The following is a 71,031-nucleotide window of genomic DNA, read 5'->3' on the forward strand; positions in this document are numbered from 1 at the left end:
CCGCCATAGGAGACGCCCCGCGCACGGCGACCAGGGCGCCGGTTACCATGACGACGGTAGCGGCGCGCGCGCGCAGAGGGCGCCCGCAATCACATGTTCCGCCCCGACTTCCGTTGGCCGCCCGCCGTCCACGAGAAAACGGGCAGCGGCCTTTTATGGCTCAAGCCCCGCTCCCCTCACCCAGCAACGCCTACTGCCGCAGTGGCACTTTCACGTCGCCTGCTTCCCCCCTCCCGCCCCGCTCCCTTTTCCTCCTTTTCAACCGCCGCTGGTCGGGTAGGGGATCCAAGATGGCGGACCGGCGGTCGCCGGGCCGATGCTGCGCGGTGACGTCAGCGCGCCAGCTCCTCCCGAACCCGGAAGTGCGTCTCCCGCTGTGGGCTGAGCGGCGGCGGGGCGGCTCTCCGGATAGCGGGTCTCCCCGTCCCTCAGCCGCGCCTGCGGTGAGCGGCCATGGCGGCGGCTGCCGAGCTGCAAGGGAAGTACCAGAAGCTGGCTCAGGAGTATTCCAAGGTATTGGGCCGCGCCGCCGCCCCCTCGACGCGGAGGCCTCCTCGCGGGGCTGCCTCGTAGCGACGCCCCCGCCCCAGGTCCCTGCATAGTGAGGGGACCCTCGCAAGGGTACGGGAGCCCCGCAGGGTCATTTTTCGCGGACCCCGCTCGCCTCCGCCGTGGCTCAGCCAGGACTGAGGCAGGGTCCGCCGCTTCCTCCTCCCTGCCCCAGTCCTGTTGCAGCCCGGCAGAGACGGGCGCGGAATGACAGGTCTCTCCTCCCGTGGGAAGTGTTGGGCTACCTCGGGCAAGCAGAGATGACTTGTGCCATTGTTTATTTGGGGGTGAAGGACCAAGGCTCAGTTGCAGCGCACATGCTGGGCGTGCAGAAGGCTTCAATCCTTCGCAGTTCCAGGTGGTGGTTTTAATTAACGGGAGCTGCTCGTATTTGAGAGCTCCTGCACATTGTAGCAGACGGTACTGGGCTAGATGGGCAAATGGTATGGCAGGTTATTATTATTATTATTGAATTTATATACCGTCCTATACCTGGAGTTCTTAGGGCAGTTCACAGAGCAAAATCAAAATATAAAACCACAAAATATATCATCAAAATAAAAACAACCCAATAATACCCCCCAAAAAACCCTACACACATTTTAAAAGGGCTTAAGAGGTTCCTGAGTGTGTACCTGCAAATCAACATGGTGGGGGGAGCCAGGGATCAGCAGTTAAAGGTTCCTCAATCAAATCCAGCCTGTTGATACCTGCCCATCCCAATGTCTAACCCAGGGCAGAAAGGAGAGTGTAGGGGGGATGGCAGGTGCACATACCTCCCCCCCTTTTTTCAGAGATGAGGATATGGCTGTCAATAGCCACTAGCCAGAAAAGTTTACATTTTGTCTTCACTGTTGGAGGCGAGTATGTTTCTTAAAAGCAGGTGCTGAAAATCGCAACTGAGCAGAGCACTGTTGCACTCAGGTCCTGCCTGTGAATTTTCCATAAGCGTCTGGTTGGCCACTGTGAGAATAGGATGCTGGATTAGATGGGCTCCTAAGATCTTTGCATTCCTTGCAGGGGGACAGCTAGATGCTGAATAAAGAGTATGCTTTCTGCACAGCCGCTTTCTTGCATTCACTGTGATGGTGGCTGTTGTTTTCTGTTTTGTGTACTTAGGGAATATTAATGCAGGAGCTGTCCATACCAGCCCTTAGTGCTGATACAGTGCTGGGGCTGTTGCCTTTTACAAAGCAGATGCTTGTCCTGCAAAAAAAACAACAAAGTGATTACTGTATCCTTAGGCACTTTCATATGCATGGGTGTGCTCAGCTAGCCCTTGTATATTAAAAATATTAATAAAAAGCATTTTAAAAGCTTAGTAGCATCTTAAAATCTAACCAGCTTTTATTATGTAAATTTTTGTTTGCTGAAGTGTTAAAAAGTCTCATTTGTGATACTAACACTTCTTACAGGGTTGATGCTGAAGCTCTTTGATGTAACAATCTCCCTCTTATAATATGACTGATGACTTCTAATTCTGACACCAGCATTCGTGTGTTGATTCCACAGCAGCAGGTCTACACTATCGGTACACTACATGCTTTCATAGTTCAGTTTCTCAGGAGATGCACACATACACATAAGAATATTTGTTTTGAGATACTTCCTGCTACCAGTCTCTCTTGGTAGTGATACAGATTCTCTGTCATGAGGAAGTATATATACTTCCTTAGTGCTAGTTTTGAAGTGCCATCTGTTTTTCCTGTCTTTTCAACATCTTCTGCTATTAATATTGAGACAGAGTGTCCCCTGCACACAGGGCTAACTTGAAGTTGCTTCTTTGCACTTAAGAATAATAGTCTCTTATTAGTATAGTGATTCCCTCCTTGGTAGTGAGAGTTACCAGCTATAGATTACGTGGATCTCTTGATCTCTCCTGTCCAGATACAACTTTTTCTTTTTTCTTTTTAACATTGCTGCTGATTTATTGCTATCCTTCATATTTTTTGTCTTTAGTGTTGGTGAGATGTTTAGTCAGACTTCCCTTTTTCTCCCTACTTCCCTAGCACATCCGATTCATTCCTTAAGGCAGAGCTCTCCAAACTTTTCATGTTGGTGACACTTTTTAGACATGCATCATTTCGCGATGCAGTAATTCAGTTTTGCTAGCAAACCAGAGGTTAAACTAACCCCTTCTTTCCAACCCCAGGAGGAGCACAAGGAATGTTCACATTACACACCTACATATCGACACAGTTCGGAAAGCTCTGCCTTAAGGCTTCCATCTACAACAGTTGAGAGGATTCTAACAGTGCCTAATGAAAAAAGACAGAGCTCAGGTTTGCCTGAATCAAGACCCCCTATCCTGAGTACTATACCTAACTACTAGGTACATGAGACTACTATGGCCATTCAGTGATAGATAACGTGGGTTAGAAGAGTTTGCTTTCACCCCCAAAGGCATGGTCTCCCAAGATGGATGCCAACAGAAGAGATGAACATGTCTGGAGCAAAACATACCTGGTAATCCTATAGATCAGGTTCGTTCAACTTCCAAGAGACTGCGATCTACTCCCAGTATAAAAAAAACTGGCTATGATCTACCCATTGTCATAGTCAGGAATAATTGTTGAGCTTTTAAGGGGAGGACTGACCTAACTTGTTGAGCTTTTTTTTGGGATCAGTAAGGACCGCACAGGCTCAATTGACCAGGGACACGCACGCGATCGACCAGTAGATCGCGATCGACCTGTTGGACATGCCTGCTATACATAAAGAAGCACCACTATGTGTTGTGGTGTGGAAATATGAAACAAAACAGTTAATGGCTTAAAAATGTGTATTTTGCATGCCACGTCAATTGGGAAAGTAACTTGTCGTTTAAATGCCTTGTTCACCAGTGTCATTAACATTTTATCAAAATAAGCACTAAAATTCATTTTCCTAGTTGTGTAAATATGCACACAAAGGAACACCGCCCAGTCAGCTATTAAATGCACTCCCATTCTGAAAAGCGTGAAGTGGAATTTGGACTCTTTCAGCCACCATCCCCCAAAGAGAAAGTGTTAGATTTTTTGGAAGAGCAAGGACAGTCTGTTTTAATGTTTGGTATGATTTTTAAAACTGTAATTTAAATGAAACATTGCAAGTGTCGCGTACTGCTGCTGTTGAATGTTTCCTACATCAGCTTCGTTAACGAGTAACTCCTGAATGTCTGCTGAGGAACGCTGTGTGTTGATGGGGATTCTAGGGACATTTTCTAGTTTTTGGGTCAGCGCCATGTGTGTCAATGCTCAGGCCTGCTGCATTTTGTGATAGTTGCATGTGAACTTAGAACACAGCCCACACAACGTTCCCCTGCACCTTCATACTGAAGAGAAAGACCAGTTGCAGCAGGCAATATATTTTTCAGGGAGCCATACTTATTACTATCCATCTAATTGGGGATTTGGAACCATTGATAGGCAACTGAAGCAACCGATTCCAAGTCAGATTACCAGTCAGTCCAGCTCAGTTTTGTCTACTGTCACTGCTAAAGGCTCTTCATGGTTTCAGGCAGAGAAACTTGCCCAGCCCCACCTGGGGATGTCAGGGGTTGAATTTAGGACCTTCTGCAGCAGAGGATGTGTTCTGCTACTGAGATGGAGACCTTCCCTGGTAAATAGTTTGCAGATCATTCTGTGGTGGTGTCACTTCTGAGTCCAATAGATCTGCAAAGCTCCTGATTCTTCTACTTCAAAAATCACTGGGCTACTGAGACACACTGTGAACCAATGCAATCAAATTCTCCATGGAGCCAATATCTCCAGACCTTTTGTAGCTAAAAGTACTTTAGCAACCACAATCAGATTTGCACTGGAAGTTCTCTGTTGTCAATGCCCTTCGCATCTTGAAAAAATTAGGTGGCTAAATTGACTTGCCCAAGTCTAAAATTTAATTTAGATTCTATATTATGAGCTTACAAATGACGTTTATGCTTTTTCTGTGGTCCTCTGAGTGTGCTGCTTATTTTCCTAGAGAAAGGCAAGATTTTGCAGGTGGCTAATGATCAGCTCGATGCAACCTCATTGCTTCATCACTGAGTTAATGATTTCTCATTGTCTCTCTTTTGCAGCTCCGAGCTCAGAACCATGTGCTGAAAAAGGGTGTGGTGGATGAGCAAGCAAATTCAGCATCACTGAAGGTATGCTTTTAAAATAATGAAGTGAAAATGAGCTTGATTCTGACATTTACTGCTTGCTTACATACACAGTTCTGTGCAGATCTGCCTTGTTTTACAGGGTTGGCACTAGCTCCATGTCACGCATACATTCAAGGGCCAGGCTGTTTTTTGTTGACATATAAGGTGTCAAACATCTCTTGGATATTTGAAGAACACACACCACAGCATGTATTGATAGAATCTTACAGAGATCTGTTGCTGCTGCTTCTGCAGAAGACGCCTCTGTGCTGGCAAGTGAGGGTGAGGCCAATGAAAGCCAGCCTTCTGTTTTCCACCACTGCTGCTGCTGGAGAGAGGACCACTAGCTGTCAGCTGCAGAGGGAGGGGCAGAATCCCACATCTGCTTTCCAGGACTGTTATCAACATAACTCTTAACTGACAGCACCCAAGGGAGTTGCCAAATTCTGTTCTTCAAGTTTACTTCAAGAATCATCATAAGATTTCTTTTGTCTGGGTGGTACTCACTGAAGTAGTTCCATTAGCACAAGGACTTTTGGCTGTGCAACAGAAATTCCTGTCTCTCCTCTTTCTCTATCTGTGCCCTAAATCTGTTCTGGGGGTCTCCCCAACCCCGCAGAACAGATTTGGGGAGATCGTGCCAGGAGTGGAAGTTGTGCAAACAGAAGCCCTTGCACTAATGGAATTGCATTTTGGAGATCGCTCTTTGTTATGATTTTCTACCAAATTACTGTAACTGGCTTGTGCAATGGTAATGTTTTTAGCTTCCTTGAAAGTGCCGTTGGAAAGGCCGATATCAATCCAATAAGGAATGAAATGGATTCAATCCTCGTAGTTAGGTATATGATATTTCTTCCTTTCTCTTGCTGCTATAAGGGTGGATAAATAATTCGCCACCTGGTTTTCGTAAAGTGGTTTACGTTCCTCCCTCTCTGAAGCTGTGCAAGAAAGCTGCACAGAGGGGCTGGGAAAAAAATGACATCTGCCTAACTCTCCTGCAGTACTGCCAGCCTGGTTGAATGTGCATATTGTGGTACAGCCAGAATCAACATGCTTATCCAAAAGATTGCTTTTATTCTGAATAGCAGATTAACAGGGTTGGGAAAATCTCAAGAGCAAGCATAGGAACTTAGAAACATAGGAATTTCCTTTATACTTCGTCAGGCCATTAGTTCATCTATCTCAATATTGTCTACACGGACTGGCAGTGGCTTTCCAGAGTTTCAGATGGGAGCTTTCCCCACCTTTACATGAGAACACCGAGAATTTGAACCTTGGACCTTCTGCAAAGCAGATGCCCTACCTCTGAGTTGCTTAAAATAGCAATAGCAAAATACCTAAGGTTGCTTAAAATAGATGCTACTAGTTAAGAATTCAAATTCCTTTATTTCCCTTTTAAACTAGTCTTATGCTGGGTTTTCATTTCAGAATTTCAGTCTTTTATTCCAGTATTGCTAAGGAAGATAGCATCTGCTATGCCTCTCCCAACCCATAACACAGTGTGTAATCTCTTCCCTGTATACGGTCTACAGATTTATATGGAAGGAGTAAATAAGAATTTGCTTTTACTGTTGTTAGTGCAGTAGGGTAGTTAAAGTGCAGAAAGGAATTGATTAGCATTTAAAGATCTCATAGATCCCCTTCTAGTTTTTCCTGGTGGGTGGAGAAAGTGCACTGTGAGTTGGATGCTCTGTAAAGACAGGGGATGGAAAGTGTCCTTTCTTTAAAAAATTAGGACAGCTTCCTGTTTTGTAAAAAAGAAAGAAAAATAAAATCTGGTTGGAATCTATTGTGATAAAACTGCTTCTCCCAAATGTAGGAACAACTGAAAATGAAGGACCAGTCGCTCAGAAAGCTGCAGCAGGAAATGGACAGTCTGACCTTTCGAAACCAACAGCTGGCAAAGAGGGTGGAGCTGCTTCAGGATGAACTTGTCCTAAGTGAATCTAAAGGCAAGAAGAACAAGGTGGGTACCTAGCTGAATCAACCTGTGCAAGTATTTTTGTCAAGCAGCATTTTCCCAGCCTTCTGTTGGTTGAGATATAACCTCCTGAAGTATTAGGCTTTGCTCTTGGATCCGAAAATTAAGTTTCTTCATAAGCTGTTGTTTGGGTCAAGGAGCACGGCTGGCTCTGTGACATGGCAGAATTACCCACCTCCAGCAGTTGGAGGGCTAGTTTGAAGGAGGGCAAGGCAGAGAAATGACTCATGCAGAGGGGCAGTGGGGAACCTCTTCTATGAATGTGTTCCGTTGGCTCATAGAAGTCTGTATTTATTGAGGCTAGAGTAAGCACCATTGCACAAACTGTAAATATGGGTAGGATTGCTTTGTGAATATATCCGTTGCTTTTGGTGCACCAGGCTGAAGTGGCTGGACCAAGGTCACCTGGGAAGTGTTTCTTGAAAGCAGGCTTTCCCAGGCAAAGAGCTGACAAGTAATCAGGTGGCAACAGCTGATGCTCCTCATTACCACCACCCTTTTCTCCCTTATCCTCTTGAGGCCAGAAGGAGACGGAGGATAAGCAAGTGAGCTGCCATGGTCAGATTCAAGGGACTCTGAACATTGGGCTCCCTGCTGAAATTTAGGCCTCAGCAGGTGCCTCTGGCGTCTGCCCTGTTTGGCATTCCTGGTTACTGCTTGGTCTTCTCTGCTCTTCCTGTTAGATACTGATAATGCAATCTTAATGCATATTTACTCTGAAGGTAGCCCCACTATGCTCTTTGGGTATTGCTCCAAGGTAATTGTGCATTGGGTTGCTGTCTAAGAGGTTTCTTTCCAGCTGTATTATCTGATCCCCCCCCCGTCACTATTTTAGTATTTGATGTGTCCTAAAATGGACTTTGTCCATGGAGTTTTCTTGGCAGGGATACTGGAGTGGCCTGCCAGTTCCTGCTCCAGGTGGATCATGTTTAGTCAAAACTCTCCACCGTGACCTGTCCATCTTGGGTGGCCCTGCACGGCACAGCTTATAGCTTCTTTGAGTTATTTAAGCCCCTTCGCCATACAAGGCAGTGATCCATGAAGGAGTGTCTTGTGGAAGACAGGCGTGCCTGGCATGTTCTAGTCCATGGGGTCACAAAGAGTCGGACACAACTAAACAACTAAACAACAACAACAAAAATGCACTGGTTATTTATTACAATTATACCATGCCCTTCCACTGAGGAACCCTGAGTACCGCATTATGCTTGATTCCCAGGTACTTATCTGGGCAGTGCCCAAGACTAGACCCCCTTAGCTTGAGCAACTAAACTGCATAATGTGCCTTCTTGCCATTTGATGCAATCTCTGAAAGCAGATGTTGCCAGATTAGTTGAAGCCAGTTCGTCGCTCGTTTCCTGCTTCTCATTAAATCGTTATGACTAGCACATTTTATAGAACCCGTGGTGCAGGATCTTCAATAAAAGCAAGAGGAGGAAGCAAGCCAAGAATTGCCCACATTCTCTCCGTTGTACAATTGAGGAAGTGAGAAATTGCACAAAATTATGGCCTTCTGGCCAGACAGCAAAATAGATAAAGGGAGAGTTAGGCAAGTGGGGTGCCCTCAAAGGTTGATGTGCTGCCATAGAGAACTTGAACTGGGAGCTCTGGGTTCAAGAGTCCATGTTGCTTGCTGCTTCCATGAAACTGTGGCCCTCCAGATGTTGTTGAACTACAACTCCCAACTTTGGCCATGCTTGGTGGGGCTGCTGGGAGCTGTAGTCCAGCAACATCTGGAGGGCCAACAGTTCTCCATACCTGGCCTAACCTATTCAGGGAAGAGCTAGTGTTGTGACTGAGGAGCTGAGCTACAGATCAGGAAGTCCCAAGTTGAAAATTCACTCTCTAGTCCATTCTGTAGTAACTCTAATGAAATCCCATGTATGAGAACTGTAAGCAGTTCTGCTATTTTGCGGTACTAACTATCCACAGGAGCTATGATTATGGAGTAGTATTTAAGTACATTCAGTAAGCAGGAATGCTTTTGCTTTCTCTTAGAAGACCGGTGAACCCGCATCCCAGTTAAGCCAAGAACAGAAAAACGTGTTTGATGAAGACCTTCAGAAGAAAATAGAAGAGAACGAGCGGCTGCATATTCAGGTGTGTAATTTGGTAGTACACAATATATTCGATGGCTATTTAAATTCCATGGCAACTTATACAGGAGGGGGTGCCATTGTGATGCCCATGTGCCCACAGAGGCCTTCTCTGGCACTCACATGAGTCCTTCCTCTGCCCCCTCCCTAAAATTAGGCATGAAAGAAACGTATTGTAGCAAATAAAAAAGGTTGCATTGTGGACTTGGTTATGGTGTTTGTGTAAGTGTGTGTGTTGCCCACAATAGTTTATTCAGTTTGGAAAAGGTGTTCACCAAAAAAGATTAGCAACCCTGGTGGGTAAGACTTTTAGGAGAAATCATCAAAGGCTGTCTTTTAGGTAAGATTGGCCAATTTGTTCAGTGACTCTGCTGTGTTTTGAAATACTTCGGTTTGTGCCCATGAACTCTGGTAGTCCACAAGCAGAAGTGCTCTCTAGAAATGTATAACTTCTAAGAAACATTAAACAACAGAATGACCCATCTGCCTTGTGCCAGTTCTGCATTTTGGAACTTTGTTTCTCACAGCGTCCTGACTTGACTGTTTCAAGATGCCCGGCTTTCTTTGAATCAAAAAAATTGCCAAATTTGTACTAAGTGAATGCAAGACACTTGGTACATCATAGAATCAGAACAAATCCAGTATTCTCCAATGTAGGGGTGAGAAATCTGAGGCCCAGGAGCTACGTGTGGATCTCTAAACCTCTCTGTCTGGCCCCCTGGACACCCCAGGCCACCCTCCTCCCTGACTCTGCTTTACACCCACCTCCAGCAGTTTTACATGCTCTTGAACTCTGACAGTGACTCTTGCTTGCCTGGGTGGAGAACAGAGAGAAGCATGTGCAGAAACTAGCCTACTGTTCCAAGGTGAAAATTTACATTCGTTGCTCTGCCCACTTTTGCCTGAGGTCCTGCTGAGAAGAGAATGTGACCCTCTGGCTGAAAAAGATTCCACACTTCTGATCTAGTTCAAGCCCATTGTGCTTCACCTGGGGGGAGACACCTTCCCCGGTCATCAACTCTCTCTCTCCTCTGGAGTCATAAAACATTTCTCTGTTGCTTTGGAGGGTAGGGAAGAGATGCAGGAAAGACTGTGGGGCTATTTTGCCGTTTTAATTCACTAACAAAAATTATACACTGCTTTATTGTAAAAACAAAAAGCAAAAACCTCTAAGCATTTTACAAGCATATGTTTTGTCCCCATTTCTCTTTCCCTCTCGCCTTTTCCCAAGTAGTTTCTCGACTCAGAGACCAGAGGGAGCAGAGACAAAAGGTGCATATATGGAATAGTCTCTTTGTCTTTTTGTGTCTTTTTTGAGCAAAAGCAGCTCAAGTGAGGAGAGGGAAGCAGTAGCTGAATCCTCTGTTCCTCCTTCCCAGGGAAAAGCTTGAGATGAGTGCCAGAGTCTGCTGTTTGCTGCTGGCTATTCCTTGTAGAGACAAAATGTTGGCTTGAGGGCAGGGAGGCTCACTGGTAAAACTAGTTGCCAACAAGTGGCATGTATAATGTGTAGCTTTCACTACATTACTGAAGCTGTTTGCCCTAAATGCATCTGTTGGTGTCTCTGCTGTTTGGCTAATGCATAGATTGATCTGTGGCTGGCTGGTCTCCTGTCTTCTAGAAAGATGCTTGGGCTGCATCATCTTTCAGTTTTTCTTCACTGACCAGCCTTTGCTGTACACATAGCTTAATGGAAGAGCACCTGCTTTGAATGCAAAAGGTCCCGGGTTAAATCCTCGGCGTCTCCAGGTAGGGCTGGGAAAAACTCATGCCTGAAACCCTGGAGAGCCCCTGCCAGTCACAAAACACAATTCTAAGCTAGGTGGATCAATAGTCTGACTCTGTAAGGCAGCTTCCGTTCCTATGTAATCTGCAATGGTCATGACCCCTTCACCTGGCATAGGTCCCTGTCTTCCTGACTAGACACATTTACTAGCCATACTACCTTTCCTTTCTCATAAATGCTCTAGTGATAACCAAAATACCTCCAAATGTAATGCTCAGAAAGCTATACATATTTAAGCTTACTCCATTCACACACCAGCTTCTTTCATTCTTTCTCATTTCCAGACTCTGGTCAAATTGTTTCTGCAGGTTTTTTTTCCTTAGTTGCTCCTTTTTCAGCTTAAAGCTAAATTCTCCCCTGCAGATTAGCACCTGTGGTCTCAGTGGAGCCAGATAACTCTTCTCTTGCTGCTGTGCATAAAGTTATTTTTGTGTAAATGTGTATTTGCACTTAAATGCATTAGGAACTCTTAAAGTAAAAAAAAAGGGGGGGGCATGGCTGTTGCTCCCTCCATCTCAGTACCTCATTGTTTAAGTTTACTGAATGTCCATTTTTGAGGGGTATATCCCCATTTTTTCTTTATAACAACCCTGTGCTGTAAGGCTCTGAGGTAGTGACTGGCCCAGAAAGCTTTATGGTTGAACCAAATTTGAATCTGGCTCTCCCCGTTATATGTCCAATACCATGTGGACACTCGCTTTACATTAAACATTTCTTAATTTTAATTTTTTGCTGAATGTGATTAGTTTCTCCTCTTTCGCACTGGTTCTAATAATTGCTGGTATTTCAAACTTCTTCATTAAAAATATAATTTTTAAAAATCTACTTTACCTGTCTGCAGGAGAGCTAATTCAGAAGCAGAGCTTCCCCATGTTTTCAGTGTATGTGCCTGTCCAGCTTCCAAAGGCAGACAAGGCTAGAGATTTTGGTAGTTGTGGAGGAAGTGCTCAAATGTTATACTTGTTGGGGGGTGGAACGGTAAAATAATAATAATGATAAAGGTTTACAAAAACAAAAAACCAAGAAGGTGAGAAACCAGATATTAAAGTTGTGTGAATTTTCAGCATCTGTGTTCGAAGGATTCAGTATTGGGTCATGTCAGCATTAGATAATCTGTGATTAGGAGCTCCTGTGATTTTTACAAAAGTGGGTATAAGCAGCAGGGGTGTAGTGGAATACGTATGTTTATATATCTTCAGAGGGATTATTAATGCCTTGATCCTTATCTGTTTTCTCTCTCCCCACCCCCACCCCCCGGCCAGGGTCACTTATATTAACTTAATAAAAAACAAAACCACAGGAGAATCTGAGCACGAATGCCCTGCATCACATCTACTTTGGCCCTCTCTTGTTTTTTCCCCAGTTCAAGAGCCAAAATACCAGTATAATAGAAGTGTACCACTTTGCCAAAGTAAGAGTTTTCAGCCTATGACGTTCCTGGAAACAATGGTGCCAGAAATTACTTATGAGCTGCATCCCTAGGGGCATGTGCTTGTTCCAGTGTAGCCTTGGATCTGAGCTGCCAGCCCTCCCCTGGGTGATGCTCTGTGACGTCAGACTCTCCCTTCTTGTTTCAGTTCTTTGAAGCCAATGAGAAACACAATCTTTTGGAAACTGAGCTGAGGAGCAAGCTGGAGGTCTTGGAGATGGAGGCAGCGCAGCACCAAGCCGTGGTGGATGGCCTCACTCGGAAGTACATGGACACAATAGAGAAATTGCAAAGCGATAAAGCCAAGTTAGAAGTAAGTATCAAAGCTGTGTGTCCCCCTGTCCTAGATCTCAGACCACCAAGGCTCATCCATCTCATATGTTGTTGGCCTCTTTGGGACTGGGAAAATTCTTCCTTTTTCAATCAATGTTTTATTTGCAGGTTGAGTGACTGTTTTAATTATAATTTTTTTTACCTGGTGCTGAGGTAACTACACATTTTTTGTTTGATTGTTCTTGTCATTCAACAGTGATTTCTGTTCTCTTTGGGACAGAACTGTGGTTCATAAACCGTGTTTCATTAAAGTTACAAGACATACTCAAAATCTCTGTGTGGAGTTGGTTGTGCAAATAGCTCTTGACAGCTCTGTTCTCCCTACTTACCTTTAGATCAAATCTCAGACGCTAGAGAGAGAGGCCAAGGACTGCAGGGTTCGAACAGAAGAATGGTAATGCTCTTGACTTTTTTAAAAAATAAAGACGTGATTAGGAGTTCCATTTTAGGCATATAATGTTGTAAAACTATTATTGCTCCGTTGTCATCTTAGCATAGGCATGGGCATAAAGAGCAACCTTATACGGGAAGCAGGTGGCGCTGTGGTCTAAACCACTGAGCCTCTTGGGATTGCCAATCGGAAGGTCAGCGGTTCGCATCTCCGCGACAGGGTGAGCTCCCATTGCTGGGTCCCTGCTCCTGCCAACCTAGCAGTTCGAAAGCACGTCAAAGTGCAAGTAGATAAATAGGTACCGTTGTGGCGGGAAGGTAAACAGCGTTTCTGTGCGCTGCTCTGGTTTCGCCAGAAGCGGCTTAGTTATGCTGGCCACATGACCCGGAAAAACTGCAGATAAACGTCGGCTTCCTTGGCCAGTAAAGCGTGATGAGTGCCGCAGTCCCAGAGTCCTCTGCGGCTGGACTTTACTGTCAGGGGTGTTTTACCTTTTTTTATATATATAGGTCCAAGGTGGGGAAATCTTTGCCTACCAGGGGGTCCAGTTTGGCCCATCAGGATTTTTCCCATACTCACCTGCCCATCATCAGCTGACATAACTGGTGAAACGTCATGGGAAATGTATGCATTTGGTTTTTTCAGCTTCAAGTAAGCACCCCAAAACCCAATAGTTAATGTTGTTGTCTTATTTTTTTTATCACCCAGCCAGCAGCAGTTAAAGCACCTTCATGCGGACTTGAGCAGCAGACTGGGGGAGTCCTTGAACATCATCAGTGAAAAAGTTCCTTTCAATGATACCAGTAGGTACTGCATGGATTACCGTTGTTGTGTGCTAAAAAGAAACTATAGAAAACTGAAAAGCTGAGATTTCACCATTCCAGTTCATCAAAAATAATTGAACTTAGTTTTGCCCAGTCAGCAACCAGACTGTGGCTGGAATTATGCTTGATAAGGCACACAGGGCTGCCGCTGAAAATAGCAGTGCTGTGTTAAATTTCCATCTCGGTTTCTGTAGTGTGTAGTACAACTCAACCAATGTATGGATGCAATTACACAAATTTTCTGCCTGTGCCAACAAATATGGAACAGGGGTAGTGAAACGTACGCAGTAATTGCACCAAGACAGGTACAGGTACCTGTTAAGTGATGGGCAGGGCAAGGTGACAGATAGCTGCCCTGTGCTCCTAGTAACAGATTGTCTCTCTCATGCATAGTCTGCTGGGCATGCCACTGAATGGGGCTTGTCTCTCTTCTTTATTATTCCTTCATTAACATTAAAAGTAAAGGCTTGTTCCTGTCCCCCTCCGATGCCAAGAGATGCAGAGCCAGGTAGCACATCAGAGAAAAGTCCTGATCCGCTTGTTTATCCTCTGCGGCTTGCTTGAATAGCTGAAACCATCCATTGCAGGGGCATTTGGAACCTAAGACTCATCCACTTTCTACATACCCTCTAAAGACACAGGCCGGCAACCCATGGTCTTCCCTGTACTTCCCAGCTTTGTGTTAGCCACTGCTTTGTTGTATTCCTGTTTATGACAGCATATAAATGAATGGGAGAGGCTGGAGACATCCCAGAGAGAGGTAGACTCTCTGCGCGGTTGGTGGGGGTGGGAAGGGATGAATGAGAGAGAGGGATGAATGTGTATGAATGAGAGGGGAGAAAAAGGGGTGTTCCTGCCAACATTGGCTTTTGCAGGCCCCAATCACTTTTCTCAAGGGAATGCAGTCTCCGTTCCCATAATAGTTGCCTGCCCTTGCCCTTGTGGTCAGAAATGCTCTTGTAAACTGGCTATTGTGCTCTAAGTTCAGATTGTTAATGGCACCTAGATAGGTATTTACTGTAGATGCTCCTAAGCTTTGGTGGTTGATTTTTTTTAAGGCTAGCTTGTTGGGAATTAAGCCAGGTGTGGGTTTAGGTTTAATTGTCTTTTATTTCCCCAATTATCTTTGACGTGGCTGGGCGTTTTATAAGTTGTCTTGAATTTATTGTTACCACCTGAGCATCCAGAAACTTAATTAGCTTACGGTGACAAGGTGTGTGGCAAATGTTGCAAGTCTGCCAAGCGGAACAACTGAAATAGATGCTTGTCTTATGGATTAATGCCTACCATTAATTTAGGTGTCTCATTTGCATTGCTTACTAAGAAATCCATGTGCCTAGTATAAATGGATTTGTGCACTGTATTTGCTAAAAAAACTGAGCTGTAAATTAGGAAGTTCTCAATTCAAATTTCAGTTCTTTGTAGCCTTAAGGTGGCCTTCCATTTATTTATATGGATATTCCTGACCTACCTGGTATTTGAGACAGAAAGGTGGGATATAGTTTTAACAATATCATGCTACTATATTGTTGAAAAAGAACTTTAGAAATCCTAAGGTGATCGGGGTTGAAGTGTGTTATTCCGTAATATCCTATTCATTTATTTGAATTTTTAGCCTTTACTAGCTCTAGAAGCCAGGCGTTCACCTTGTAAAAGATGATTCTCTGTTCTTGAATGGTTTAACAGTCTAAGGCAATGCAGGCAATGCAGGAGGATTGGAGAGAGAAAATAATTGCTGTAATACTTCTTTTCGTAGGGTCTAGCCAGTATAATGCTTTGAATGTGCCGTTACACAGTAGAAGGCGACAGGTGAGTAATAAATCTAAATTATTAACCTAAAAAGTTTGCACCATCTTTGGCTTAAGGCTTTGGGACGGTGCAGAGCAAATAATAGAACCATAGAACTGTAAAGCTGGGATGCTGGTTCTCTCTTAGCTATGGGTGGAAAAAAGTAAGAATCAAAGTGGGAGGAGGAACATTTTAATATCCAATGCATTTCGGACTTCTCAGGGACTGAAGTTTAGTCTTTTGTTATACTGTCTTCAATTTCCTCATACTGTGGAAGATCATACAAGAAATTCAACTTCTGTATTTGAAGTTTACACTGTATTTGAACCTGAGAGATCTGAAACATGTTGGATATTAAGCATTTTTTTTCAAAGTCCTTTGCTTCTTGCCCACCCTTTATCACCATTTGCCTGGGGTTTCCCATCTTGCCAGATCTTGGTTAATGCCTCCCAAGTATTCATGACTGCAGAAGGGGGGATTTACGTATAAGTTGTTGGTAGCAATTTGACATAAGAGTCAAAAGACACCTGTTTTCAGAGGTAGAACGGGCTCTCCCAGAATTCTGCTCCTTGGAGATGGCAAAAAGTCATTTGTCTCAGCCCCGCCCACCAAGACTGAAAAAGAGCTTGGCATTAGTGCTGTAGATGAGGGACAGAAGTACAGCACTGCTCCAACTCTCTAGGTTGAGATTTTAATACGGTAAAACTTGCTGCTGTCCAAGTCTTTGCACATGGTCTTCTAAACAATTAAGATGATAGAAGGATGCTTAGTATATTGGCTTTCATTCCCACCACAAAATGCATTCTGGTTTTGTTGCTGAAAAATGAATGAGAAGCACCAAGATCTTTTTGGCTGTGGCCCCGGCCTGGTGGAACACTCTCTCACAAGAGACTAGGGCCCTGCGGGATTTGACATCTTTCCTCAGGGCCTGCAAGACAGAGCTGTTCTGCCAGGCCTTTGGTCAGGGTTCAGTCTGATTCTTTTCTTTCTGTATAAGAACAAGCATTAAAGAGGTCTCCTAGCCCGCTCACAGGTCCTTTGTAAGACCAGTGGTAACAGTTGGCTCTGAAGAATATCAACCGCTCTCAATTTTACCCGTGGACCGCCATCTGTCCAGATTTAAATTTGCTCTGAACTAATTTTAAGATGTATTTTAACTAATTGATTGCCTGTTCTTATGTTCTTAGTATACTGTCTTAGTTTCATGATGTTAGCCCCCCTGAGCCTGGCTCCGGCTGGGGAGGGCAGGGTACAAATAAAAATTTATTATTATTATTATTATTAATAACAATAATAATATTATCATCAAGATTTTGCCCTGATACAATCAGATCACAGTGCTCTTAATCTGCTTCTTCAGCTGAAGAACCTTTGCAGCAGGGAGGAGGTCTGTCATATTTGAATCTTCTGTTTGTTCAGTTAGGAGCAGTTCTGGGAAAGGCCTTTTGTAAAAGAGATTGCTCTCCATCAAAATAAGAGTGAGCTGCATCACTGCTCTTTGTACCTTGCAGTTGAAGTTGCGTGACCTTGCTGGCCAAGCGCTGGCCTTTGTTCAAGACCTGGTGACGGCCCTTCTGAATTTCCATACCTACACAGAACAGCGAGTCCAGATTTTCCCTGTTGATTCCGCCACAGATACAATATCGCCATTAAATCAGAAGGTAAGCTGGCTTGGGTTGAGCTTTACGTAAACAGATTAAAGTGGACATACGATAAGCACACTAAGTGCCAGCTTGCTGCATTTTTCTACAGCGGATGCAATGTAGCTGTTAAAACAATCTCCTTTTTTATTTGTGCAAAATTGTACAGAATGGGGTGAAAGTTTCTCACCACACATTTCTGCCAAGGTAACATTACGGCTGTTTTGTATGCAAAGGATTCCAGGTTCAATCCCTGGCACCTCCAGCTGAAAGAGCAGTTATCTCTCTGTCCAAGATGCTGGAAAGCCAGTTGAAGAATAAAAATAAAAATAATAATTCCCAGGATCTTTTTTTTTTTTTAAAAAAAACTTTGTTATGTGATGTTGGGCAGTAATGTTCTGAGCTTTTGCTGCTGCATTGCTTTTATATGTATTCTGTTTTGAAAATATTTAACAGTAAGGTGCCTTAGGGAACTCTGTAGTGATGAAGCTGTGGGTTATAATTACCGTATTTTTCGCTCTATAGGACACACTTTTTCCTCTCCAAAAACTAAGGGAAAATGTGTGTGCGTCCTGTGGAGCGAATGCAGGCTCCTTGGCTTCAGTGATGGCAACGTGAAGCCTCCGAAGGGGCTCTGTTTCTCCTGCCGCTTTGCTGAAGGGGCGCTGAGCAGAGAGGGGGAGAATATTTTTTTTCTTGTTCTCCCCCTCTAAAACAAGGTGCGTGCTATGGTCGGGTACGTCCTATAGAGCGAAAAATACGGTAAATAGTCACAGGATATGGTTTTGTAAATAAAATAAAATACATCTTAACTTCCCTTGGCCAAAATGCCTGCACAGAGTTTTGCTTCAGGGTTTCTGAATGTTCCCTTTCTCTAACTTCCTCCCTCTCTCAGCCCCCATAGTCCAAAATAATCTGTCCACCGCACCCCTGGCATGCAGCAGTTCAAAAGCAGTGCTGGTAATCTGTTTTAATGCCAAATAGTTCCCTGACTTCGCAAGCAGTGCCTGCTGGAACCACTGACAGGTCTCTCTTGGTTTAGTTTTCGCAGTACCTTCATGAAAATGCATCCTATATTCGCCCCCTGGAAGAAGGAATGCTGCACTTGTTTGAGAGCATCACTGAGGACACTGTCACAGTTCTGGTAATATGGTTGTCTTTATTGTCACATTCCGTGTCTGAGACAGGTTGCTACTAAATACCTGAGAGACATTTTCTTCTTTTCTCTTCAAAGGAGACAACTGTGAAATTGAAATCCTTTTCTGATTACTTAGCATCTTATGTCTGCTTTCTCAGGAAGATTCTTCCTTATCAATTGAAAAGGTACTTTCCTCCTTTTTGATCTGCACAATGGGAACTATAATTCAGTGTGCTGTTCATAAATTATGTTAAGAGTCTGAGAGCAGCATGGTAACATACCTCTGGTTCTTGAGAATGTTCATAATGATGTTTGACAATGAATATTTCAAAGGTGTCGGCGGGAGGTGGGGAGTTACTTTATTTTATCATAGCAACTGTCATTATCTGTCTGAGAGGGCATTGCTTCCAGTGTTAGATTGCTTAATGTGACTCAGGATCTCTTGTGCAGTGTGTTATCGATTGGTCATACATTGATTACAATGGATCTACTAATGTGATTAACGTTGAATATCACCCAGAGTTTTAGCAGCTTTCGTATAAATGTCATTCTCGCCCATGCATCTTGTTAGAGAGCCATCTTCATATTTATTTGTGTATATATATTTGGGCATTTTTACCTCACTCTTTAACCCAAAAAAGTTGCAAGACTGACGTACAGAGATCAATAAGAAGACAGCCCCTATCCTCAGACTTACTATCAAAAATACATAGCACAAGAGGAAAATATTTTGGAAGGGAGAAGGAAAAAACCCTCAAGCACTAGTTCTTAGTTGCAGAGTTCTTAAAATAATCAACTGCAGCAGAAAGTTTTTCAAGGAGAGACAGAAACAGAAGTTGTTGGTCTCTCAGCTGAGCCAGCGGAATGGCCTGGTTTCTTCTCTTCCTCACTGACCTATAGCCTGCTGTAATGGATGCCGCCAGGTGAAAGTGATGAAGGCGCCTGACAAAGTTAAAAGCAGAACTGTTTGCGAGTTTAGTAATTTTAACTGATTCTTTGTCTGCCTTTTAAATTTTATTTATAAACATGCAACTCACCTTTCCAACACAAAGCGTCAAAGGCAATGTACAATGCTAAGAACTCACCTAAAACTAATAAAATAGTAAAGAGAAAGGAACGCAAACAGCAGCATTTCAACCAGTTGCTTAAATTTATGTATCATTGAAGCATTGATATGGGTTCCTTTTTAACATTTTGAACAAATCCTCAATAGCCACTTGTTCAGAAAAGTGCCCCAGAATGTTTATCTCATCTTTTCTGAATATCATGTATTTTTTAAAAAAACAACCACTACCACCATAATACTCACTTTTAAAAACATAAATTCATATGTTCCTAGTTTGGAAGAAGAGTGTGAATCTTCTCTTTGCACAGCTGCGTTAAGAGCCAGGAACATGGAGCTGCAGAGAGACATGAAGAAGCTGACTGCAGTCTTTGAGAAGTTGCACACCTACATTAATCTTCTTGCCTTACCTAGTAAGTAGCAGCAGCAGCAGACCAGGGCAGCTGAAATACCATATTGCAGGATCTAAAATTTCAAAATTCAGTGCGATAAGTATTGAATCTGGTGGGTGGGTGCTTCTGTTTTTGCCAGACCAACATCAATTTACATGCATGTCATTGCCTCCGTTTATTGTGTGAAAGGATCTGGGGTATCTAGGGATTTGTAGGCCATGGAGAGCAGTTGCCTTTTTGTCACTAGTATGACTCTGATATAAATATTTAAGAATTATGCTCCAGTGATCAATCCCCCGGTTGTGTACCTTTCCTGGGCTTTTCCAGATACAACAATGCTAGTATATATATATTTCTTTTGAACGAAACTTCCTTAAACTGTAGGTACAGTGTTTTTATATGTGTACTGAGATTGGAATCAACACTGAATAAGAGCGAGACTTGTATTTTACAGAAAGTGGACAAGAAACGAATCAAGGGATTTTGTTGGAATACTCCATAATTTGATTATGGGTAGTAGTATTTATAGGATTCCCTCGCCAGCCTCATCCAAATTCTCCACTTGATCAGGAATCTGAACTTCTCGTGAACTTCAAAAATTTAAGGGACTCGGATTTCTTCCGTTTTGGACTGAGGAAGCCGGATAATCGCTGGTTGCATATTGCTCTTTTATGGCAGCCTTTGCCAACCTAGTGCCCTGCAGTTGGTTGTTCTGGCTAGGGGTGATGAGCGTTGCAGCTCAGAACATCCAGAGGGCACCAAGTTTGTGAAGGCTGCAATCCTTCATAGAATTGTCTAGTTAGAAGGGAACCCAGGGGTCATCTAGTCCAACCGACTGCAATTCAAAAATGCCCCCATCCTTTTAACAAAACCAGGCCTCTTATAAACTGTTTTGCTGGCGGGAACTATTCTATTTGGCAAATGCCCCTTTTTCTCCCTGACACTTGTCATTCCATTTGGATTTTCTGCTCTTTGTACAACTCCCAGGTACAAATCCAGACCGTCTGCTTCGTACAAACTTCAGCTCTCTGCTCACATACATTGCTTCAACCCTTAATGGATTTCACGATGTCATGAAAGGTGAGACTGGCTGAAGGATATACAGCTTTTTTTTTTATTAAAAAAATGACAAGTTAGCGCTCTGGTCAGTTAACACTTTATGGGTGGTGGGTGGATGTTATAAAGATTTAATGGCCTTTGCATGGTCGGCCTACCTAGTATGTGCTTCAACAAAAGGGAGAAACAAATCATACTCAAATACAGTGTTGTTGTTTTTTACTGATACAAGTTTTCAACCATATGCAAAAATAACAATAAATACTGGTAATGTACAGTGGTGCCCCGCAAGACGAATGCCTTGCAAGACGGAAAACCTGCTAGACGAAAGAGTTTTCCGTTTTGGAGGTGCTTCGCAAGACGAATCTCCTATGGGCTTGCTTCGCAAGACGAAAATGTCTTGCGAGTTCCTGCGGGTTTTTTCCCCTCCCCCCCCTTTTCTAAGCCGCTTATCCGCTAAGCCGCTAAGCCGCTAAAAGCCACTAATAGCGCTAATCCGCTAATCCGTCAATGGCTTGCTTCGCAAGACGAAAAAACCGCTAGACGAAGAGACTCGCAGAATGGATTCTTTTTGTCTTGCGAGGCACCACTGTATCTTTGTAATAACCCTGTGAAATGGGTCAGGGGTGGCCTACATTGACTTTTACCATGGAGTGGGAATTTGAACCCGTATCCCTCCACTACTCAGTACTGGCTCTCCACTGAAATCAGGGAAAAGTGTTGCAAGAAAATATCCACAGGGTTGGACTGTAAGGTTTGAAGCACAAGGTTTATAGTGAAATTAAGTATTTCTAGCATAATGTAAAGAGTTCTGCCTAACTACATTGAAACAGAAGATGTGAAGTCCATTTTCGTTAAGGGCAATACTCAATAATGAAGCGGTTCTAGCTACTTCCTACTATATTCTTCTTTCCTGCTGTCTAGGTGTGCCAGGCAATCGGGATTTGCTCAAAATATAGCTAGCTCAGTGGTAGAGCGCATGCTTTTCATGCGGAAAGTTTAATCTCTGTAGGATTGTCTCCACAGATAGTCGTATCTATCTTTTGAAAGTGCTTTCCTAGGTAGAAAAAGTGACATTTAGCAAGAAATGGGATTTTCTGACTGGATCTGGATGAGAGGTTCGGAGGGCGATGTACACACCTGATGCAAGTTCATTCTTTCTGGTTTTAGATATTTATAAGCATTATAGTCAAAAAGCTGCTTTGGAGCAAGAGCTCCCCACAGCCACGCAGAAGCTCATAACCACCAACGACTGCATCTTATCATCTGTGGTAGCATTAACAAACGGAGCCGGCAAGGTAACTTCTTTTCTTACACAAAGTGCCCGTCACAGCAGCCTCAATCAGCATTGTGAAACTAACACAAGCTTGCAGCCTCTCTGTGATGTATCTGTATCTAAATTCATGCAAAAGTTCTCTTTTATGGTCACAAATTGGGAATCTTTATAAAGGAGAAAGTTGTTGTTCTTGTGATGCATTCCTTGAGGGTAAAGCTTAGGGGGTATAAAATTGTGCAGCTAGAAAGTATGTTCATAAGGACGCAATGACATAAGCGCCCCACAGGATCAGGCCAGTGACCCATCTAGTCCAGCATCCTGTTCTCACAGTGGCCAACCCGATGCCTGTGGGAAGCCCCAAAGCAGGGCATGAGTGCAGAAGCACTTAGTCGTGACTCCCAGCAACACACTGCCTCCAATATTTGAAGGAGGAGAACAACAACAGCAACAATTTATTTATACCCCGCCCATCTGGCTGGGTTTCCCCAGCCACTCTGGGCGGCTTCCAACAAAATATTAAAATACAATAGTGCGCCAAACATTAAAAGCTTCCCTAAACAGGGCTGCCTTCAGATGTCTTCTAAAAATCTGGTACAGTGGTACCTCGGGTTACAGACGCTTCAGGTTACACACTCCGCTAACCCAGAAATAGTACCTTGGATTAAGAACTGTGCTTCAGGATGAGAACAGAAATTGCGCGGCGGCAGTGGGAGGCCCCATTAGCTAATGTGGTACCTCAGGTTAAGAACAGTTTCAAGTTAAGAATGGACCTCCAGAACGAATTAAGTTCTTAACTCGAGGTACCACTGTAGTTGTTTTTCTCTTTGACATCTGGTGTGAGGGCGTTCCACAGGGCGGGTGCCACTACTGAGAAGGCCCTCTGCCTGGTTCCCTGTAACTTGGCTTCTCGCAAGTAACCATCACTGCTTTGAAATATTTTTCCCCCACCCAGAATCAAGCAATATATAGTTTTAAAGAAATAAATGAATAGAAGTCATTGATGGCTTTATCATTAATGGATTTGTCTTATCCTCTTTTTAAACCAGCGAAGCTAGTTGCTGTCGCATCACCCTGGAGCAAAATCCATGGTATAAAATGTGGGCTGTATGAATATGAAGAAATACTTCGTTTTCACTGTCCTGAATCTCACACAGCTCAGATGGGCCTGGTTTTCTAGTATTATATGAGGAGGAAACCTTCACTGCAGGCATGCCTTGCACACCTCTTTCATGTCCCCACAGCTCACCTTTAAAAAACCCAAAAACAAACCTAAAAAACCGCAAATGCTGCAACACGCTTTTAATCTAAAATGTAAGCAAATGGTTCCAAGTTCCTTGTGGTTTTGCTGAAGTAGGATGAAGGGGAACACATAAGCTCAGGACTCTCTCTGCATCTCATTCTTCTAGCTCTAAACTATCCAAACTTGCCCAGTATTTTAAATCTCTGCATTTGTATGTTTAGGTTGCTTCATTCTTCAGCAATAACTTAGACTGCTTCACTGCATCGCTGAGCTATGGGCCTAAGGGAGGAATGGAGTTTATCAACCCCCTCTCGGCGGAGTGCATGCTTCAGTACAAGAAGAAAGCAGCTGCTTACATGAGATTGCTGAAGAAGGTTTGTGCCTGTTCAAGAACAATAGCTGTAGTGCAGTGACTTGGATCCCTTGGACACGCTCTAAAAATCCTTTTGATGTGGGATTGGATTCTCTCCACCCATGAAGAAGTGGTTCTTTGTTGCTGATGAAATCATTTTTTGTTCCCGAGCTGTATACTTGCTTGGGGCAGAGCTGTAGGAAAGATTGTGGAGCGTGATCATAGAATCATAGAATCATAGAGTCGGAAGATGATTGTTGTGAAGTGATGATTGTTGGATATATACGAGACCAATATACACCAGCCTTTGCGCTCTCTGTTTATAGAAATATGGCTGGGTGGGGCAGGCTGTATGGATGGAATTATTATTATTAGTCATTATTAGTCTGCGTGGAAAAATCTGGGCAGGGTGGTCTCACAGCTTAGTAGTTGAATAGAGATGATGGACATTTGTTAGCAGAACAGGATCAATATGTTTGCATAGGCCAAGGTTTGTTTGGGGATGGAGCAAATTAGGAGTTTAGTGTAACTAGAGCTGTTGAAAAGTTTGATGAGGCCACTGCAGGCTTATTGTCTTCCTTGTCTCACTGGTACCATAGAGTGGGAGGGACATGAGTGCATCTTTTATTATGCCACAAATTTCGATCTTGGGCTACTTTGGGACTTTGGAGTTTCTGTAGTTTTCTAAGCCACAGACTTGCATTGTAGGACTAGAACCCTTCTCCTTGCACAGAACCCCGACACATCCCATCATGTCACACTTTAAACAAAATAAGGAGGAGCACTCAAACACTATATAAAGTTCACTCCACCTCTTGTCTGAAGTGGTGCGGTTCAGTGGCAAATAAATCACATGAATCTGCTGAGTTGTGTTTTTTCAGTCCCAGACTAGTCTAATGAAATGTGAAATATTAAAAACTCAAGCTGCTGTAAGTTAGTTGATTGCCTGTGGGCGTGGGTGGGTTGGGTTTTTGCTTATAGCTGGAAGAAAAGTGACAGTGGAGGCCGCTCCCAAATTTTAGTTAGTTGAGTGGGATTCTTGGTCATTAGCTAGGAGCTGCTTTAAGGACAGACCTGTTGCATGCTGACTCCCATAGCATCCCATTAGACCCCTTGTCACCCTGTTTCAGCCTCTCTCTTACTATTTTCACACCATCCTAATCCCACCCCCTTCTTTCTGCCTGCTGCCAGCATCTCCCACAACTCTTTTGTTACCTTCATGCTTATATGACAGAACTTCCGATGGTGTTTCCAGCTGAAAAACCTGCCGTCCGAATGACATGCAGCTGTTTTCATTCATTGTTTGAGATCCGGTCCACGCATGGAATGCACAGTGGCTTTCCTCTGTTGCTTTCTGCCCAAGGCACTTCAGAGCAATGCTGCAGCTGTGTGTTTTCTCTTTGTTCTTTGCCTCCCCCCCTCCAAAAGTGTAATATACCAGGCGCAGATCTCTGCCACCAAGGGCCTGGAAAGCATCAACAAATACTTTTGCTAGCGAGGGAGGGAGGGAGGGAGGGCAAGCGGGCGGGGGAACTTAACGCTTCCCATATGTAACCCAACTCACTGAAGTCATGTATATCTTTTGGCTCTAGCCATGTTGCGATTCAGTGCCTTATGAAGAGGCCTTGGCCAACCGCAGAGTTCTTCTGAGTTCCACGGAGAGCAGAGAAGGCCTTGCACAGCAGGTATTCAGTCGTCCGACACGTAGCTGTTCCTAAGCTTAGTGCGCTCACTGAAACTGTATTAAATTTGATAGTCTCACTCTCCTAACGTCATTTAATGCTCATGGCAATGCATCTCTAAATAGGGAATTGATGGGTGAGTGTTTGCAGACTGTGCCAATTTTGCATTTGTTCTTTTGTAAGCCTGATCCACACATTATTATTATTATTATTATTATTATTATTATTATTATTATTATTATTATACTTCACCAGCCACTCTGGGTGGCTTCCAATACATAGAAAAATATTATTTTGTATTTACATACATACTTTTAATGGATTTTTTCCCACAAAATGCGCACCTATAAAACAAAATATTAGTAAAAAAAATTACCATATATTTTGCTCTATAAGATGCACCTAGTTTTTAGAGGAAAAGCCGGCAAGAGCCGCAGACACGCTCACTCGGCGCGGCTCTTTAAAGATAGAGCGGCTCTTGCTGGCTTTTCCGGGAGGTGGGAGAATGGAGTGACGGGCTGCCCTCTGTCCCTTCTCCCACCTCCCTGAAAAGCCAGAGAAAGCTGCACAGCTATCACTGAAGCCAGCAGAGCAAGAGCGATAGCTGCTCTTGCTCTGCTGGCTTCCTAGTGAAGAGGGATGAGGGACGGAAGGGGCTTTGTAAGGGCTCCCTTCTGTTCCTCTTCCTGCTTCGCTGGAAAGCCAGCAGAACAAGAGGCGCTGCGCAGTTCTCGCTCTTGCCCTGCTGGCTTCAGCGATAGCTGCGCAGCCTGCATTCACTCCATAAGACGCACACACATTTCCCCTTACTTTTTAGGAGGAAAAAAGTGCGTCTTATGGAGCGAAAAATACGGTAGTTTCTAAATGCATTTTATTTTAAAATATTTTAAAAACAAATTTGAATAAGTTATTGAGTCAAAAAATGCATCGCAAAATTTGGAGGATAATGATGTTAGTTTGCAAAGTGTGTATTGGGTTCAGTTTGCATTAAAATTTGCAAAGACTGAATATCTCAAGCATCCCTTGTCTAACTAGTGAAAGGATTACGCTTGGCTCTAGACTTCTGCATGCAATCCAGGCTTGGGATGCAGAACAAGGGGACTAGTGCAGGCAGGCATCTTGGCAGTATGACTCTGAAAAGGTGAGTCTGCCATAAAGCTCAGTAGCACTGTCTGATATGGTTATTCTCTACATGTGATGGTTTGGATCAAATCTCTGATTACCTGCTGTCCTACTTTGCTTCCATCTTTCTTTGGCCTCAGGCTTATTGTAAAAAAGAAAAAGAAAAAAGGAAGGTCAAATGTGTATGAAATTGGACATTCCCCCCACCAGAACTCAGCAGACAGAAAAGGCGAATGGACACAAAGCTTTTTTAAATTGGCATGCATTCTCTGTTTATTTTGTGTCATCTTATTGCTGGTGGGGTGAATGAAGAGAACCTCTAACACAAATGCTGCTGTTGTCAGGTCTATTTGCTGCCAAACATGTTGTCCAGCTTGGAAATTTGGCTTCAGGAACCAGGTTTCCAGCTAGATTGCCAGTTGACCTAGTGGCTAAAAGCCCAAAGTTGATCTCTGAGTGGTCCTCTTGCAGTTCGTAATTCTCTCCAATTAATGTTGTGCTAGAATTTAATTCAAGCTGTTCTATAAAATGGCTAGTAAATAGATAGGAATGCATAATGTGAAGCCCCAAATATATTTCTTCCTCTGGCTTTTGGAGAATAATGTAAAACCACAGCACTTATCCAGGGCAAATATTCTGTTTAGCCAAACTTATCATAGTTGCATGGAAGCCAGTCTAATGGGCTATGCTCTTCTTGGGTGTTTAAAAATAAACCATTATCTCCTTAGTTTGTAAAACTTTATCTGGTCTGTCACCGCAGGCATCCGTTTCCTCTGTTCTGCAGATGAATTTGTTTGGTTCATATATTCAGCTGTGCATCTTGCACATTACGCTATCTTAAGTTTACATTCTTAAGTGAAGGAAACATTATTTGTTTAAAGATTCATAAAAATGTGAGCTGCCTGTCACATCCTGAGTTTCATATGGGTTCCTTGCTCTCTTCCATTTTTCTATTCCCTCCTGTGTTTTTTCTGTTTTTAAATAGCCAGAAATGCAGCGCTCAGATGGAAGCCTTCCTTGCAGTTTTTGGCATTATGGATGGCAGAAACTTTTCAGTGCAAGCTGTGAGCCTGCAGGGCGCACATTTAAGCATGTCAAAGCTACAGGTTGTTGCTTTTGTTGCCTCTTCTCTGCTCCAGATACAACCTGCTCGAGCAATGATTCAACTTGCTATGCACACTCTTTTAGATACCCTTTAACTTCCCATTTGTTCACTTCATGGTGCTAATTCTTGCTGTTCTCTAGGTCCAGCAGAGCTTAGAGAAGATTACGAAACTGGAGCAGGAGAAAGAGCATTGGATGCTGGAGGCCCAGCTGGCCAAAATTAGGTTGGAGAAAGAAAACAAAAGAGTAAGCGATAAGCTCAGAAACTCTGTGGGCAACCAGAGGATTGAGGCAACCCAGGAAAGCCTCTTCACACTGAATGCAGATGAACAGGAGAAGGAGGATGCTGCAGAGAAGGCTTTGAGGGAACCAGTTCAAACTGCAAGTCTCGTAAGTGTACCTTACTCCCAGTGATGTGGGTTGGAAATTGGGCAACTGGAAAGACTACAATACTAGCTAAATCTAAAATTAACATTGTAATTAACATTTTTCAGGTGAGTGACTCTAGAAACCACATATATTCATCACAGCTCTCATGGCCTTCATTCTCCTCAAAAAAGTCACCCCAAACCCTGAATAATGTAATGGGAGTGAATATAATTGAATTCTCATGTCCTAAAGTGTTTACAAGTAGCCCAATATGAATGAGGAACTCCAGTTTAATGTAGGTTAGCATCTCTATGCTGAATGTGGTGCATGGAAGGCAGGGGTGGGAGGGAAGCAAGTGGCCACAAGGTTCATCCATGATGCCTTGAACAAAACGCCCAAATGTGGCCAACATGTCTTGATTTTATCTCACATTTGTTTTCTCCTTTTCCACTGAAAAGCTCAGCACAACATGAATGGAGTAACACCATTTTATTCTAGATTGAGAAATATCCACTTGCCCAAGGTCACCAAGTGAGCTTCATGGCAGGGATTCAGATCCCAGATGTCCCTTTGTGATACCACACTGGCTCTGTTACTTTGGATGGTGTTCAAAATGGGTTTTTTTCTGTCCAGAGTTTGATGTTTCCAGCCAGGACTTCATTAGGGTAAATTCCATCCCGGTCCCCTATCTCGCAAACCTTCATTTCACCTGGGTACAGCTTTCATGCAGCAGCAGAGCTAAACTTTTTGGTGCTAAGGCGTGGGATTTGTGATCTTGCCCATATCAATCAATCAATCAATCAATCAATCAGTCAGTCAATGTTTACTATGGCAAACAGCCAGCTTACCCATGTCAAATACCTGATAATCTGATATATTAAACCTAAGTAATGTTACATAGGCCTTAGAGTTGGAAATTATGCATGTTGACATTTCCGAGTGTCTTTTAGGATTTAGTGTTTGTTTGGAACTGACACACTTGCAAGCTGTTCCCACTGAATAGGTTTTCATTTTTATTGGGTGGAAACACCATGGGCAAAGTTTAAGTTGCCCATGTTGAAGCCCCATTGATTCCAGTGAGGAAAGGGGGAGCATATACTTATCTTTCATAGTAAGATTAGTAGTAATTACCTTTTTCAAACTTTGGAGCAAAAGCCAGTTAAACTTACTTTGGAGCCATTGAAACCAACTTCATTTAAATGAACTTTAGAATTAGAAAATGAATGTACTACTTTGAGCTGATTCTGTCATCCTAATATTTTTCTAGGTCGGGATGTTGATAACCACTGAAAATGAAGAGGTATGTTTTTTAATATGACAGAGTCATGCTGGCATAATTTTTAAGCTAAACTGTATGGAGTTGTGCTAAAGTGACCCCTTTACAACCTTGTGCTCCTGGTCAAAACACTGTAATGTAAACATATCCCTCTGTGATGGAGCCCTCCAGATCTGGGACTTCCAACTCTTGTCAGGTTTAGCCATCATTGTCAATGAATAGCAAGTGATGGGAGTTGTAGTCCAACAAGATATGCAGAGCCAAAGATTCCCTGTCCCTGATGTAGCTGTTGTTCAGTTTACTTTGTCAGATGAACTCTACCCTTTCCCACCATTTCTTTGGTCTTCATCTTCCTTGCTTCTTGACATTTTGGTGCAGAATTCCACTTCTTGGCTGTTTATCTGGTGCAGTGGCAATTACATTACTGCAATCTACACTGGTCCTTTCCCTGCACCCCATCCTTCATGTTGAGCTCACTTAGGCACAAAGTGAAAACCTTGTTGTTTACCCAAGTCTTTGAAATGTAATCAGCATTCTTTCTGGCGCTGCTACTTCATATATGATGTTGTTAATGTCCTCTTGTTGTGCTGCCATTGGGAGAAAAGGCAGGATATATGTACGAGGAAATGAATAAATACATTTTATGACATTTCCTATTCTGCCAGGAGCTTATCTTGCTGTGATTATGGAAACGTGATACTCCAGGAAATGGTGGAGTGCAGTTTGACAGCAATGTTGCTGACTGTCCCAGTTATCAATAGGAGAACTTGCCCCATCTCTCCCACCACCATGGCCAACTGCTGATGGATTAGTGCAGTCTCCATCTAATCTGGTATCCATGTTATAACAGTGGCCAGACAGATATCACTGGCAAAGCATGCAGATAATGACCTTCTTGTGTTTGCTTCCTGCATCTAGTACTAAGATGTGTGCTGCCTCTGCACATGAGTCGTAATAGCTACTAACTATTCTTATGTTATCCTTTGTAGGCCCCAGAAGCCGACACCCGGGAAGACTTGATAAAGAACCATTACATGGCAAGAATAGTGGAGCTTACATCTCAGTTGCAGCTGGCTGACAGCAAGTCTGTACATTTCCACGCAGAGGTGAGTGTGTGAGTGCTTTCCTACTTCAAAAATGCAAACTTCATATTACAGTGAAGGTTTCCTTTTGCACTGGAGGATATGATAAGTGACTTCATTCCACCATCTGCGGCTGCTGGGCTTTTTGAAGCTTCAGCTTTTACAAGCAGGCAATCCCCTCTTAGTTTTGGAAATACAGTGGTACCTCGGGGTAAGTACTTAATTCGTTCCAGAGGTCTGTTCTTAACCTGAAACTGTTCTTAACCTGAAGCACCACTTTAGCTAATGGGGCCTCCTGCTGCTGCCGCACCGCTGGAGCATGATTTCTGTTCTCATACTGAAGCAAAGTTCTTAACCCGAGGTAATATTTCTGGGTTAGCGGAGTCTGTAACCTGAAGCGTATGTCACCTAAAGCGTATGTAACCCGAGGTACCACTGTACTACAGTGAATGAAGATACAGTGGACGCTCGGGTTGCGAACGTGATCCGTGCAGGATGCACGCTTGCAACCTGCAGCGTTCGCAACCTGCAGCGTTCGCAATCTGCAGCGGTGCGTCTGTGCATGCGTGGGTTGTGATTCGGCACTTCTGCACATGTGCAAAGCGCGATTTAGCGCTTCTGCGCATGCGTGACCGCCGAAACCCGGAAGTAACCCGTTCCGGTACTTCCGGGTTTCAGCTGTCCATAACCTGAAAAAACACAACCTGAAGCTTCTGTAACTCGAGGTATGACTGTATTGCGGCTCAGTCAATAATGTGATCTGTAATCTTACTGAGGAACGGCTGCAGCCTAGTCATAGAGCTCACTTGCTTTGCGTGCAGAAGGTCCCAAGTTCAGTCCAGCAGCTCCAGCTAGAGCTGGGAGAAGACCCTGCTTGAAATCCTGAAGAGCCACTGGGCTAGATGGACCAGGTGTTTGGAGAAAACAGTTCAGACATAAATTTGCCATGTGGCCTTGAGGAGCGCTGAGTCCCATATGTAAAATGGGGGAGACAGCCTACCTCACCGGGCTGATGTGATGAATGAGTGAAGGGCAGTAAAGCCCCCACTGTATGAGTGAAGGTGCTATTGATTTTTAAATAATAATTGTCCACATAAAAGACGGCCTAAATAAACTAACATGGCTTATTTGTGTGTGTTGGCAGTGCCGGGCACTTGCAAAGCGTCTCGCTCTGACTGAGAAATCTAAAGAATCCTCACTGGAAGAGGTGAGACAAGCTAGACAGAGCATCACCAGGTTGCAGGTAAGTGTGTTTAACCACATGGCTCTGTCTGTGCATTAGAGTTGTGCACGGCCACCTTGATCTGGGGCCTGAACCAACCTGGAACAACCTAGGACTCACCAGATCTGGGCCTTGAACTGAATCCCTGGAGATTTCACAGGGTTTTATTAGACTTTTAAGACCCTGACAAAATATACGGGAGGGTGGTGTGAGAAGGAGACACAGGCACTCTGCCTATGCATCTCCTTCTCCTCCCCCTTACTCTCTGCTTGAATGAAATCCTTTTGACAGTCCTGGATCACTGTGGGTGGATCTGATCCAGTTTGGGCCTGCCTCAACCCACTCCAGCAGAATTGTGGGTTAACCCAAAGCTGCCTGGTTCAGAATCCAAGATTCGGCCAAAGCGGTTAGCCCTAGTGTGTACAGCGATACCTTGGTTTTCAGACTTAATCCGTTCCGGAAGTCTGTTCCAAAGCGTTCCAGAACCGAGGCACCCTTTCCCATAGAAAGCACTGCAAAATGGATTAATCCGTTCTAGACTTTTAAAAACAACCCCTAAAACAGCAATTCAACACAAATTTTACTAACGAGACCATTGATCCATAAAATGAAAGCAATAAACAATGTACTACAGTCACACAAGCAATTAATCAGTAGCTGAACTGGGCTCCACACCGTCACAAAAACAAAACAAAACAAAGCCTCAAAAACAAAAACACAAAATAAATAGCAAAAACAGACAGACCACCGCAACACTCAAAACAGAAGAGTGGCACTCAAATCGGAAGTATAACACTCAAAACGGAGCACATTCGGCTTCCAAAAAGGGTTCGCAAACTGGAAGTTCCAAGTTGTTTGAGAACCAAGGCATTTGAGAACCAAGGCACCACTGTATATATTATGAGAACCTGTGAGCAAATTTACGTGGACCCCGCCCGCCACACCCACACCAAAATGTTGCAGAGTAGTTATTTTCTATGCCCACTAGAATGGTTCCAAGCATTAAAAGAACCAACTCAGTTAAAGGTCAAGGTGTCCTTTTGGATATGGCAAAAAGATATCTCTGATGACCTACATTCTGCAGTATACTTCATCAGAGTTCTCCTTGGAAGAAACTTCCTAACTAGGTCTGAGTAAACCGGAGAAAACCTCATGCTATTAACTTTTATTTTGCACTATTATTGTATTTATACTTGTTTATTTACAAATGTATTTGTGGAAGTTGTAGGATATAAATAAACCGACGATGTCTATGACCTTTCAGGATGAATTGACGACGACCAAGAGAAGTTATGAGGATCAGTTAAGCATGATGAGCGACCACTTCTGCAGTATGAACGAAACCTTATCCAAACAACGGGAGGAAATAGATACACTAAAGCTGGCTAGTAAGGTAAGTAATCTTGTTGCATGGGCTGCAGGCCAGGTTTCCTGCAAGTTGCTAGTATTTCCTATCCTTTCTTGGTCACTTAGGATAGGACACTTATACACACACACACACATTCCTGGAGTGTGTGCAGGGGCCATGCCAATCTTGTTTTTGCATTTTTTTGAATAATGTAAATGATGATATTTTTCCTCCTAATCTATTCTTTTCTTGCACTATGCTGCCTCTTTTTCCCCTCATATGCCATTTTTCTTTTCTTTTCCATTCCTCACTCCTTGTTTTCTTTTTTCCTGACAAGCAAACGGTCTTGGCTATAAAGTATAATAATATATTTTTAAAAATAATTACTGGGTGTGTCGTGTGTTGGCCTATGTCATCTGAAGGATTGCTTCAGTTTCCAAAAGCAACAAATGTGAGATTATATCAGATGGGTTTCTGAATCAATGGAGCCATATATAACAAATGTCTTCTTCTTCTTTTTTTTTTTTTTTAGTTTGAGTTCATAGCTTCTTTCAAGGATGCTTGTCAATTTCTGGTATAATATCACACTAAGAGCTACATGCTGTCTAATTAACTAAATCCCTCTTTAGAGAAGGGCTGAGGAGAGGAGAGCAAAGTGTGAGCTCTTCGTTGGTGGACTAAGAAAAATACTCCTTCTGATTATCTGTCCATCTCTGCTGTTGCTTAATATCTAGCTGTGTCCGAAGTGGTGTACAGAACATTGAAGGTCCCCTACTTAGAAGCCATACGGTTTTTATTAGAAGACAAGGCAGTGATTGTGGGGGACAGGTTAAGAAATGATATCTAGGATAAAGAATAAAAAGAGGATGGATGGTAAAGAAGTTGCTGGACCCTGAGAATTCACATAAGTACCAAGAGGGAAGTAGCTTGGCAAATAGGGGAGGCTGATCAAACCATATAGTATAGGAGATGGAGAAGTTGAGAACTGGAGCTGGCAGTGGAAGAGGGCTGAATGAGGAATGCGTAGATAATAATAATAATAATAATAATAATAATAATAATAATAATAATAATAATTTATTATTTATACCCCGCCCATCTGGCTGAGTTTCCCCAGCCACTCTGGGCGGCTCCCAATCAGTGTTAAAAACAGTACAGCATTACATATTAAAAACTTCCCTGAACAGGGCTGCCTTAAGATGTCTTCTGAATGTCAGGTAATTATTTATCTCTTTGACATCTGATGGGAGGGCGTTCCACAGGGCGGGCGCCACTACCGAGAAGGCCCTCTGTCTGGTTCCCTGTAGCCTCACTTCTCGCAATGAGGGAACCGCCAGAAGGCCCTCGGCGCTGGATCTCAGTGTCCGGGCTGAACGATGGGGGTGGAGACGCTCCTTCAGGTATACAGGACCGAGGCCGTTTAGGGCTTTAAAGGTCAACACCAACACTTTGAATTGTGCTCGGAAACGTACTGGGAGCCAATGCAGATCTCTCAGAACCGGTGTTATGTGGTCCCGGCGGCCACTCCCAGTCACCAGTCTAGCTGCCGCATTCTGGATTAATTGCAGTTTCCGGGTCACCTTCAAAGGTAGCCCCACGTAGAGCGCGTTGCAGTAGTCCAAGCGTGAGATAACTAGAGCATGCACCACTCTGGCGAGACAGTTTGCGGGCAGGTAGGGTCTTAGCCTGCGTACCAGGTGGAGCTGGTAGACAGCTGCCTTGGACACAGAGTTAACCTGCGCCTCCATGGACAGCTGTGAGTCCAAAATGACTCCCAGGCTGCGCACCTGGTCCTTCAGGGGCACAGTTACCCCATTCAAGACCAAGATAAAGGGCCTTGATTGAGTATTGCAGTTGTGAGTCACAGCATTTGGGCAGAGGCCACAGTTAGGCAGACTGTACAAGGGCAAATAGGCCAGTGGTCTGGCCTGGTATGGCAACTTTATATGTTCATGTGGATTTACAGTGGGACACAAATAGGGAAATGTTCACACAATCCAGTTAGTGGGAATGCGAATTGTCCTGCCCGCTTTTTGTCTTTCCCCCTCCTTCATTTAGATTCTGACAACCAGTTTTACTACCATGTAGTGACTTTTTGCAGCAAGATATACAAACAACTGGAACTAAGTGCAGAATGAGATGCCACAGTCCAATATGGATTTTGCTGGTTTTGAGTTTACCCTTCTGCAGGCAGAGTGCCATAGGGACATAGGAAGCTGCCTTATATTGAGTCAGGCCTTTGGTCCATCTCGCTCTGACTTGGCAGAGGTTCTCCAGGATTTCAGGCAGCGTTCTCTCCTGGCCCTACCTGGGGGTGCTGGGCATTGGACTTGGGGCCTTCTGCTTGCCCAGCAGATGCTCTGCTGTTGAGCTATGGCCCTTCCTATGGCCTTTTGATATAGAAGTCACACGTTGATACTTCGCAGCACAGCCTTGGGGCATGTGCACTTTCCTCACCCAGCCTATGTGCCATATTAGGAAGGAGCAGTTTAGTATTAGTAGTAGTTTGTACAGGCTATGTAAAGTATAGTGTTTTTGCACATGCATGCACTAACAGTATTTCTGCTTGATGCTTCTGTTTAGTATCAGCACTGTTCTGGATGCCACTTAGAATGCAGCAGTGATATGCTAGTGGAGGAGACTTAGTCAGAGACTGCCCTCTCAGTCCCCAAAGGTGAATGGAAAGGATGAGAGTTTGGTTTTGGGGTTGTTGTTTTTAATGTTTTAAAAACACATTTATAGGCTGCTCTTTTCCAAGTACCTGATATAGTATTGCCAGATGTTATGGCAATAGGATGGGAACTGATGCAAGAGGGTATGGAACAGGTCAGGAGAAGCTTTCCAGATGAAGTAAATCTGGAAGAAGCAAGAGAAATGGCTGAATGGACGGGAGGCTGTTCTAGCCCACACAAGCTCTGACTCCTCCTGAAATGCTGAAGCCTTGTTGATGACGGGCAGGAAGCTTGTTGTGTAGAGCAATCAATTCATGAGTCATGAGTTTTCACATGGAGTGGAGGGGGAGAGAGACAGGCTGTTGTTAAAAGACCTTGCCCTTGGCTAGCACACCCGGTTGGAGAGCACTCAGAAACAAATTGCAAGCTGATCAGTGGGAAATCAGATTCCTGGGGGAAGAAGCAATGGGTGAGCCTATGCAGGAAAAGTTTGAGCCCCATACATAGAAACAAGATGCAGGAGCATGCCTTAATATTGCCTACACAGACTGGCAGCAGCTATCCAGGGTTTTAGGCAGGAGTCTCTCTCAGGCCTAGCTAGAGATACTGGGGATTGAACCTGGGACCTTCTGCAAGCAAAACACATGCTGTGCTACCGAGCTACAGCCCTTCCCTTGGGGAACACCAACAGAGGTCCCCTCCCCACAAATCTCAGTGATTGGGCTGGGATATAAGGGATCCCCTGGACCCAAGTAGTGAAGCACCTTGTAAATGAATACAAAAATCTTGGACCTGGCCTGATAACAAATGGCCAGCGAGTGCCTATTTTTATTTATGCATTACCTACATGGTAGAATGGGATGCGGGTGGCGCTGAGGTCTAAACCACAGAGCCTAGGGCTTGCCGATCGGAAGGTCGGTGGTTCAAATCCCCATGATGGGGTAAGCTCCCGTTGCTCGGTCCCTGCTCCTGCCAACCTAGCAGTTCGGAAGCACGTCAAAGTGCAAGTAGATAAATAGGTACCGCTCCAGCGGGAAGATAAACGGCATTTCCGTGCACTGCTCTGGTTTCGCCAGAAGCGGCTTAGTCATGCTGGCCACATGACCCGGAAGCTGTACGCTGGCTCCCTCAGCCAGTGAAGCGAGATGAGCGCCTCAACCCCAGAGTCGTCCGCGACTGGACCTAATGGTTAAGGGATATCTTTACCTTTTTACATGGTAGAATAATCACTTTCCAGCTTCAATCCCCTCCTCGAACATCGCCTCTGTTCCATGAAACCTTTGTCTTTACCCCTGTAATGCCCCCACCCCAAAACTGAAATGCAGCCAAAGTACTGTAAACTAAGGGCAGACAGAAAGTAGAGCAGAGAATCAACTGGTGATCTCTGGGCATTTGCAGTAGATCGGAAAGAGTTTCTTGACTACAAGAAAGCTTTCTATATTAGTTTCCCTTCTCTGATCTGTAGCAACTCACATTTGCTTATGCATGTGTTTGTTATCATCCCGGTTTATGGCTCATGGGATACAGGACGTGATTGGCTTTGCCCCCTGAACCAACATATTTTACCTTACTGCAACCCCTATGTTTACCATTTTTCACTTGACTACTATTGAAGGACCCTAGGGTTGTATTAAGTGTAGTGTTAAAACAGATCGTTCCATCAGTGCAGGTACCCTTGATTGTCTTATCCTGCATGAGGCTTGGTTAGAAGCCTTTTCTTCTTGTTAAAACTGACATTTTTCGCCCATAAAGAGATAAGATTCTGTTTTACTAGAATTTCACCAATGTGTGTACAAAGCACAATGTACAATGTGTACAATGTACAAAGCAGGAGTCCATACTAAGGGTCTCTAAAATACTAATGTCCAACTTATCTGTGATGCATGATCCTTTTTGTAAACCACTTTGATATTTTTAAAAATCAAATGGTATATTAAATAGACGTATGAATGAATGAATGAATGAATGCACTGCATGCAGGTGCTGTTCGATCAGGCCAGGGAATTATTTGCAGGAACCCCAGTGACCCACAAGCATTAGGCAGTCTCCTAGAAACAAGTATTTTGAAATTCTTGGAAAATATAATAAATGGAATGGCCCCTTCTCTTCTACATTCCAGCAGAGGATTCTGGTTGGTGGAAGGGTATGTGTGACAGTTTGTAATATTCTCCCCCCCCCCAGTTCCCAATCCCTTTGTAGTACCTCCTTTGACAGTTTCAGAGCGTTCCCCAACTTTTGGGTGGAGCAGCACAAGGAGTTTCAGGGGAAGAGTAAAATTCTGCTGCTCACAGGATGCTCCCTTCATTGGAAGAGAACTCAGGATCTAAGTCTCTAGTGTGGGGCATTGGCATTTTAGTTGTTACTTTGAGGGACATATTTACAGTAATGTGATCCACCTTCAGTCCTAGGGATAGCTGTTGCTTTTTACAGATTAAGTAATAGAAGAATGGGAAAGATCTCTGCTTGAAGAGCTGCTGTCAGTAAGACTACTAGGCAGAAGTGTGCCAGATGGACAAATTGCCTGACTGCAACAGGCAGCATCCTACGTTCTGCTGATCTCCTGTGTTCTCTTTTTGATCTAGGGAAATTCCAAGAAGAACAAAAGTCGATAGTATTGGTCGTCCAACTGACCTTTGGATGTTGCTGATGCACAGAAACACAGATGCCGAAACTGATGTTCAGCTGGCAAAATGCCTCTTGGACTGGACATGGCTGCAGTGGTGGGATTACCAGTGTTTGATTTGGTGTTGCATTTGGATTTGAGACAGCACCAGATTTGGTTGCCAGTGTAATGCAAACTGGACTTGGCGTGTTCAGTAGAGCAGATGGGGAAAAATAGGCACTCCATGGATAACTTGCATAGGAATGAACCATAACTTTTTACCATACCACTTTGTAACTGCTTTTAGTTTCCTTGTACAAACTTCCAAGATTTTGTATATTTGAGTGCATATGGAGATGAACAAATCTGACACCAGTGTGGTACTTGTCTCTTTCTGCCTAAGAGGTTGTCATTCCTACCCGTCCATTCCTTTCTGTGAATTAAAAAAAAAAGCCCAGAGCTATCAGTGTTTTTCAGTGATGTCCACCTGTGCAGTTATTGTAAAAAAAAAAACATACTACTGATTCCGGTCTTCTCTTGTAGACTAGCTTAGATTGCCTTAGAGAGGCAGTCTCAGTACATTTATATTGAAGCATTCAATGCGGCTGTGACTATTCATATTAACTGTAATGAACTATTAAAAGTGTACAGTAGTGGTCCCTTTTTTTTTTTGTTTTCAAATCAAGTGCAGAAAGTGGGCCAAAGAAGGTGTTCTTGAATCGTGCTGAAGGGTGATATTTTGTCTGTTTCTGTTTGTTACTTTTCTCATAAGCCGGTGATAGAGAAATGACTCCCCACATCTGGAGGAAGATGTGAGAATAACAAACAGTGCTGGCAAGTGGCTTCTTGCAAAGACCTTTCAATAGGAGTGGGACAGTACGCATGATGGGCCATCACTATTTCTGTTTCAAACGCAGCTTGTTGCATTGAAGCAGGCTAAGAAATCACTGAATCAGCAAAGCTGTGCAGAGAGGGGCTGGTTCAAATACCAATGTAAACCTTCACATGGGTCTGTGGTGCTGTTCTTTCGGAGCCTGCCTGCCTTCCCCATCTGCAACTACATAGTAACTTGCCCGTTTTTAAAACTTCCTTTTTCCTCTTGAGGGGTGGGGTGGAGATTCTTTGGCACGCTCACCCGAGTTTCACATTGCAACTTCCATGTTGCAATGTAGGCTCTTAATTCCTGAAATGCAGCAATGCCTTGCTGCTTGAAGCTTACCTTGGCACTTTCAAAGTCTGAGCCAGTCCCTTGCTGAAGATTGTTCTGTGGCATTTTGGAATCGCCCAAATGACGTCTTGGTGTTCTAAAAATTTATTCCCGTTCCAAGTTTTCTTCCTTGGGAAGATTTTTGACACTAACCTGAGGTCTTTTCAACACAGTATTCCTTGGGAGTTCCTCGCCATTCACAAGAAACTCCACTACTGAATATTTCACAATGAACTACTTCTGTAGCCCCGTAAGAAATAGTAGCTGTCCTATGTTCAAGGGTTACTTCATTGTATCAACCATGTCAATGTGTATTACGAGCATAGAATAAATATACTGCCATGTTAAAACTTTCGCTGTCAGACTTTTATGTTTGTGTGCTCCTGCGTTAGATGTGGTTTTGAGCAAAACTGCCTTTGGACATGTCCGTGTGTCCTGACTTTTAATGGTTTTTAAGATTTATAGCTGCAGTGTTTAAGATAATACTGTATGACTAAGCACTGGTTAGTGGGAGCATGGAAGATTGAATGTTGAAAGGCAGTGTGTTTTGAAAAAGATTACTGCACTCAATGGTTAATTTTAAACCACTGCTTTTAAAGGCAGAATCCAGTCTCAAACCACTCAAAAGCATAAAGGTGTTGCATGTAAGAAAATTAATTAGATTTATTTGATTACAAAAGTGATTGAAAATACAAGCTACTCTAAGGTAATTATAGTTTTACAACTGACACTCCAATTTGTGTATCTGGTCATATTACATTTCTAATTCCTCATCATCTCATCTCTGCTCAGAGATCAAGATTGGACAGAGCTAAAAGAAAACATTGGTAGAGAATTCATGAAGAGTGCATCATGCATGGATTTATTTAGTTTTGGATATATGCTGATCTACGTTAGAAAAGGAAGTGATAGGCTCTCTGTAGAATTGGAATGTTTCCAGGGTCAGCTGGTGGTTTTTGAAGGGGGACAGACCAGATGTCACCAGCAGCTTCATCTCTGGCAGGTCCTCCACCTCTCCTTGTCCATCACAGAATCTGCAATGTTGGGACCTCTTTCATTTCCTGTCACATACCTGTTTCCCCCAATTTCCAGTTCAGCTTTTTTTCTGAGTTATGGTGTCCAAACCCTGAAACACAGCTCTTTATATAGCAAAGTGCTGCAGTTGGCTGCAAAAATTTGCAAAATTCCATGCAGGTATAGGTTTCTTTTTTCCCTTTTTTTTAGAGGCACACACTTACAGGGCGCCGCCTCCTGTCCCTGCCTTGGCTGACAAGTGATATACAAATGCATTGGATAAGTAAGGAGTGCTAGGTTATTTTTTGCTGGATTTCTTCTATGTCTAGCCAGAGCTATCAAGTTGATAAGGAATGAATAAAGTCATGCACTCTTAACAAACAGCAGCAATGAAGCAACAGTTCTAATAAGAGCCCATCTCATGTTTGCAGCACACAAGCAAGCCGTTCCACATCTTCCGCTGCTGCATGCCCTTGTTTACATGCACACATTCTCTAACATGGGCACACCAAAAGCTCTTGCATATATTTGTGTTTATGCAAATAGATGCACGGTGGGCAGTAGCGTAAAGGAGACCTGCGTGAAATGAGGCTGAAGGTTTCAGGTCACTGGCCCCTGTTGGTGAAAGGACTAAAGGCCTTTAAAGTGAAAGGAAGATTCAAGGAAAGGGGTATTCCCTCTTGTTGTCGATCCTGCAGCCTCCGTCTTACAACTTCCTTATGCCAGGTTGTGGGGTTTTTTTTCCAGCCTGAGAGCTGCATTCCTTTCAAGGGAAAATGTACAGGGGCCAAACGCCAGTAGTCAATGTGGCCAGAAGCAAAAGTAGCCACTAAGAAGTGCTAGGTGGAAGAAAATAGGGGTAAAGGGGACCCCTGACCATTAGGTCCAGTCGTGACCGACTCTGGGGTTGCAGCGCTCATCTCGCTTTATTGGCCGAGGGAGCCGGTGTACAGCTTCCAGGACATGTGGCCAGCATGACAAAGCTGCTTCTGGCGAACCAGAGCAGCGCACGGAAACACCGTTTACCTTCCTGCCGGAGTGGTACTTATTTATCTACTTGCATTTTGACGTGGTTTCAAGCTGCTAGGTTGGCAGGAGCAGGGACTGAGCAATGGGAGCTCACCCCGTCACGGGCATTCGAACCTCCGACCTTCTGATTGGCAAGTCCTAGGCTCTGTGGTTTAACCCACAGCGCCACCCACGTCCCAAAATAGGGGTGGGTGGGTGTAAAAGAAGGTCTTGGTGCTCATTGGTTGTTGGCTCAAGCTCCACCATAGAGTTAGGAGAGACCCCTGACTGGAGAATGCTGCCAGTCAGTGCAGATAATACTGAGCTAGATGGACCAGTTGCCTGACTTGAGATGTCCCTTGTTTAGTTTCTAACTTTTTAAAGCTGCAACATACGTGAATACACACTTTTCTTGCTTATTCATTATTGAAAGTGCTTTGTGATTCTTGAGATTAACTGATCAGAAACAGATTGTGCTTGAACTTTAGCTTGAGGTCATGATAAATACTGCGTGCGAAATATGGAAATTAGGATGGAATTGTACAGAGGGCAATTAACTGGCCTTGAGCCTTGTCAGTGTCCAAATTTTCTACCATTCTGTCACACACATGTATTGATGTATACTGACCATTGTTGGTACAATCCAATATGTCTGATGTTGGTTAGCAATTCTGGAATTATTTAAGCCATCACACATGGATTTTAAACAACTTTAATGCTACTTAGATTAAAGACCTAGGCTTGCTGGAATGACCCCCTTTCCCCTTCATGTACTCCTCTTTTGTACCTCTTGTGTACTGGGAGAAAATCTAAGCCCTAAATTGTTTCCTAATCCATTTACTTTAGCATTAGTGTTTCTTCTTACTCTGTTGTGAAACTGCTGTTGTCAAATTGGCTGCCCTGCAACTGCTCAGAACTGTTTGTGCTCCTCTTATCTGGGCCATTAGAGGCAAAGTGGCTGAGAATTCTTCAGCTATGTGCTTGGTATGTTATTCGAAATCTGTTGTTTGTCTAGAAAATAGCTTTGAATTGGGAAGTAAGAAATGGGTGCTTGCAGAATGGTTTGTGCTTGCTGATTTTATTGTGAAATGATTATGGCCAGGTGAGAGAAATTAGGTCTGCAAGTCTTAAGGGTAGATTAATCAACAAAACCATCAGTTGATGAATCATTAAGATGTACACTAAATGATGAAAACCTAAAGACCTATTTCAGGACTGGCTTCACTATTGGGCAGGCGGCCACCTCAGGTGACAAAGCTGAGGATAGAGGGCAGGGCAGGCAGGGAGTTACAGCCACACAGCCTACCCTGTGTCCCCTTAAGTTAGCCAGCTGCCTTCCTGTACAGTGGAGGAAGATGTCTCATTGCAACTATTGATACAAGATTCAACTGCCAGTCTCATCAGTTTCTGTATTTTGAACTGGGTGGGGTGTGGAGGCATCTTCTCTCTCACCTCAGATAGGAAAAAATCTTTGTCTACGCCCAAGTACATAAGAACATTTCATCTTCTCAAAGGGGCAATAATATAGACCTCTCTTATGTATTCTTTATTTTAATATGATTTATTAAGAATTTAAAGAATATGTGTGTGTGTGTGTGTGTGTGTGTGTGTGAGAGAGAGAGAGAGAGAGAGAGAGAGAGAGAGAGAGAGAGAATATGAGAGTCCTACTGAATCAGGCCAGTGGCCCATCATAGTTCAGGATCCTGTTTTCACAGTGACCAACCAGATTCCCATGAGAAGAAGCCTGCAAGCAGGTCATGAGTGGAACAGCCCTTGTGCTTACAATCAAGTTTCTGTTGTGCCCACTATGTCTCTGCACTAAGGCCAAGCACTCCAGCTTCCCCAGCTTGGCTCAGATGCATCTACCACAGGGGTCAGCAAACATTTTCAGCAGGGGGCCGGTCCACTGTCCCTCAGACCTTGTGGGGGGCCGGACTATATTTTGAAAAGAAAAGAAAAATGAATTCCCATGCCCAACAAATAACCCAGAGATTTATTTTAAGTAAAAGGACACATTCTACTCATGTAAAAACACGCTGATTCCCAGTTCTTATAGCTGACAGAAAAGAGCTCATGAAGAGGAACCTACAGGAGCACTCTGGGTATAAAAGTGATGAAAAGGATCCTTTACGTCAGTACATTAGTACCAATATCTTGAACATAGACCAAGGTCTAAGTAATCAATCAGTTAATGGTTTTAATGGATCTAATTGTTCAAGTTATTGATCTTAGATCCATTAACTGATTTATTATTTGCATACATCGGTATAATTTACCTAATTGTTCATCTTCTGGTGAACTTGTAGACTCCTGGGCTTTCACTTGTAGAGCCAGCATCCTTGGATTCAAACACCTACATTACATTTTGTGTGTGTGTGTGTGTGTGTGTGTGTGTGAGTCAGTGTCCTTGGGCTTTCTTCTGTTTTGTGTTGTCCACTCAATCTTTGTCTGTCTCTCAGGACTCAGAAATTGTAGGATATCACGTGGCTTAACTTTTGTTCTCAAGATAATCCAGGCAGTTTTGTAGAGACCACAAAGGCATTTTCAGCATAGTGAAGCAGCATTCCATATCTGTGTGGGGGGGAAGCGCACATTCTTGAATCTTGAAGCATTTTGTGCAGAGTTGAGGATTTGTGTCTAAATGTCATTGCAATTCCTGCTCTTGTGAAAGCAGGGCCAGTTGTGTGTGTGTGTGTGGGGGTGATATATGTATACTGCACAATTCTCTGAGGCATAAGAAGCTTCATGTGAAAACTCAAATTAGAAAAATGCAGCCTCAGTATTATCTTTTCCCAGCAGGGTTTATTGACCCTGTGTACAGTCCATTCACTTTGCTGGTTTAGAAGAGAAGCTTGTTCAGCAGTCACTAGGTTCCCTAAGCCCACAAATACTTTGACTACCAGACATATTGACAGTACACTCAGCTCAGCTGGAACTCTGTATATGCTCTGGAACTCTGTGTTTGTTTTGGCTTGGCTCTGACCAAAAGAGCATGGTGTCACTGCAGTGGAATTGGAGGAAACAGCACTTCTTTAAATGGAATCTCCTGCAGCAGTTGCCCACAACGGAGGTACAAGCCTCATTAGTCCCTGGAACCAGTACCATATTGAATGCATACATATACCTCCATTCAGCTATTAATTAACTTTGAGAAAGAAAAGTCTCTACCAATAATTGGATTAAGTCTAGATTTGCATTGCTTAAGTCAGGCATGGCCAAACTTGGCCCTCCAGCTGTTTTGGGACTACAACTACTACCATCCTAGCTAACAGGACCAGTGGTCAGGGATGATGGGAACTGTAGTCCCAAGACAGCTGGAGGGCCAAGTTTGGCCATGTCTGGCTTAAGTAATATCTTCCCTTTTCCACACAAGGGTTACCTCAGTCACCTGGTTGTGAGCTTTTATTGATTAGAGATCCCTTGTAACCTCCCTGATACACCACAGCAAGAAAGTTGCACTGCAATGCCTGGTGACAGCTCACTACCTGTGTCTTTTGTATTATTATTAATAATTTGATGTATTACCCAGCTTTCACCATAAGATCCCAGGGTGTGGGACATAGCAATTTAAAACATGTTAACATCAGTGTAACACAAATAGTTGTCACTTCTGCCTACTTCTATCTTTAATGAGCTCACCCTTTTTGTTAGAGCTAACACTAGTGCTCTGGCCTATCTAGATCTCTTAAGCTTGCCTCCTCTCTCTGCCTCTCAACCATATATGCTGTTTTCTTTGGATTACTCAGGATCCTTGTGGGAATAACAAGCCAGTGGTATCTCAGCATGAAAGCTTTTTCTGTTTTCTTAACTTTATTATGAGGTTTTGAAGGAACCCAGTAGGCAGGTTGGACAGCCATGATGGCCGACAAACTGACCTCATCTGTATCTGTTGAGGGCATCCTTTCAGGGAGCAGAGAAAATTTCATGCTTATTTTATCTAATTAAGGCTTTCCCTACTATTCCCATCATCCCTGACTACTGGTCCTGCTAGCTAGGGATGATGGGAATTGTAGCCCCAAAACAGCTGGAGACCCAAGTTTGGGAAACCCTGATCTAGTTGTTAAACTGCTGCAATTTGCAGTTTAAATTGCTGTCAGAAACTCTGAATTCAGTCACAACTGTGCACTCACAAATCATGGTAAAACTCAGAAGGCTACTACTCTTTATTATCTCTTTCAAGGAGGGTAATTATTTGCATATCACGTCTCCTTCATATTTCTCTCTTTCCCATTTCTGTAGTATAATTCTCCCTAAATTATTGTGTATGTACAGTATAGGCACATTGGTAGTGTTAGCATACACACATGAAGTTGTCTTACTTCTGAGGTCACAGTAGTCAAGTTATTTATGCTGACATCAATGGCGTGAGCATCAGTTTCTCTATTAGCCTCTGAAAGAATGTAATGTTGAGCCAGATGCTGTAAGTGTCTCATAGAAGCTTTAGGGTGAGTAAATTAAATAACCCCTCCCTCAGTGCTGCTTCCCGTATAAAATCAAATAGAACTTATTTGCAGGTGGTAAAGTTAGGAGGTGGTGGGATTCACTGAATATTCTTTGGAGAGGGCATTGGTGGGGTTGGAATTCTCCAACATTTTTGAGATAGTCAAAATAGAAAAGAAAATTTATATGAAACTTCTTTTATGATAAATCTTGGTTCAGTTAATACTAAATGGAACTGTTAGATCATATTGGTGGCGGGAGGAAGCAGCAGGCAAAGAGGAGGGAGATTGGAAGGAGCAGGAGTCAAGTCTATTGCTTTCTTCAGCAAGATTAAAGTAATATTAAACAGTCTGCACCAATTTACTCAGTGGCAGATATAGACTCCCCCCCTCCAAATATTCTCTGAGCCAGTGCGTAGGCAGTGAAAAGCTATGTGTGTGACCTCTGTTGCTGTTTACTCTGGGGAAATAAGTGGGGAAAAGAGACCTTTGTACATACTTTGACTCCTGCAGCAGGGAATCAGTGGCAGGATCTTCCAGTAGTTTTCCAGTTCAAAATACGTTGATTCAAAATGCTGATCAGTGTGTCCCTATCAAGAAAGGGTACAGCTTAGTTATCCTTTATGGTACAGCCACTGTCACATTTGCCCTCCTTAAGCATAGATAGCTTGAAAAACAGTGTGAGCATTTGTATGTGGGAGGGTGGTAGTGGAACACTGGAGAGTGGAAAAAAGAGTTGCATTCAGGGGCTTAATAAGAACAGAACTGCACTTTTGCCCCAAAGACATGCGTAAATCTGCAAAGCCGTAAGTGATTTGATGCTTCAGCGCTTTAATGTAAACTGGAGAAAGGACAGGAAATGAAACAAGATTACGTTGTAATGGCAGATTAATGGCCCTGCAGGTTTTAAATTCAGCAGCCCCATTCTCTGCTTGTTTTAAGTTTCAGAACAAGGAGTAATTGTTTGAAAGAATCTCTGCAATGGGTGAGGGTGGGAGGTGGCACATAAGAGAACTCCATTATTATCTTGTACCTATGAAAGACTTGACCTTTGAGGGCAATGCTAAACAGCAGTGGGAGGAAAAAATAGATTTGTTGCACAAACCCTCACTGCGTTCTGCTTTATATGTGCTATCAAACCTTGCTTGCATTTTGCTGCCTGAGGTGAAGGACAAGAGGGAGTCCCCTCCCAATTGCATGTACTGAAAGCAGCCAGACTGACCTTACTTCAACAATGGCAACAGGACTGTATCCTCCACATCTGAGGGCAGCAGGTTAGCTTAGCGGGTGCAGGGCAAGCTATGCATGGTACACACGGCCCTGTCCTCCCAACAATGTGCCGTCACTCCCCTGCCTCCATTTCGATCCCTGTATGGGACAGCTGCATATTCTTGCATTGCAGGGGGTTGGACTAGATGATCCACAGGATTCTAAGATCTGCTGCCTGAGACAGCCATCTCACCCTACCTAACAGTAGGGCCAGTCCTGCAGCATCAATGGTCAAAGAGCTTTGCAAGCATGGAGCTGTTTCTTTATGGCTCCTTGCAGTAACACTTGTTCATTTCTTGTGAAGCAACATACCGGTAATTCAGCTGGTCAGATACGATTTAAAGTTGCTAATATAGCAGAATAAAGTAGTTGTAAATCTGTTCAGTTTTAATAAATGAAAACCTGGGCTGCAATCCTGTGCCTACTTACAAGGGAATGTGGCCCACTGAATTTGATAGTGCTCATTGCTAACCAAACCTGTGCATGCCTGCAAAAGGATTTGAATCTTGAAGGGAATGGAAAGGGAGCCAGTATAAAGATGCATTTTTTTTGCTTAGGAAATAGTCCAGCTGATTGTGTGTGTGACATGCCAGATGAGGAAGACTAATCCAGCTGAGAAAGTGGAGCTGGGTCACTGAATTTTGCTCATAGGCTCCCTGGCCCTCTTGTGTAATTTGGGTTCCCTCTGACCCTGCTGTTTACAACCTGCCCCCAACGGACTGTAACCTATGCAGACTCATGTCATGATAGATTTGTTAAACCTTTAAGGCAGGGGTCAGCAACCTTTTTCAGCCATGGGCCAGTCCACTGTCCCTCAGACCATGTGGTGGGCCGGACTATATGTTGGGGGGGGGGAAATGAACGAATTCCTATGCCCCACAAATAACCCAGAGATGCATTTTAAATAAAAGGACACATTCTACTCATGTAAAAACATGCCGATTCCTGGACTGTCTGCGGGCTGGATTGAGAAGGCAATTAGGCCGCATCTGGCCCACGGGCCTTCGGTTGTCTTCCCCTGCTGTAAGGCACCACAGAAGTTTCCCTTCTTCAGCATTTGAATTGCAATGCCTGGGAATAACCCCATTGACAGGCAGGTATTCAATTGATCAGGAACTTCACAAGGAGGGAGGAAAGCAGCAAGTCTTCACAGGAACACAGGAAGCTGCTTTGCACCGATCGACCCATTGGCCCATCTAGTCTGGTATGGTCTACACTGAATGGCAGCAGCTGTCCAGAGTTTCATGCAGGGGCCTCTCCCAGCCCTACCTGCAGTTGCCAGGGGTTGAAACTGGGACCTTCTGCATGGATGGGTATACATGTGGCATGCCACATCTGAATGTTTCTCCCACATCAAATGACAAAGGAACAAAGTGCGGATCAGAAGTGCCAATCAGAAGGTCGGCGGTTCGAATCCCCACGATGCAGTGAGCTCCCGTTGCTCGGTCCCTGCTCCTGCCAACCTAGCAGTTTGAAAGCACGTCAAAGTGCAAGTAGATAAATAGGTACCGCTCCGGCGGGAAGGTAAACAGCGTTTCCGTGCGCTGCTCTGGTTCGCCAGAAGCGGCTTAGTCATGATGGCCACATGACCCGCAAGCTGTATGCCGGAGTCCCTCGGCCAATAAAGCGAGATGAGCGCCGCAACCCCAGAGTCGGCCATGACTGGACCTAATGGTCAGGGGTCCCTTTAGCTTTAACATGGGGATTAGCAGCTAATAAAAGTTTGGGGGCTCTTTTGTTTGGGGCTTCCATCTTGTTCCAGCTTGGCAGGTGGGAGTCCTGTCCCGACAGTCTTCGATAAAAACCAAGCCTACTGGCTGCTGTTTTGCTCTGGTATTCCTGGCTGGTGTCCTTGTTTTTTGTCCAAGGGAGCCCTCAGATTTCTCCGTTAACATGGGGGCTCTGCTGTCCCTGTGGATCCTGCCGCCTGACGCCCCCAACCTCACGTTGCCTTGCCTCATGGTGGCCAGGCCCTGCTTGAGAAGCCCCAACTTCCTATCCGCCTCCCCCCCAGCATGGAGGTGCTTTTCGCCTCAGACCCCCCAAAGGCGCCAAAATCCCTACCACTCCCATCAAACAAAAACAAACCCTAGGAAGTGACTGCGCCTGCGCACAGATGGCTCGAGCCGGCCAGACGAGCAGGCGGAGCTTCGTCCCTGCTTACCCATCCTTCCCCCCTTCCCGCCTCACTCCGGTTCGGTAGATGCTCCTCGTCAGGGAGCTGAAAAGCTCTCGCTCTCTGGACGTTGGACGCGCATGCGCATTCGCCTTCTCGTCGCGCGCTGGTGGCTTTTGACAGTTAAAAAAGGAGCGCGAGGGCCGGGCGGGAGTTGGGGGGGGGAGGAGGAGGGGGCGGGGCCTCCCGTCCTGAAGTTTTGAGGAGAGAAGGAGGGAGCGGGCGGCGACTCTCCTCGGCTCCGCGCCAGGCGAGGCTGGGGTTTGGGTCCCGGCCAGCCTTCCTCCGGGCAGAGTCTGCCGTCTCCCTGCTGCGTCCCCTCAGTGCGCTCGTCGGAGCTCTGAGAGGCGCCCGCGCCGGTAAGGATGGCGGGTGGGCGCTTCTCCCTTCGGAAAGAGGGGTTTCTGAGGGGACGGGTGTGAGGGAGGGGAGGGTGAGGCAACTGGTGCAGCCCCTGTCTGCGGGTGGGGTGGGGTGGGGGGCCTATAATGGTGCGATTAGCTCTGGGCTTAAAGGTCTCACAGGAACCTCCCCCCCCCCAATTTATATAGCAAATGTGCATTGCTGCTCGGACTTCCAATGGGGTCGGGGGGTGGGGGGCTCCTCCTGAAGTTTCTGCTGCTTGGGAGGTGGGGGTTGTGGACAGTGTGGACGTCTGCTTCAAATCCCTACCCTGAGGGTAACTATTGGGGGAAATTCGTGGAAGACCCCCCCCAAGGGGTCTCTCTCCAACGGGAGAAGGAGGTGGGGGGGGGACACGACTTCGTTTATTGCCATTGCCAGCAAGGCAGATGCCTCACACGCGTTTTACTCAAATTGCCGCAGAAGAACATTTTGCATTTCACCTCAGTGTTTACATTTTTTTTCCCCTGCAGAAAAGGATAACGGCAACAACACTTCGCGCATCTGATTCGGCCCGCGAAAATCTTTATGCCACGTTTAGTGCTTTTAAGGCGCCCCCCCCCCGAGACGCTCTTTTTGATTCTGTTGTAATTCTCGGTTCGCTTATCTGGGAGACCGAGCCCTTTATGGGACATTGTGAAATTTACTTCCAAGTAAAAGTGCACAGGACTTCGGTTGTTCCCTTCCGATTTTAGGGAAGCAGCTCTGCTATTGCAAGAGTATTTCGGCTTCTATGCTGATGGTTTTACAGCATCTCCGTCGTTTCAAAGCGTGCTTGTTAAATTTAAAGTTGCCCCTCGTTTCAGAGTTTGTGTTTGTGCAAGCACACACTTGAGCTGGATATACCACATACAATACATACCTTTTCTTGGGGGGGGCGGGAAAAAACCCCCACTATTTTTCCCATTAATACTTAATCTCTGTCGCTCCAAAGGGCAAGACCAGAACCAAGGTGTGGAAAGTTCAAGAAAGCAGATTGTGGCTAAACATTAGAAGAAACATCCTAACAATAAGAGCTATGCAACACTGGAAAAGACTGCCTTCCTTCACTAGATGTATTTGAGCGCACCCATCTGTCAGGGATGCTATTTCTGCATACTGCGCTGCAGTTCCTATACTAAGCAACAGGTTGGATTAGATGACCTCCACAGTCCTTTCTAACTCTATTAATTCAATTTTCTCCATAGCTGTTGGATGCTGCTTTTATTTCAAGCCTTTCTTTGCTGTTTGACATTACAAGTCACCCCATCCTCTGCCCCCCTCACTAACTGGACTGGAAAACTACCATCACTTTTTCCTGTTCTTTCAGTGGCTAGAAGCTATTTATATCCTTATCTTTACCCACCAAAGGTGTGGACAAAGCTGGTTAGTACAGTGGTACCACGGGTTAAGTACTTAATTTGTTCCGAAGGTCCATTCTTAACCTGAAACTGTTCTTAACCTGAAGCACCACTTTAGCTAATGGGGACTCCCGCTGCTGCCGCGCCGCTGGAGCACGATTTCTCTTCTCATCCTGAAGCAAAGTTCTTAACCTGAAGCACTATTTCTGGGTTAGCGGAGTCTGTAACCTGAAGCGTATGTAACCCAAGGTACCACTGTATAAGTTATTTTACCTAGTGTTGTCTTGACAACTAAATGGTTTAAAGAATGTCAAAATGATGGCTCCCCACTCCAGTGCTTTGATCCAGAGGTGAATAGGAGGCTATAATCTGTGTTTGTGATTGTGAGTATTTATTTATCTGCTATAAGCATGCTTTGCAAGCAAGGAAAAAATTAGCCCTGCGCTATTCCAGGTGCCTGATTAGGGTGAATTGGCAGTGGCTAAAATGTGTTGTATGACCTTGAGAGTGATATGGTGGGGATGCACTTCATTTGGAGGGTTATGGTTATTTAAAGGAGTAATGATATAGAAAGTTTGTCCTTTTTCTACACAGTAGAAATACTTGCATTCCAAACACTGCAGCTCTGCAGTGAGTGCTTTTTACCTTTAATAACTTATTTGGGAAAGGTTTGTAAATAGCAATCTTCAAGTATTAAATCTGAGGGGTCACTTTCTTTCTCAAAATCCAAAGATTCAGCCTGTCTTCTCCTTCAGAGCCAAACACTGACTTTCTTTTAGGCTTCCTTTCTCTATTATAGGCAACTGTAGTTACTTTGTGTGCTGAATCTGCTACTTTGAAAAGGGTAAAATGTTTGCAGTTGCCATGTGAATACATTGATACAAAAGTACCAGAATTACTTGTCCCTAAAGATTTGTAGCCATGTTAGCTGGTTGCAGCACAGCTGAAAATTTTAACGTGCCACAAGACTTTGTTTTCCTCCCTGATGGTTGGCTAATGATTTGAGAATGGTGCAAGTTCTTTATCTTGTATTTTCTCCTTTGTTTTCCTTTAACTAGGTGAAGCAAGTGAGCAGATGTATTTTGTTTTGGTAGTGATGGATTATTATTTTTCTCTCAGGGTGGGGTGTGGGGAGTGGGAACAAATAGGGGTGGAAAGTGGGATGAAATATATTGGGAAATTAATATTGGAAACAAATGGTCTTTTGGGAGAATCAAACAGTGAAATGTTTTGGGAGAAGGCTAATTGGCAAAGAAATTGTTTTGGGAACCTGGCTTGTGCTTCGTATTCCAACTTTGCTCTGCTCATAGTGTGTTGTCTTGGGCAAGCCACTTGATTTTATCTGGTTCTGTACTCCAGTTTCCAGTACTGGCTCATCAGATATCTCTGGGAAACTTACAAACATGACATGAGGGCAGCATCCACAACTGTTATTCAGAGGTATACGATGTACATGGAAAATCGGGGTGGAGCAGAATTAAGGGAAAGCATTGTGGAAGTGGCTTTCTAGCATATATGGGACATATAACAGTCCCAATTTTGGAGGTAATAGCTACCCCTGGTTGTGGGATAACACTGTGTTCTTTGACTTTTTGCTAGGTGCTAGCTCAGGAAAATGTGTTTTCTCTGTTTCAGTATTTTTAAAAGTGAAACAGTGCGCCTGAGTGTTTGTGTGTGTGTTGGCATGCTTCTGTTTGAGTTATTATATATATTAAACTTTGTACAGTAATAACATCTAATACATATAGCAATCCATAAACACCTTTTATAGGATGGAAGACATGTTAAGTATATGTAGAGCAATTTTCCACCCAAGTTGGGATATACAAACTTGTCTACATGTTAGCCAATATATTATAGGTTGCCCACAACTGGCGCAAGATTTAAGTGTCTTTAACTAGGCGTATGCCTGATAAAACAGAGGTTCAGGTAGGGCAGCTAGTTGCCATTAGCTAACCTGCTTTAAAATGATTAGCACAATCTTTCATCAAAAGAGGCAGAAGGGAGGTTAGAGGTAATGTTCCAAAAGTGCAGGGATGTTTGATGCCACCATAGCTAGTAACAAATAAATCATTTTATCTTGTTTTACAGACAAGACTCAGGCCAAGAAACTTGCCTAATTGGAGTTTGGCAGGTGTTTGGACCCTGTGCTCCAAATCCAGATTTGTTCACCACTAGTCTGTGTTGAGTTTATTACATCCTATGCTTACAGTCACCATTTAGGTTTGTTATATATTGTTGTACAGAAGCTATAAAATGACGTTAGCTTCATGAAAACTTTGCAAAACAGTGCCAATATAGTCAACCTCAGAGCAAACAACTTTGTGGTAACATTAGTTTCTGATTGCCAAGCTACAAATCTTAGGTTTTAATTTTCAGCTGGCACAGAGCCCCAGAGCTTGTTGTGGTCAACGGGAGTGGAAAATTTTGTCTGAAAAGCCTTCACAGTGGCAGGAGGGAGCATTTGGCTGTAGAAAATGCTAAGAAATGGAGAGGTTTTGGAACATCAGCTTTCCACTAACACACTTGAGGGTAGTGGATCACATGGCTAGGTTTTTTAAATACTTGTTCCTTAATTACAAAATTATTAATTTCTGTTCTGCTGCTTTAGAAAGGATAGGTTTTACGGGAGGCTTACTTGTGTTAGTGGCTGTGCTTGAAGTTGTCAGCATTTTCTGTTGCCAACCAGTATTCATGGTGGTTAAAATACAGTCATAAGGGCTGGGAAGAATGACTGTACTAAATTGCTTGCTGACCAGCATTCCTACTTAGTTGCAAGTTAGCTGTTTTTCAAAGCTAGCTTTAGTACTGGGCTTATACAAACTACTAGTTGTTATCCTTATTCCCCTTTGTTTTCATTGTTGGTTGGAGCCTTGCCTTCAGCCTATCTGTCGTGAATAAAAAGTCTTGCCAACCCACCATATCTTGGAAGTATACCTTACTAACCAATACTTTGTGTGCAAGGCTGCATGAAGGAGCCAAGAAGTGTTCAGACATTAACTCTTCCAGTTTCTACCAATATGATTTGCACAAACGTAGAATTTCCTCATATCAAGCCGGTCTTCACTGACACTACATTGCTATCAACTGAAAGCCATCTCAGCTACTCACTTTAGATTTCAGACAAGCTGACAGCCAAGTTCCTTTATTGTGAAAGGCAGTTGCATTCCAATCATTCTTATTTTTTTGGTCCTATTTGCCAGGGTTGTCTGAACTTTGTACTAAATAAATCAATCAAAGTCTATACAAAGGTAACCTGAACTGTGCACCAAGAAAAATGGAATTATGTTACACTGTTACACAAATCAAGCTGATGTGCCTATATATTTTAACTTTTGTATACTATGTTCTGCTTCTGAGAATTGTGGGAAGGGGTTGGAAAGCCTTTGGCAAAACTCGTTGCGAATTCCAGTTCCTATTCCAATAGGAAAAGCCTACTTTAAATTGTGCCCCGCCTCCAGTTGTTTGTTCTTTGAGGGAAAGCATAATTATTTTCAGTTTATTTTACAAATTCATAAACTGCTTCACAGCCTGAGGCCATCAAAGTCATGTACAACAGGATATTCAGTATTCTACCTACACAAAAAATAACAGCTTCAAGGAGGATGCTTTCTGTATGTGTGAGCAATGATTAATCTACCCACCCTGGTCCCTTTCTGAATTGGTGGTTTCTATGGCTGCAACTTTTTTAAAAAGTAGGAAATCTAACTTGCCTGCATTGCATCTTGTTTGGTGTCTGTGATGCTGAATCCTGTTCCCATTTTTAATAATAATAATAATAATAATAATAATAATAATAATAATAATAATAATAATACACACCTGACTGTGCTGCCCCAGCCACTTTATGTAGTATACACAAAGAGCCATAAGTTTCCATTGATTCTGTATACTTGTGGATTTTCCCTTATACTCAAATGAAACACTCCTTTATCTGAAAAATCATGATGCTGTTAATTTTTTTTTTAAAGCTGCCTAAACTAGAAGGCATACAGTAGTTGTGAATCTTGAAATGTTTATAACTTGAGGGGTACAAAGTGTGTGAGATGTTCGGCCATGATTTTTATTTCACAAAACTTCTAGAAGTGTTTTTCTGCTTTATATGTTTTGATGGAAAAGAGGGTATTACTCTTTGGTATAAATAGTTGTGGTTAGGGAAGAGGATAAAAATAGCTCATCAGCCATGGTGAGGCATAGCCAGAAGTTGAGCTTAAGCAATATTTGGAATGTAAATCAAACTAGCAGGAAATTCCAAGTTAAGACTGGCATTTTGTCCTTACTTAACACACACATATGAACTTCCTGACTTTTCTCGGTTAATAACTCGAGACAGTTGCATTGCTTTCAGGTTTTTAAGCAGTTCAAACCTAGCAGATTGGTTTTTAAGGGATGATAGCACTTTTGCATGTAGAAGGAACAGGGTTCAGTCCTAAGGATCATCCAGTTTGGATCTTTGTCAGAAACCCTGAAGGAACAGTGTGGGGAGGAATATTAAAGTGTTGTACACCAGAAATTGTAGGACTGTTGTCTTGACACTCTGTCCTGCTTGAAAAGTAATGAAGTGATATACTCTTCCCTCTAACTGTTCAGATTGGGAACATGATGCAAATTGGTGAGTGAACACACCATGCAAACACCTGATAAATTTAGCTTTGTGTGTTTTTGGATTATAATCTGCATGCATATTAGTGCTTTACACATACATGGGAGGGTCAGTGATATCTTTCTGCTGCATTTACATAAGTAAACACTTTCGAGAAACTTCGGATTTATGCATGCATCTTTTCCTTTCCAAGTAACATTTTAGCTGTCATGTTCAGTGCTTACTATTCAAAGGGTATAATCTTAAAATCTGCATAGGGAAGAGCTGCTTGAATTCAAACTTTATGTTCACTCAAGCTGCCTGTGTGCATGCAGATGTCTCCTCCCCGCTGCATTTTACCCAGGTGTACCAGGTCTTGTTTCAGTGCTTTATGCTCTGAATCATAAAGGTAAAGGACCCCTGACAGTTAAGTCCAGTTGTGGACGACTCTGGGGTTGCGGTGCTCATCTCTCTTTACTGGCTGAGGGAGCCGGCATTTGTCTGCAGACAGCTTCCAGGTCATGGGGCCAGCATGACTAAGCTGCTTCTGGCGAACCAGAGCAGCGCATGGAAATGCCATTTACCTACCCGCCGGAGCTGTACTTCATTATCTACTTGTACTTTGATGTGCTTTCGAACTGCTAGGTTGGCAGGAGCAGGGACTGAGCAACGGGAGCTCACCCCGTTGCGGGGATTCGAACCACTGACCTTCTGATTGGCAAGCCCTAGGCTCTGTGGTTTAGACCACAGCGCCACCAGCGTCCCTTGCTCTGAATCATATTGGTGATTAAAGATGAGCTTGAGCCCACATGCCTAGCAGCTAGCTCTGAGACCAGACCAGACCAGACCAGTTTCGATTTGATTTATTATATTTCTATGCCACTTTTCATTCAAATGAATTGAAAAGTGGCTTAGTAACAATAACATAAGAGAACATCCCAAATGCAACATAAATAATATAAAATAATGAAATCGTCTATAAAACACCATTAACAAAACAACTAAAAAAAAAGATAAACAGCACAATTACAATAAAAGTCATAGAATTCATAAAGTACTACAGCATTCATAATTTATAAAACAATATTAACAACATTAACAAAATAGCAGCCAAAAAGTAAATTAAGCAATGTTGAATTCATATACACACACTCCCCATCCCCATGACTCATAATCTTCTATTTTATTCAGTTCATTAAAATACAAATACACATAATGCCCATGGCAGCAGCTCCATTCTGAAGGTTCCTAGGGCTGGAGGGTGAGACAAGGCAGATGGGAAAAGCTATTGCCTGATGGCCAGTAGGGCTGAACAATACAGTATACCGATACATTGTTCAATACCGGTTTCTAGACCACATCATGATAACCATTTAAAAATAATTGACCTGGCAGTACATCGTGATTCACACCATGTGTGTGTGTGCAACATGCCTTTGCCTCGAAGCAGCTGGCAGAAAGCACAGTTTCATGAAGCCACTGCCGATGCTGAATTGCTGACTTCCCTCCCAGATGCCACAAAGTAAAAATAAGACCCATCACATTGCCCTGTGTCATTCAGCCTCTTTCCTCCCTTGCTCTCTTCTGTGTGTGTGTGTGCGTGCCTGACTTACCGCATGTCCAATCTCCATGCTCCTTTGTCCAGCCACAAGCCCAATCTTCATGTTCCCCACCTGCCTGATCTCCATGTTTCTTTGCCCACGGACATGCCTCATCTCCATGCTTCTTTGCACACTGGCACACCTGATCTCCATGCTCCTTTGTCCAGCCGCAAATTGTGCTTTAATATTTAATTATTCTGTGGCAGGCTTGTTTGTGATAAAGAGCTCAGGAACTGGAAGAATTAGAAGCTGCAGCTGTGCTTGTGTTTCTTTAAGACTGGCTCCATTTTTCTCTAGAGCTGTTAACTTCATGGTGAAGCAGAATGCCATTCTAATGCAGCAAGTGAAGAGAAAGGTGTTCATGACTCTTGTGGAACTTAACATTTTCCATGAAATCAGAAGGAACAAAAACTGATATATTTAATTAATATGACAGAGCACGTGTGCAAAACCTTAACATCAGAAATTTAATGCAGGGTTCTGCTTTGATCTGTATTAGTACATCTGCTGTCCATAATACCTAAACTGCAAACATGTGCAAGATTCTTTTCCAGAAGGGCAACAGGAAATGGCTTTTGTAAAACAGGGGGGAATATCACACATATATTAACAGACAAATAATAGAGGTGGTTTTTTTGGAGTGGGGCGGGTTAGGCTGTATGCCTGGCCCACTTCTAATTCTTGGAATAGCCAAGCTAACTTCCAGATGAGGTGATGGGCTGTTAAGAGGAATAAAGGTCCATTTCACCCTCTGTCCCAAACTGCAAATCAGAGTCCTGTCACAAGTTTTTATCTGGGGACACTTTCTTCAGGATCAGCTGGCCCAGTCTCCTTAAGTTGGTGGTCAAGAATTCCCCTCTCTGCTTACTTCCAACATCTCTCAAATGCTTCATGGACCCAAACAAAGGCAGTTAAGCCTCCCAGTGGCTCTTGCCCCACCCCCCCAATCCCACAGCACCCTGGGTGATGCTGGCAAAGTAATAAGTGATAACTGTAATTCTGTTGACAGGCATAGGAATAGACACCACAGAGAAGAATTTCATCTGGAAAAAGTCTATCTTATTGTGTTTATTGGCTGGAGCATTAAATACTTGGCAACTTGCAAAAACTAGAATTCCAAAAAGGAATTCAAACCATTTGTTCTTGAGCATTACACTAAAATAATTGGGACTACACTATATTGTATATAATCCTTAACCCTTTACTAAACAAATATTTTATATTATCTCCATGCTTCTTTAGTATATTGCATTTTGTAAAAAAAATGTTTTGGGAATAATTGCCTTTATAACCCTGATGAAGAGGGACCAAATTAAGTGTTGTCTCAAAACTGCATTAGCAGAGGAAACAGAATTGTAATTACGAACGAGTTCCTGATTGAAGCATATGATTAAGAAATTAAGGCTTCTTGGGTTTTTCATATAATATCAGTGTGGGTGTATGCACGCACTTACCAGTAAATTCAGGTTGTACAATGAAAGTTGATTTGGCTGTCTTGCAAAACAAATCTATTCCCCTGCCATGGCCTTTTTGTGATAAGGAAAATGCACTTAAAAGTGTGTGATAAAGATTTCTTGACTCAGCATCATCTAACCTACCCACAAATAAATTGGAATGAATGCTCAGTGAATAGCTGTCATTGTCTAAGCTCTCTGCAAACTTTATGCAAACAATACAATAATGAATCCTCTACTGTATAAGCAAGCTGTTTGGAAGTGCCCGCAGACACTAGGATACAAATATCGAACACAAATATGTTTTCTTTGTGTGCCTATCAAAATAAGCTCTTGCCTTGCATCCTTTGCTTTTTGTAGCCACTGACAAGCTTGTCAGTATCGGCAATCCAGGGTAGAGAAAATGCCTTTCTTTTTTTGTCCCTACCCTGCATTATTGTAAATTACTGCAAATAAAGTAGAAATATATTGCATGTCCATATTTGTATAAGGTGAGTCCCCACAATTTTTTTTGGCTATTCAGAATTGGTCTCTCCCTTTTGGATTTGTCATCTTTGCCATTTGTTAAGAACCACTAGGCTCCAAGGTATAAGATATCTAGGGCTGATGAAAATATCTATTATGCTCATTTAAAATCAGTTTCACTATTCTAGCCATAAAACCCTGGGAGTTACAATTCTGGGAGAGTGCTGTGGTTTGGAGGTTCTCCAGTTCATTCACAATCACAATTTCAAGGATTCCTTGAAGGCTTGAAACTGGTCTAAGTTTGTCATGGGGATATGCTCTTAGAAAGATAGTACACATTTTCTTACACATTCCATTTTCTCTTTTTAAACAGATGATTTGCAAGTGAGACTTCAGCTGTGTATCTCCAACTTGTTCCAACAAGATGTTTACAACGAATCCTGCAAATTGGGTTACATTTGAAGATGAACCCCTATTCCATTCTCAGAAAGCAGGGGGAAGTCATAGTGCCTGCAAAGCAAATGGGCTTAAACTCCATCTTCCTAAAATACCTGATTCTTTGAGCCAATCTCCATCTTCCAGCAATACTCCTCTCTCCTCTCCTGTAGTTGACTATTACTTTAGCCCTGGACCTCCTAGCAATTCTCCACTATGTACACCCACTAAAGATTACTCTGTCAGCCCTTTATTTTCAAAATCTGGAATTCAGCACCTTTATCCTATTCCAGAGCTGTCATCCAACATTAATATTCTGCCAGTGGGTGGGACATCTTCTCAAAAACTGACTGGTACCTCTCAGGCTCAGCATCACTCAGAATGTTCAGTCTCAGAGCCATTAGATGGTGCAAATGCCGCTCAACAGGAAAGCGCAAAGAAATCAGAAGATTCCCTGGAATCACAAACATTCTTCCAATACATTCAGAATGACTGTGCTTTTGCTAGTCCATTTTGGTCAGAAGATTCACCAGATAAATCCATCAGTGTGCACAAAAAGGATGCAAACCTTGAAAAGGATAGTGGCTCTTCCAGTGAAAAGGACAGGTTCCCTGATCAGAAAAGTCTCAATCAGGGATCATTCCACTATATTTGTGAGAGGCTTGAGCACTTGCAAACTGATACTTCAGATAATGAAAGGACTCTGACAGCCATGCCATACATGTATACAGGAGATGGTTTTTCTTCGTTTCTTCCACACAGCCTCTTCAGCAGCCAAAGAAAAGATGGCTGGCCTTTCATGTTGAGGATTCCCGAAAAGAAGAATATGATGTCATCAAGGCAGTGGGGGCCTATATACCTTAAGGTCTTACCTGGAGGAATCCTACAAATGTATTATGAAAAGGGCCTTGAGAAACCTTTCAAAGAATTTCAGCTGCAGCCATTTTGTAAACTTTCAGAACCCAAGCTAGAGAACTGCAATATCTCTGGGAAAATCCATACTGTGAAAATTGAGCATGTGTCTTATGTGGAAAGAAAGAAGTATCATCCCAAAGCTGAAGTGGTTCATGAACCAGAGATAGAACAGATGCTAAAGCTGGGAACGACTGATTACAATGACTTCACTGACTTCCTGGTGATAGTGGAGGAAGAGTTAATGAAGCTTCCTGTTATTTCAAAACCAAAAAAACACTATGAAGAACAGGAAATGATCCTGGAGATAGTGGACAACTTTACAGGGAGGATCACTAAAGCAGAAGGGAAGCTAGTTGAAAGTGCTGTCATCACCCATATTTATTGCTTGAGTTTTGTGAATGGAAACTCTGAGTGCTTTTTGACGCTGAATGATCTGGAGCTTCAGAGGAAAGATGAGCACTACTTTGAAAAGGATGCGAAAAAATGGATTGAAATCATTGACTATCACTTCCATCAATGTGTGAAAAAACAAGAATTTGAGCAGTCAAGGATAATTAAATTTACACCTACAGAAGGCTGTAGGTTAGAACTGATGCGTTTCAGGACATGGTATAATGGAGCTGATCTTCCATTTTCTGTCAAGGCCATGGTGGTAGTACAAGGAGCTTATGTTGAACTGCAAGCTTTCATAAACATGTCCTCTTCTGCTCTGACTTCAGTGCATTCAAATTCCATGAAACCCTGTGAAAGTATTATGGTACACTTTCCTATTCCCTCACAGTGGATTAAAACTCTTTGGACCATGAACCTCCAAAGACAGAAGTCTCTGAAAGCAAAAATGAACAGAAGAACATGCCTTGGCTCTTTAACTGAGATTGAATCTGATCATGTAATACAGGTCTCAATTGGAACAGCCAAATATGAAAGTGCCTATAGAGCTATTGTGTGGAAGATTGACAGACTTCCCGATAAAAACTCAAGTAAATATTTGTTTTATATAAAGATTTTTTCTAAAAATGGTATAAAGCTGTGCTGAAAGGGAATTGCATTTTCTCATAGTGGGTTAACAATATGACGACTCCAGAGATTTTACTGGCCAATTGATTAAAATGTATGGTATGAAGGCTGCAGATGGTGAATTGTGTGTGCCATTGAGCTGGGAAAAAGAAAGACACTCTTGATATAGCACACATTCCTGTGCTTTAGAAATCTGAATATTTTAACCACACCAACCTAACAAAGCAGCTTTGATAGATGCTTGATTCAAGCCAAGTGATAATTAGGCCTGCTTTTCACATTCCGTTTAAGAAGTCTTGGCACCTTCATATTTGAAAGTGTTTATTTTGTTTCATTCATATTCTGGGATTTTTCTTTATTAGAGCCAGGAATCAAACTCCCTCTCCCTAGGTGGCTACAATTAACTTCTGTAAATTCACTGCGTGTACTACAATGTATATTGATATTGGAAAAGGAAGTGTGTAGGGGTAAGAATTTCTAAATTGTTCTGGAACTGGTGTCTTTCCATCTTGGACATCCATATAAATTTGGTATCACCTTTCCAGGTATGAAGTGCATCTCTGCATCTTCAAAAGTATGCAAAAAGTAAAAAAAGAAAAAAGAATTTCATGTTAGATTGCAGGAAGAAATTCTGTTGTCCTTGGAAATTGCAATGCATAGAAGCCAGTCTACGACTGATCTTTTGCATTACTTTGAAGGTGATATAAGAATATAATTTACTTATGGTTCACAGACAACAAATATAAAAAGTTACAGAATGTAAAATATGTATGATCATTAAAAGCAAAAATGAGAAAGTAATAATAGCTTGTCTAATTGCTGTTTTTAGAAATATTGTAACTTACTGAGAAATTTAAAAATAGAGACCTCCATAAAATGATAAGAAGGAGGTACACATGGAAACATACAACAGCCTTTTTTACTTTCATGTTGCATACTCATTTGTGTGTACCGCACACTAAAAATAGCATATATTTTTTAAAAAAAGTGTATTCTGTGAGCTGTTGCATTATGTTTGCTAAGTAAAAGCATAATCATGCAGCATAGTTATCGGAAAGAGCCAAAGTTCAACACATGGCAGTGAAACCCCACACCTCATTTTGTAGTATGAATTCTTCCAGTACAGTGGTACCTTGGTTGTCAAACTTAATCTGTTCCAGGAGTCCATTCGACTCCCGGAACCGTTCAAAAACCAAGGCACGGCTTCTGATTGGCTGCAGGAGCTTCCTGCACTCAATCGGAAGCTGCGCAAGCCACGTCGGACGTTCGGCTTCTGAAAAATGTTTGCAAACCGGAACACTCATTTCTGGGTTTGCAGTGTTTGGGAGCTGATTTGTTCAGAAGCCAAGCCGTTTGACAACCAAGGTACCACTGTAAATGAATTGGAATAATTAGTTCTGTTGGCATCTCTTATTCTTCCATGTTGTTCCTTTAGAAAGCTCAAACCAGAGACAAACATTGCTTAAGTATGCCTAATCAATGTTTGTCTCTGGTCTGAGCTTTCTAAAGGAACTACATGGTAGAATAAGAGATATATTTATGCAAAATAGAACTTTTGTGGTATTCCTGGTTCTGAATTTTGGAAATATGTGGTCTGGAGTGCACATTGTAAAGAATATCGTCCTTTTTCTCTCTATCTACTGACATAGCCTCTATCAACCAAAAGAGAGCAGTATTGTAACAGTTAGATGGCTGTACTGCCAGCCTTTTCTTGAGATTCTGGAGTTCTGTGAAGTCCATTGCAGCTGACATACTAGATCTACTTTGGAAAGAAATATCCTCTAGTGCTATGCTGGTGGACTAGCTAATGCATTCAGTCTATGATAGTGCTGGAATATCCACAGTGACAAGAGACGGCCTCCAGTTACACTTCTGTTCTACTAATATTTCATTATATAAAAATCTAGTGTAGCACAAGCACTCAAGCTTTTTATCATGGCCAAGTATGCTATAACCTTTCCCCCAGTGATAGGGGAAGTGATCTAATATAATACAGGATATAATCCTGTATATGCCTGCTCAGCAGTAATTTCTGTATTTCAGTCTTAGTTGAAATTGAAGGTGTGGAGCAGTTTGAGATTATATATGGTCCTGTTGGTTTGTGTTTTCAACATACAAAAACAACTTTTAAAATGATGTAGCTTTAGTAATAATTTAAAATACTCTTCTATAATTATGATTTAAAAAATACTGCTATGAAGGCCTGTTCATATGATAGCCAGGTCCTTGGCTATGCAAAAAGCCTGCATAGAATGGCTCCATTTGGTTGCCAGCCAGTCATTGAGAGTCATTGGGGAGTTGGCTGTCACATTCTTCAGTAACGTAATAATAGAGTGCAGCCCTATATGTTGTATATTGCAGTAGGCAAGCCTTTCAGGGTATAAAGGCATAAATAATAGTACTGTAACTTGAGTTTGCATCAAAATAAAGGAACTGAAACTGTCAGGTGAAAGGTACATTGGCCATTGTAACAATCTGACATCAGGAGTACACCGGGGTATATGATTTAAACCCACTTTGTATGTGGTGGCGCACACATACATACATACTTGCTAGCTCTCTGGAGGAAAGAAACATTATGCATGAAGTATCAGACACTTACTGTCCTTTGGTGATTAGGATGATTCATCTCTCCCAGGAATGTATGTAGGTATATTTGTGCTGGGGATGAGACAGATGAAAATATCATAACTTTAAAACAACTCTTTAACTAATACAAGGACTAAGTTCCCTTTGTCACTGTAGTGGGGTAGATTTTAAAATTGCATAAGAGCAAAGTTAAGTGAAAGTGTTACTTGGAAGAGTTGCTAGCGATAGAGAAATAATGGATTTCCCCTGCATTGAAAAAGATTTTAAATTTGAAACAATTGTAATCAATTATGAAAGTGAAGTCTGCTTATTGTTTAATCTAAAGGTCAAACATAATGCCCAACGAGGGAAATAAGAAAAGGCCTAGCTCATATGCATGTTTCCAGACTACAGCATAGATATCAAGACATTTGCAGTTTTTGAGAGGCCACAGCCAACATTGCTATGCTGTTGTCATGTCATGGCCCTCTTCAAATGTTTAGCTTACACAATTAATGTATGTGTTTATGGAGGCATGGAGTCTTTTAGCATCTTCCTATGTGACACATTTTCCCCAATTTGACGAAAGGAAAATTGAGTCTGCAAGCAAGGTCTTCATGTCAGTGGCGTAGTGTGGGTTGTCAGCACCCGGGGCAAGGCAAGTAATTTGCGCCCCCTAACCCGTGGATTTGTGCCCCCTAACCCGTGGATTTGCGCCCCCTAACCCTAACCCCCAGATGTTGCACCCGGTGCGGCCGGCCCCCCCTGCACCCCCCACGCTACGCCACTGCTTCATGTCCCTGGGTTCAGTCTGGAATCTATAGTAATGAAAATGAGTGAGATCCAATGTTGTGTGAATGGGTGTTCATCCAGAATGCATAAAGTTTCCAATTTCAAAACAAATACAGCTTTGCCTGAGGAAAAGAATGACAGCTTGCTAATCCTATTGTTGATAGGATGTAAATATGGCAGAAATGTGACTTTAACTCAAAACTATGGGAGAAATGTGACTTCAGATCCAAATTGAAACAATGATCCCTTAACCACAATCTTTCTTAATCATTTTTAAATGAAATCACATGGGGTCTAGTTCCTAGATTATTTTCACATTGGATTTTCCAATAACTGCTGGTAATATATCTGCCTTGTTCCAGGAAATGCTTTCTTGGCAGCATGGCCTCATTGTTCTTCTTTTCAAGTTTATAGTAAATTGTTAAAGGATTTGATACAATGGAGAACATAAACAAAAAAAATTAAGAGTAAAAATCCCACCCCTGGTCTAATACGTGCTGTGAGTGGTCAATGTGGAATGCCAAATTGAGCTCTTGAGTGTTTATTTTATGGGATTTCCAGTTGGTTGGTCTCCATATCAGTTATGATTATTAGGTAACAATCCATGGAACTCCAACGGTTGCCTGAACAGTTGGACACACTGCTTACATAACATTACCTGGCATTTATAGGGACAATTTCCTAAATGTTATTCCCCTATATCCCCCTCCTTCTTACTGCGCATTTCCCTCCTATTGCAAATGAAAAGATCTGAGGCTGGGAGAGTGTCTTTGAAGTGGGAACAGTGAACTACTGTATAAAGTAGTAATAAGAGATTGTGAAGTGTTATGTACATAAAAAATAGGACTGTTGCCTCCTTAAAATTTTAGTTGATTGACTCTATGCATTACAGTACTAGAATAATTAAATATGCATACATTAGCATTTTGAGTAAGAAACATTTTTCTGCATACTTTTTGTTTTTTTAGATGGCATATGTATGAATTTCAACATTTTAAGTCAGTCCCTACTGTGTAAGGGAGGAGAGGGAATACTACTTCTAAGTTGGCGCCTGCCTCCTGCTGTTTTTGTATTAGAAATCTTTCCTTTTCTGCCTGATTAGAAAAGATGCCCTGATTGCTTGGCTAAATGTACATTCCTAATCAAGTGCTGGATAAATATAAATAGTGTTTAAAAATTGGGTGAAACATTGTATGCAGATGCCTCCATTAAAACCTCCTTGGGTGATGTTTGTGGGAGAGGATGCAGAGACAGGAAGAGAGAGGCTAACTCCTCCCCACACTTGCCATAAGACTCTTATGCTAGATTGCTTCTACTTTGAAGCTGCTTTTTATTTCAAAAAGGATCAGTTTAGGTTGAAGTACACATGTTTGTGTGTACTATATCCTTCACTGAAGATAAAATTCCCAGTTTACTTCCTCTTTCTGATACCCAAGACATACTTCACTGCATATTTTAACATACCCATTTTGGAATTTTAATGATTATCCATATACTTAAGATGCATTCTAAAGTAAATTCCATCAGATTCAGTTGAATCATGAGCATCTCCACTGAATCTGCTAGAGGCTTATTGTAGAAGCACTTGTTGTTTGTTGATGTGAAATCCTGTATCATTAATTTTAAGCCTCAGATCTTCAGGCATCCTGGCCAACATTTTCATACATTGGCAAAGCTTTGTGATGAGTAAAGCCTATTGGTGGTTTAAACAGCTCTCAGTGAAGTTTTTTGGGTTGCTCTTAGATGAACAAAGTTTGCACATTAATGGAGTACAATAAGCCCGCAGCTTATGCGCATTTAACTTGTGCAAATTAAGATTTACGCACTTGGCAGAGAAAAAAAAGTGGAAAGAGGGCGGGTGTCCAGGGAACAAAGATTTTGGCAATCCCACCCACCATTGAACCCAATATGTTTTGACGTGATTTTGGCTTTAGGCATGATTTCCGGAAGATAACCCCCGCATAAGTTGCGGACTTAGTGTAATTGCCTTAATTCTTTTCTTGCTTGTTTCTGCAGGGAGCTTTTTGCTATAGAGGCATTCACAAAATAAATAGAAACTGTGTGATTTAATAACTGTAGTTTTCCAAATAGTTGCCACTGAGAAAGGTGCTGCCTTAAGGTTGTAGTCATACTCAGAGTAGACCCATTCAAATTAATGTCCTTGGCTAAATTACCTCCCTTAATTTAAATGGGTCTATGCAACCTATAAAGTATAACTGTTCTGTGCCTGAACAAGAGCTTCTGTTTCTTTATCAACCATATTGAGAAGGCATATTGACAACCATATTGTCAAACCATATTGGTACATTGGTGTACAAGTGACTACGCTCTGACAGTAACCTGCAGATGGGAAAATTAAGGGGCAAAAGCCCATCTGGACTATGTGTTAGAATGAAGGTGTTTGGTGGGGATTACTGATGATGGAGTATACTTGAAATGGTGAATAATTTCATGTAATATAGAGCTATTTGTGATGGCGAATTATAAAAGTGTTTCTAGCCTTCTGAGATACAAAGAGCAGCTTTGAATGGGAGCAAATGCTCCTTTTTTTTAAACCAGGCATTGGTGGTGCTTGTGACCTGCTGAGCTACTTTCCTCTTTCATTGGGTTGCTCTACTTAATCACAGCTTAGCAAAAACCTCCAGTAACTTGATTGTTCTCTCAGCTACTTGTCTTGGCTAAATTCCTGTGACATTCCCTCCTTTTCTCAAGGTCCAGATCATCCGCACAGTTTGTCTTACAAGCTAGAACTTGGATCGGATCAGGAAATCCCCTCTGATTGGTATCCCTTTGCCACAGTGCAGTTTGTGGTGCCTGATGCATGCGCTTCCGGAACTGAAGTTACATCATTGGGCATCGAGAGTGACATCCAACCCCAGAAACATGTGATACGTAAAGCATGTTACAACTGCCAGGTAATCTTCTTGTCCTCTTGTTTTGTTCTTTAGCCTGTTGGAGCCTCAAGGCAACAAAGCAAGTCAGGCAGCTATGCAAGGAAAACCTTGGTATCACGCAGTTATTTATTAAAGCATCAGCTAAAATGGTCATGAAGGCACAATAAAGGCATTCTGGGCCACGAGCTAACTGTCAGTAGGGTGTATCTTGTAAAAACCTATAGCTCAAGAACTGAATCCTAGAGATACTAAGCCTGTAGGAACTTAAGTTTTCAGTTCTACTGTAGCATGGCAGCTTTGAGGGACTGCAGTAAAATGCAAAGATAAACCTATTTTGGGACAGGGGGGTAAGGAAACTGAAATATAGTTTCACACCGTACAGACTTAGCTAGTGAAAAAGCAGTTTAAAACTGAAACGTGTAGGGTTAGCTTTCAACTCAAACTCAGAGTAGGATTCTGTTTACTGAAGATTGATACCTGCACTGCAGAAAATTGATATATGTTTTACTTATTATGTTGTTAGTTTTTAAATTTCTGCTTCAGTATTGATTGTTTTATATTTATAGCATTGTAACCTGGGGTCCTAGGACAAAGGGTAGGATGTAAGTTTAATCTATAATTTTATAAAAGTATTTACTTTTCCTCTTGTTCTTATATTTTGTTTTCTACTTGGGGTATGTATCTGATGAGGTAGATTTTGATAAGCCTCATGCACTCTGCAACTTTTAATTTGCAACAAAGTGCTGCAGGATTTCTTGTGTTCTTATGCTATAAACAAACATGGGTTCTACAGTAGCAAGTGATTGCTGGTTACACAAGTCCTGGTTCATTATTGTCATCTAATTTTTAATAGGATTAGAATGCTAGCTATTGGCTCACTGGGTATAGTGTCAAGAGCTTCAGTAATGTTACTGCTTTGTAAAAAGAATACAACCTTTTTGCTTTTATATTACAGGTTGAAATTGAGAAGAAATGGATAAGGCTTGATGGCGAAGATTCCAATAAATGTGGCAGTTGTCAAATGCAGTAGTGAGGAATCGAACTGAAGAGTCTGGTGTGCTGCTAGGACTGTGGGGGAAAGTGCTTTATATATTGCCTCCAAATGAGTTCGCAAGGCAGTGGATTACAGCATATTCTCTGCAGTTTGTCATGTTGAAAGACCAGATACCATTGGAAGTTTGTGCTCCTAACTTTTAGCTTACTGACCAATGTTATCCTTTAAAAAGCTAAAGCACACAAAGTCAATTCACAGTATCTTGAAAATTAGTGGCACTTGATATGAACTCTTGTAAGGCAGTTGCCTATGAAGCATTTAGACTTAACATCAAATATATATTTTGCCGTGGTCCAGAAAGGTAAATTATAAATTTCAATTTAAGTTATGTATTACAGTAAGCCTGCAACTTATGTGGGGGTTATATTCCGGGGATTGCACCTAAAGCCAAAATTGTGTACAGTCCAAACACATGGGGTTCAGTGTGGGGTGGGATTGCCAAAGTCATTTTTTATAGAATCATAGAGTTGGAAGGGACCCCAAGGATCATCTAGTCCAACCTCCTGCAGTGCAGGAATAAGCAGCTGTCCCATACAGGGATCAAACCTGCAACATTGGCGTTATCAGCACCATGCTCTAACCAAATTAGCTGTCCAGGCTGATTCCTGGAACCCCACCTTTCCACTCCCTTTTTATTTATTTTTTGTCATGAACACATAGCTGAATGCAAACAAGTTAAATGTGCATAAGTTGTGGACATACTGTATATATATATTTGTAGGTACTTTGTGAATGTAATCATATGTCTTGCTCTTCCCAGTATTGGTAAATAATGCAAGCCTAAAGTATATTGAAAAGGGGTGTCATTTGGCAGAGCAGATAAAAGTTTCAGTGGCTCATAAATGGGATCTTTTTGGATTATTCCACTATATTATTCCTGTACAGAGGAATATGTGTATGAAAAATGTTACTTTTGAATTGCAAATCTACACTGGCTTTCAGAATAGTTAATGTCAGGAATTTAATTCATTGCTTTCAGTATTTCTTTGAAATCTATTGCATACATTCTTCCACACAGGAAGGCATGCCATGTTTCAAATAGCTAATAAGCGCTGCTCTTTTGGCCTCTCCTGTTTGAATCTGTAAATGGAAGTTTTTTCCTTTCATTCTTTGGAAGGGGACTCTGCCTGGGATCATGGGGGGGGGGAGGCATTGTGGGTAATAAAAATTCTTGACCTGAAAGTATGAGGCAAAGTTTTCATTTCAGGATCTTGGACAGAACAGAGTTATTTTTAACACATTGCCAACTATTATGAATTATTTTGGATCTCCAACAGGAACAGATGTTAGATCTGGAACAAAAGCATGTCCTGAATTGCTAGTCAAAGAAGCTATAAGATCCAGGAGACTCCAGAAGAACGTGGAAAGCGAGATGTTCCTTTGTGTTGCCAGCTGAGCTAGAGTTTGCTTAAGGGGTGTGCCACAGAAGACTTCTAAGTCTAAAGGAAATATGAAACTGTAAATGCTTTGACAATCACCTTAACCTTTTAGATGCTGACTTTTAAGCTTGTAGGACAGTTCTATTTGTTCCCTTGTGGGAGACATCATCTTTGTCCTTTGCTTTTTGAGGCCTTTCTTGTATACTCTAGAAGCCAGAGAAGTGTCTGTCTCTGTTTTAATCTGTATTGATGGATTTCTGCTTTATTGCGATTGCTCTAGATGATATATTTGCTGTGTGTAAGTCTTTTTGGAATAAAGCTGTAATAGCATACTTCATCTCACTTTAATATTTTGTCCCTGCTGCAGATATTAAATATGGACCTTAACACTTCAGCTAATTCGCCCCAAAGGGAAAATGATTTAGAATAAATTGAGTTTTATTAATCTGGGAAAACATAGTTTATATTATAATTCCAGTTCAATGGAAGTGGATATTAAGTTACAGTCTCAATTCTCTATGTAGCTTTGTCCCAACAGTTAATTTTGAAGATACAACAGCTTCTCTAATCTCATTTTACTAGTAAATTGTCTTGAAATGTCAAAAGAGCCTTTAGGTGATAATAGCTCTGGTATATGCTGTTTGTTAGATAGATGGATGGTGTGTTTTTTGGGGTTTCAGAGGAGGAAAAATGTTGGTTCTTGCTTTAGGTCATATTGAGGCTCAAATACTAGCCAATTTGCCTTTCACATTTAGGCTGTCATTTTCAAGCTCATATGATAGCTCAAACCCCATTTATTCCAACAGGATTCTGTTGTACTCTGGTATAGAAAAACATAACCCTTTCCAGATTTTTAAGGGTGGCAAATGCATTTTGGAAAAGGGAAATGGATCTTGTCTCCAGCGCAGCATTCCAGAGGTCTAACTCTTCATTTTAAATCATTGGCTTAAGAGAACTGTGCACACCGTCACTTGTGAAGTGTGGTGCAGCTGTGTTGCTTTGCATACTTGTTGGTTGGTGAGGCTGTGCATACCTCCGTGTACCTGCCCACAGACTGTCTTGCCAGAGTGGTGCATGCTCTAGT

The 71,031-nt window shown here is 42.7% G+C and overlaps 2 protein-coding genes and 1 long non-coding RNA gene across 8 annotated transcripts; 2 read left to right on the forward strand and 1 right to left on the reverse strand.

The window, feature by feature from the left end:
* The first annotated feature begins 343 nt into the window (after positions 1 to 343).
* PPP1R21 (protein phosphatase 1 regulatory subunit 21) lies at positions 344 to 39,493 on the forward strand. 5 transcript variants are annotated; one of them, XM_053383567.1, is made up of 22 exons: positions 346 to 513; positions 4,607 to 4,675; positions 6,492 to 6,638; positions 8,655 to 8,753; positions 12,113 to 12,277; positions 12,633 to 12,691; positions 13,397 to 13,491; positions 15,269 to 15,321; positions 16,812 to 16,961; positions 17,983 to 18,084; positions 18,175 to 18,263; positions 19,418 to 19,554; positions 20,521 to 20,613; positions 21,760 to 21,887; positions 23,327 to 23,479; positions 25,050 to 25,142; positions 27,507 to 27,755; positions 29,002 to 29,034; positions 30,000 to 30,116; positions 31,237 to 31,335; positions 32,579 to 32,707; positions 37,917 to 39,493. In XM_053383567.1, the coding sequence occupies exons 1-22, from the start codon at positions 454 to 456 to the stop codon at positions 37,944 to 37,946; spliced, it is 2,349 nt and encodes a 782-aa protein (XP_053239542.1). In that variant the 5' UTR covers positions 346 to 453; the 3' UTR covers positions 37,947 to 39,493. The 5 variants fall into 5 exon arrangements, with proteins under 5 accessions (XP_053239545.1, XP_053239543.1, XP_053239542.1 ...); XM_053383566.1 differs by having other exon boundaries at positions 347 to 513; positions 8,652 to 8,753; XM_053383568.1 differs by lacking the exon at positions 29,002 to 29,034 and having other exon boundaries at positions 345 to 513; positions 8,652 to 8,753.
* Positions 18,257 to 19,479, reverse strand: LOC128411343 (uncharacterized). Its single transcript, XR_008329767.1, has 3 exons — positions 19,388 to 19,479; positions 19,116 to 19,163; positions 18,257 to 19,020 (listed from the first exon to the last, which is right to left on the reverse strand). It is a non-coding gene; the product is annotated as an uncharacterized LOC128411343 (long non-coding RNA).
* Positions 39,494 to 49,229: 9,736 nt separating the features above from the next.
* Positions 49,230 to 70,279, forward strand: STON1 (stonin 1). Of its 2 annotated transcripts, XR_008329766.1 has the most exons (5): positions 49,230 to 49,408; positions 59,267 to 61,223; positions 67,333 to 67,535; positions 68,470 to 68,869; positions 69,846 to 70,279. XR_008329766.1 is itself a non-coding variant. In XM_053383573.1 (4 exons), the coding sequence occupies exons 2-4, from the start codon at positions 59,318 to 59,320 to the stop codon at positions 68,542 to 68,544; spliced, it is 2,184 nt and encodes a 727-aa protein (XP_053239548.1). In that variant the 5' UTR covers positions 49,230 to 49,408; positions 59,267 to 59,317; the 3' UTR covers positions 68,545 to 70,279. The 2 variants fall into 2 exon arrangements, 1 of the variants encoding a protein (XP_053239548.1); XM_053383573.1 differs by having other exon boundaries at positions 68,470 to 70,279.
* Positions 70,280 to 71,031: the final 752 nt, after the last annotated feature.

This window comes from Podarcis raffonei, chromosome 3, assembly GCF_027172205.1.
Source record: "Podarcis raffonei isolate rPodRaf1 chromosome 3, rPodRaf1.pri, whole genome shotgun sequence".
NCBI lineage: Eukaryota > Metazoa > Chordata > Lepidosauria > Squamata > Lacertidae > Podarcis > Podarcis raffonei.

Bases quoted from the DNA above. Each gene is read 5' to 3' on its own strand.
- PPP1R21 (XM_053383566.1), top strand. From the start codon at position 454: ATGGCGGCGGCTGCCGAGCTGCAAGGGAAGTACCAGAAGCTGGCTCAG. The intron at 8,754-12,112 runs GTGTGTAATTTG...TTCTTGTTTCAG, and splicing joins ACGAGCGGCTGCATATTCAG to TTCTTTGAAGCCAATGAGAA. The intron at 13,492-15,268 runs GTAGGTACTGCA...TTCTTTTCGTAG, and splicing joins AGTTCCTTTCAATGATACCA to GGTCTAGCCAGTATAATGCT.
- STON1 (XM_053383573.1), top strand. From the start codon at position 59,318: ATGTTTACAACGAATCCTGCAAATTGGGTTACATTTGAAGATGAACCC. The intron at 61,224-67,332 runs GTAAATATTTGT...CCTTTTCTCAAG, and splicing joins ACTTCCCGATAAAAACTCAA to GTCCAGATCATCCGCACAGT. The intron at 67,536-68,469 runs GTAATCTTCTTG...TTTATATTACAG, and splicing joins AAGCATGTTACAACTGCCAG to GTTGAAATTGAGAAGAAATG.